Source organism: Girardinichthys multiradiatus, chromosome 4, assembly GCF_021462225.1.
Source record: "Girardinichthys multiradiatus isolate DD_20200921_A chromosome 4, DD_fGirMul_XY1, whole genome shotgun sequence".
Taxonomy (NCBI): Eukaryota; Metazoa; Chordata; class Actinopteri; order Cyprinodontiformes; family Goodeidae; genus Girardinichthys; species Girardinichthys multiradiatus.
In genome coordinates, this window is record NC_061797.1 from 27672451 (window position 1) to 27744539 (window position 72089).

A 72089-nucleotide genomic window follows, 5' to 3' on the forward strand; every position below is an offset into this window, starting at 1 on the left:
GTCCTTCAATGGCCTCCACAGCAACTAGATCTCAATCTAATGAGAGATACATTACCCATACGTTTTACCCATAGATTAAATGTGCAGCCGACAAATCCACATGATAGCAGCTGTTTATTTCTGTCATGTCAAAATGGATCAAATTCTCTGAGGAATGTTTCTGACACCTGAATCCATGTAACAATGAATCAAGGCAGTTCTGAAGGCAAAATAGGGTCCAACTTGGTACTAGCAAGGTGTACCTAATAACGTAGCCAATAAGTGAGCATATTTGTTATACAGGTCCTTCTCAAAATATTAGCATATTGTGATAAAGTTCATTATTTTCCATAATGTCATGATGAAAATTTAACATTCATATATTTTAGATTCATTGCACACTAACTGAAATATTTCAGGTCTTTTATTGTCTTAATACGGATGATTGTGGCATACAGCTCATGAAAACCCAAAATTCCTATCTCACAAAATTAGCATATTTCATCCGACCAATAAAAGAAAATTGTTTTTAATACAAAAAACGTCAACCTTCAAATAATCAGGTACAGTTATGCACTCAATACTTGGTCGGGAATCCTTTGGCAGAAATGACTGCTTCAATGCTGCGTGGCATGGAGGCAATCAACCTGTGGCACTGCTGAGGTCTTATGGAGGCCCAGGATGCTTCGATAGCGGCCTTTAGCTCATCCAGAGTGTTGGGTCTTGAGTCTCTCAACGTTCTCTTCACAATATCCCACAGATTCTCTATGGGGTTCAGGTCAGGAGAGTTGGCAGGCCAATTGAGCACAGTGATACCATGGTCAGTAAACCATTTACCAGTGGTTTTGGCACTGTGAGCAGGTGCCAGGTCGTGCTGAAAAATGAAATCTTCATCTCCATAGAGCTTTTCAGCAGATGGAAGCATGAAGTGCTCCAAAATCTCCTGATAGCTAGCTGCATTGACCCTGCCCTTGATAAAACACAGTGGACCAACACCAGCAGCTGACACGGCACCCCAGACCATCACTGACTGTGGGTACTTGACACTGGACTTCTGGCATTTTGGCATTTCCTTCTCCCCAGTCTTCCTCCAGACTCTGCCACCTTGATTTCCGAATGACATGCAGAATTTGCTTTCATCCGAAAAAAGTACTTTGGACCACTGAGCAACAGTCCAGTGCTGCTTCTCTGTAGCCCAGGTCAGGCGCTTCTGCTGCTGTTTCTGGTTCAAAAGTGGCTTGACCTGGGGAATGCAGCACCTGTAGCCCATTTCCTGCACACGCCTGTGCACGGTGGCTCTGGATGTTTCTACTCCAGACTCAGTCCACTGCTTCTGCAGGTCCCCCAAGGTCTGGAATCGGCCCTTCTCCACAATCTTCCTCAGGGTCCGGTCACCTCTTCTCGTTGTGCAGCGTTTTCTGCCACACTTTTTCCTTCCCACAGACTTCCCACTGAGGTGCCTTGATACAGCACTCTGGGAACAGCCTATTCGTTCAGAAATGTCTTTCTGTGTCTTACCCTCTTGCTTGAGGGTGTCAATAGTGGCCTTCTGGACAGCAGTCAGGTCGGCAGTCTTACCCATGATTGGGGTTTTGAGTGATGAACCAGGCTGGGAGTTTTAAAGGCCTCAGGAATCTTTTGCAGGTATTTAGAGTTAACTCGTTGATTCAGATGATTAGGTTCATAGCTCGTTTAGAGACCCTTTTAATGATATGCTAATTTTGTGAGATAGGAATTTTGGGTTTTCATGAGCTGTATGCCAAAATCATCCGTATTAAGACAATAAAAGACCTGAAATATTTCAGTTAGTGTGCCATGAATCTAAAATATATGAATGTTAAATTTTCATCATGACATTATGAAAAATAATGAACTTTATCACAATATGCTAATATTTTGAAAAGGACCTGTAGAATAAATACAGTGCCTTGCGAAAGTATTCGGCCCCCTTGAACTTTTCAACCTCTTGCCACATTTCAGGCTTCAAACATAAAGATATAAAATTCTAATTTTTTGTGAAGAATCAACAACAAGTGGGACACAATCGTGAAGTGGAATGAAATTTATTGGATATGTCAAACTTGTTTAACAAATAAAAAACTGAAAAGTGGGGCGTGCAATATTATTCGGCCCCCTTGCGTTAATACTTTGTAGCGCCACCCTTTGCTGCAATTACAGCTGCAAGTCGCTTGGGGTATGTCTCTATCAGTTTTGCACATCGAGAGACTGAAATTCTTGCCCATTCTTCCTTGCAAAGCAGCTGGAGCTCAGTGAGGTTGGATGGAGAGCGTTCGTGAACAGCAGTCTTCAGCTCTTTCCACAGATTCTCGATTGGATTCAGGTCTGGACTTTGACTTGGCCATTCCAACACCTGGATATGTTTATTTGTGAACCATTTCATTGTAGATTTGGTTTTATGTTTTGGATCATTGTCTTGTTGGAAGATTAATCTCCGTCCCAGTCTCGGGTCTCTTGCAGACTCCAACAGGTTTTCTTCCAGAATGGTCCTGTATTTGGCCACATCCATCTTCCCATCAATTTTGACTATCTTCCCTGTCCCTACTGACGAAAAGCAGGCCCAAACCATGATGCTGCCACCACCATGTTTGACAGTGGGGATGGAGTGTTCAGGGTGATGAGCTGTGTTGCAAAACATATCGTTTTGCATTGTGGCCAAACAGTTCCATTTTGGTTTCATCTGACCAGAGCACCTTCTTCCACATGTTTGGTGTGTCTCCCAGGTGGCTTGTGGCAAACTTTAAACAAGACTTTTTATGGATATCTTTGAGAAATGGCTTTCTTCTTGCCACTCTTCCATAAAGGATAGATTTGTGCAGTGTACGACTGATTGTTGTCCTATGGACACCTCATCTGTAGATCTCTGCAGTTCATCTAGAGTGATCATGGGCCTCTTGGCTGCATCTCTGATCAGTCTTCTCCTTGTTCGAGATGAAAGTTTAGAGGGACGGCCGGGTCTTGGTAGATTTGCAGTGGTCTGATAGTCCTTCCATTTCAATATGATTGCTTACACAGTGGTCCTTGAGATGTTTAAAGCTTGGGAAATCTTTTTGTATCCAAATCCGGCTTTAAACTTCTCCACAACAGTATCTCGGACCTGCCTGGTGTGTTCCTTGGTCTTCATGATGCTCTCTGCGCTTTGAACAGAACCCTGAGACTTTCACAGAGCAGGTGCATTTATACGGAGACTTGATTACACACAGGTGGATTCTATTTATCATCATCAGTCATTTGGGACAACATTGGATCATTCAGACATCCTCACTAAACTTCTGGAGTGAGTTTGCTGCACTGAAAGTAAAGGGGCCGAATAAAATTGCACGCCCCACTTTTCAGTTTTTTATTTGATAAAAAAGTTTGACACATCCAATAAATTTAATTCCACTTCACGATTGTGTCCCACTTGTTGTTGATTCTTCACAAAAAATTAGAATTTTATATCTTTATGTTTGAAACCTGAAATGTGGCAAAAGGTTGAAAAGTTCAAGGGTGCCGAATACTTTCGCAAGGCACTGTAGCATTAGTTACTGGCAGGCACTGTCCACAATAGCAATGCCCAACTAAAATGAGGTATTGTGGCTTTTTAAATTTCTTTTGAATGATGACTTACCACAGTTCTGTGTCAGAACTCATTGGTTCAAGTGAGTTGATGAAAAATTTGTAGTTATGTGTTCTGCCAGGTTTCACTAAATTCAATTGAACTTGTGCTTTATGTCTTTACTTGAACGTTAAACCTCTTCTTCTTCCTCTCTTCCTTTACTGGCTACTCTCATTGACAATATTTTTAGCCTCCTACCTGTTTGATGTTTGTTTCAGGACAATGTATGTTCATTTAAATCTAAGAAATAAATATGCAACAAAATTGAATTAGCAAAAAAAAAAAAGGCCAAATAAAATGAGCATCAAACTTGATCTTTACCCAATTTGTCCCACACATACTGTAGGTTTAATCAGAAGCACAGCAAGTGCGCCAGTCAGTAAAATGGAACTGACTGCTTAAATGTCAGTTTTCATATCAAGGGCTTAATGTTATAACAGAGTTGAGAAAGAGTAATAAAGGCAAAAAGGTTCTGATGCACAAACTTCCATGTATGTATGAACTGGGTTGAGTTTCAGTTGTAGAGAGACCTGAGATGTCAGTGGCAGATTGTGAGAGGTGATATTATCGACTGAAACTTTAGAGGCGATGTCTTCCAGCTTCCACACATGCAGTGTTGGTCCTGTGCCCTTTCGATTGCTTTTGAAGGAGACCAGCTGAGTGGCTGAGTGCAGGAGTTATAGATTTTTTCTTTCAATGTTGAACCTCAACAATAAAATACAAGAAAAAAAATACAGATGCTGTGATTTTATCATTTAAAGTGCAAAGCAGCTGAAAAGTAAATCTAGATATCTAAAAGTTGTTGTAAAATAAGTGCAGATTAGCACATGGATCTGTGGTCTTGCAAATCTTCAGTAATCTAAGTATATTCATAAAACCAAAGCTTTTTGAGACACATGGGGAACATTTAATTTCTATAATGTGTGTTATTTATTAAACTGGGACTTTTCTTTCAGCTCGAAATCCTTTTAAATCATAGATATCTTTACTAATTAATGTTGTTAACTGTTAGAGAAGCTTGTGAGCTTTACACAAAATCTATTTAAAGTCCTTTAAGATCTTAGTATTTGTATTTATGGTTAATCAATTGTCTACACATGATGGGAAATTCAATCATTTGTTAAGATGTTTTGGTACCACCTTTCATTATTGATTCTTAACAAATGTAAAAGCCTGATATATAAAAGCATATGATACTCTGAAGAACAAAGGGATTTATCTAAAGGAGGCCATCTGATTGCATCATCACTGACTTTGGTATAATAACCCATCCTGAGCAAGCATGTGGTGACAGTGGGAAGGAAAACCTACATTTAACAGGAATAAATCTCCAACAGAACCTGGCTGAATTAACATATCCAAAGTTGTTAAAAATGACATTAGTTATGTAACAGATTTACATACTGTAAATGTGTTTACTGGACAAGTGTGCTGCCACTTTTGGATGTATTTAAACAAGTTTTAACAATCTTTGAATTTTCATACCTAAAAATTTACATTTTGTCTACAGACCCTTTCACACAGTTCAGACAAGAGACAATAAGAGACAACTAGATAAATAAGATTCAATTCAATTCAATTCAAAAATACTTTATTAATCCCAAAGGAAAATTAAATGTTGTTGTAGCTCATTATGAAGGTTTCCTCAAAGAGCCGTTGTAGATGCTGATGGCTGTGGGCAGGAAGGATCTCCTGTAGCGCTCCGTCTTACAGCAGATCTGAAGAAGCTTCTGATTGAAGACACTCTGTTGTTGTAGGACAGTCTCATGAAGAGGATGCTCAGGGTTCTCCATAATGTTCTTCATTTTATGAAGAATCCGTCTTTCCACAATGATCTCCAGAGGTTCCAGAGGAGTCCCCAGAACAGAGCCAGCCTTTTTTATCAGCTTGTTGAGCTTTTTTAAGTCCCTGGTTCTGATGCTGCTTCCCCAGCAGATGATGGTAGAAGAGATCACACTTTCCACAACAGACCTATAGAAGATATGCAGCATCTTGCTGCAAACACCAAAGGACCTAAGCTTCCTCAAGAAGTACAGTCTGCTCTGTCCCTTCTTGTAGATGGCTTCACAGTTGCATCTCCACTCTAGTCTGTTGTCCAGGTGAACACCGAGGTATTTATACTCCCCCACCACCTCCACTTCTTCTCCCATGATAGAAATCGTTTTTGACTTATTCCTGTTTCTCTTAAAATCTACAATCATCTCCTTTGTTTTAGTCACGTTCAAAATGAGATGATTGTTTCCACACCATGCCACAAATATGCATAAAGATATGCATAGTCTGTGTACAGTCTTGTAAAAAGTGCTAATTAAATAAATATAAACTCTTTTAAATAGCCCTTTGTGTTACACTACTGTATGCAACGTGCTTCAATTCAAAGTTCAACTGGTTTGACTAATACAGGTCCTTCTCAAAATATTAACATATTGTGATAAAGTTCATTATTTTCCATAATGTCATGATGAAAATTTAACATTCATATATTTTAGATTCATTGCACACTAACTGAAATATTTCAGGTCTTTTATTGTCTTAATACGGATGATTTTGGCATACAGCTCATGAAAACCCAAAATTCCTATCTCACAAAATTAGCATATCATTAAAAGGGTCTCTAAACGAGCTATGAACCTAATCATCTGAATCAACGAGTTAACTCTAAACACCTGCAAAAGATTCCTGAGGCCTTTAAAACTCCCAGCCTGGTTCATCACTCAAAACCCCAATCATGGGTAAGACTGCCGACCTGACTGCTGTCCAGAAGGCCACTATTGACACCCTCAAGCAAGAGGGTAAGACACAGAAAGACATTTCTGAACGAATAGGCTGTTCCCAGAGTGCTGTATCAAGGCACCTCAGTGGGAAGTCTGTGGGAAGGAAAAAGTGTGGCAGAAAACGCTGCACAATGAGAAGAGGTGATCGGACCCTGAGGAAGATTGTGGAGAAGGGCCGATTCCAGACCTTGGGGGACCTGCGGAAGCAGTGAACTGAGTCTGGAGTAGAAACATCCAGAGCCACCGTGCACAGGCGTGTGCAGGAAATGGGCTACAGGTGCCGCATTCCCCAGGTCAAGCCACTTTTGAACCAGAAACAGCGGCAGAAGCGCCTGACCTGGGCTACAGAGAAGCAGCACTGGACTGTTGCTCAATGGTCCAAAGTACTTTTTTCGGATGAAAGCAAATTCTGCATGTCATTCAGAAATCAAGGTGCCAGAGTCTGGAGGAAGACTGGGGAGAAGGAAATGCCAAAATGCCAGAAGTCCAGTGTCAAGTACCCACAGTCAGTGATTTTCTGGGGTGCCGTGTCAGCTCCTGGTGTTGGTCCACTGTGTTTTATCAAGGACAGGGTCAATGCAGCTAGCTATCAGGAGATTTTGGAGCACTTTATGCTTCCATCTGCTGAAAAGCCTTATGGAGATGAAGATTTCATTTTTCAGCACGACCTGGCACCTGCTCACAGTGCTAAAACCACTGGTAAATGGTTTACTGACCATGGTATCACTGTGCTCAATTGGCCTGCCAACTCTCCTGACCTGAACCCCATAGAGAATCTGTGGGATATTGTGAAGAGAACGTTGAGAGACTCAAGACCCAACACTCTGGATGAGCTAAAGGCCGCTATCGAAGCATCCTGGGCCTCCATAAGACCTCAGCAGTGCCACAGGCTGATTGCCTCCATGCCACGCCGCATTGAAGCAGTCATTTCTGCAAAAGGATTCCCAACCAAGTATTGAGTGCATAATTGTACATTATTATTTGAAGGTTGACGTTTTTTGTATTAAAAACACTTTTCTTTATTGGTTGGATGAAATATGCTAATTTTGTGAGATAGGAATTTTGGGTTTTCATGAGCTGTATGCCAAAATCATCCGTATTAAGACAATAAAAAACCTGAAATATTTCAGTTAGTGTGCAATGAATCTAAAATATATGAATGTTAAATTTTCATCATGACATTATGGAAAATAATGAACTTTATCACAATATGCTAATATTTTGAGAAGGACCTGTACAGGCATGATAAATGCAGAAAAAATCTTTGCTGGTTTCGAGATTGTGCATTGCTTTAATTAGTCCATTATGCAAGCCTAAATCACTTAGAAATTTAGCTGGAAACTAAATATAAGTTAAAGATAATAAATTATTTTCAAACTGCCACTTGTTTATGTCATGTCCTGACAGTTAGTGGAGTTTTGTGTTAGTGTTTTGTTTACTTTTCAAGCCAGGTGTTTTGCGTTCATTTCGATTAATTTTGTTTAGTTTTGTTCCTTTCTGGGTTCTGGTGTTTCTTGTGTTCAGTTTTGTTTTCCTATAGATCTGTTTTCCCCTGGGTTTTGGTATTTAGTTTAGTTTCTTTATTTTTCTGTTTAGTTTCTCATGTTCCTGCTCATTAGTTTCATTAGATACCTTCCCCTTAGTCTCCCTGCAGCCTGTTTCCACACCTGTGCCATGTTTCACCTGATTACCTGTCTCCCTGCTCATTGGTTCATACTCCACTTCCCTCAGTACTTAAGCTTTCTGGTTTTCATTGTTCCCGACTGGTTCATCCTTAATTCTTCTGCCAGCTACCCTGTTTGTAACCTGTTCTTGTTTCCTGGCTCCACGTTTGACTTCCATGTTCTGGCATTGTAAGTTCACTACTTATTACAATTAAACAAATAACTTTTCTTCTCACCATGTGACTCCCGAGCGTAAGTCTGCTCTTTGGTCCAACCAAACCAAGACCGATTATGACAACTTAAGTATCAAGCCTCATTTGCCCGTGTCAAAATGAGGTGAAATCCTTCCATGTATCCATGCAGAAATTAATTAAACCCTCACAATCAAATCAATGAAATATAACTCAGTAAATATTCACATTCTGAAGCTGTGAAGTCCGGGAGGTCCATTCAGAGTCATGCTATTCTCTTTTCTTTTGCAGATTTGTATCACTATGATTGAGACTAAAACAATTACATATGATGAAATGAGAGATTAATCTTTAGGGTATCAAATGAACAATGATCATACTACATGGATAAGATGTCATGAAAAAGAGATTGAAGAATGATTTCTTTGAAAATCCTGTTAACCATATATTGATGATTGTGGATAGAATTTTTACATTTATGACTGATGAATAGAAATGCAATAAGGTTTGATTTTTATAATAATAAATGCTACTGGATTTTGTTAATTAACTATATGTGTAAGAAAAGTACTGATAATCACTTGTGATGTATGAACATGAAAAGATGAAGTTGAGTTAATGGTTTTAAACTGTAAGTGGAGAAAATTCTGTAACTAAAAGTTTGAGCATCAACAATATAAGAATTAAATACACTATTTAAGAGGAAGTGTAATGTTGAGTGAGACGGGAACAGAGCAGATGTTGAGGAATTGGGGATGTGAGAGCTGTAGTTTACAGTACAAGATGAGTGATGACGGATTCCACGGTGCAGGTCAGAGAAGAGGTCAGCAGACAGCTCAGGATTGAGGTGATGATTGCATGTCTGATGTGAAGCACATGACTCGGGGATTTCCAAAGAAAAGGTCACCTTATGTAACGGGTAAATAATGGAACAGCCATGGCAACAACCACTAGCCAAATAAGCATAAAGAGTTTGCCGGAAATAGTGGAACAGAGGAACTAGTTGGTTGTTTCTTTGCAGAAGACCAGCAAGCAAGATCGGACAGAGAAAGACAATACAAATGAATCAGAGGACCGGAGACACAGCCCTGCTGATAATCTGCATTGAAAAGAGAATCAACCCGTGTGCCCTGAAAGGACTGTGGCTCCAATTTGAGTATCTGATTCCAGCTGTTGCATTTTACCCAACAGAGAGAACTTGGTCAGCGAACAAATGACTGCTCCGAGTTTCAGGCTTCCGGAAGACCTGAACCAATCTCTTTTACGCCTTAAGGGTTTTCTTCAACTCTTCAGCCTCTGGAAGTTCCTGACGTGTGGCATCAGTTTTTCTGACTATACTTGACCTAAGACAAACCATCGAAACTTGGAGCATCAGTGCCTGTCTGCTTAGAGGAAGAAAACTGAAGATTTTGGTTGCCTTCCGCTCAAGAGATCTACTCGTTGCCTCCGAAAGAATTAATCTCCATCGTGTGAATGAATGAGTCTCTGTCTTCAAAGCTTCCTCTTCAAACTCATCAGTTTAGCATCAGGCCAATAGTGTATGGGTCCATGTTTGAGGAACAATGCTGAGATCTATTCATTGATTCTCCAAATGGTGGATTGCATGGTGAGAGTACATCCGGAGTGAACTACATAAACGTTTTCATATCTGTTGCATTCATCAATATTTATTCATTTGCTGCTTTGACAGATAATTGTCAGTTGTTTTATGTACAGACTGGCTTTGTGAGTATGAGTGTGTAATGCCACCTTTATAATCTGTTCCAAAGATTGCATGATTTAACTACACATCTTTGTTTCTGTTGTTTGCTTTGAGGGGTTTGCCAGAAAGCAAGCAAACTGATTCTGAGTAAATAGTATAATCTAATGCAAAACTGTCAGCACTGCCCATCAGCTGAACAGAGAAATTATCTGTGAAGTAAAGGGTCTTTATCGAATGTCTATGTGCTGTTCAAACAGCTTCGTCAAGTCAAGGCTCATGCAGTGAAATCGTCTTTAGGGATATGTGCAATCAATAACTTTCCCTAAAAAGATTCTGCCAGATAATATTTGTTTCACTTCAATAATTACAACGCTTTTGATTTTGAAAAAAACAAATCCTGCTAGTGCCAAGAAACTTTTTATATAATTTAAGTTAACCAGGTATTTATTATTCACATTTTGACAGGCGGGTTTTGTAAGGTCAAGGAAATCACAATGACAAAACAGCAGCTATTGGGAAGAAGCCTGACCCTCAGACTTAAAGAGCACCAGCTCACACATTTAGCAACCTGCTGTGAATACTAACACTTTACTCTGGGTGCTTCTTTCTACCTAAGGATATTTTGAATTTAGGTGGATGATCTTTTGTCTGATAATATGATGAAAGGCTCTGTATTTCATGCTAGTTTGAATCAAACCTACACATTTTGATCAGGAAAAATCATTTTACTTCCCCTTTTGATGGATTTATATGCCTTGTACAGTGCATTCATACCCCTTAACCTCTTTGACACTTACACACAATACAGCAAAAAGTTCAGAGTACTTTATTGGGATTTTATGTGATATACTAACACAATGTAGTGCATCATTGTGAAGGTAATTAAATAATTATACATGGTGTCAGAAAAATATAGAAATATGAATCTGAAAAGTTTGACATGTATATGCATTCACACCCTGTGAGTTCATACTTTGTAGAACTACCTTTGGTGGAATTTCAGCAGCAGGTGTCATTGTTTTCCAAAGAGTTTTGACCCACATACAGAGAACACTCCGGAAAAAGTAGAAAAAGTGAAAATAATATTTATTTTGTCATAAAATATTCTGGAACGGAAACGGACGAAAACACCAACTGTAAGGGAAGAGGGAACAGTATTGATGAAACAGGGAACAACGTAACTGCACGAATTATGAGAATTGCAGATAGATAAGTGAACGGCTTACTGAATGGTCACGTCGCCAGGGGTAGAGGGATTTGGGATCCAAGCTGTCGTGGTTGAGTTTGTTCAGTTGGTTTCTTAGTTGCTTCTTAGATGAGCTTAGAGATGAGAGAGTTAATTCCTTTGTGCTGATACTTGCGTTAGAGGGTGGACAGGGTACGCCTAGTTCTTGATCCTGGAGACGAAGGAAGCAGGGAAACTGCCAGCTTGAAACGATGATCCAAACAGAGACTATACTTGGAAAGGAAGTACTCAGAACGTAATTCATTCAGAAGCTCTTAGTTGCAAAGTCAGTAATCCAGTGACATAGATCCAAAGTTCAGTTTGTTAGTTTGCAAAGGGACATAAACAAAGTTACTACAAAGACGAAAGACAAAACATAGACATAGCATTGGCTGAGATTGTTACCATGGAAGGCAAACACTCTGGCGTGGAAGTGCTGGCAGCCTCCTGCTTAAGTACTCCTCAAAGCAATCAGCAGAATAAGTTGCACCTGTCACCCAGCACACCTGAGAACTCCAGCAACGTCTGAAAACACTGAACACATGTTGCAAACACAAAATACACAAAGACACAACCCAGATCCCGACAGCAGGTCTCTACCAGCTTTGTAGATCTAGTGACTGAACTGTTTTCGCAATTTATATTTGCAAACAAACTCAAGCTCAGTCAGATTTAGCATCTATGAATATTGATTTTCAAATCAATTAGATTTACTGTGTATCTAGACTTTGAATGGGCCACTTTTTGATCCAAACCCTTTTATTGTAGATCTGGCTGATCGAACAGTTAGCAACACAATGCCACAGGTTCTTTTCTGCATAATTGTGGCTTTTGCTATGTGATTAAACAGCATTTTTTTTTGTTAAAATACAGAGCATCACACTGACATGTCTTGAAATGTAGTTTGAAGGGCAGGTTGAAAGGCAAGTTGTTGACTTCAAAACAGGTTGAAAAATTGTGGAGGGGTTTGCAGGCCTACCCTTAGGCAATACATAAGTACATGACAACCGTTATTTTCGCATTGATCCCATTCGTCAGGCTCAACTGCAAGACAATGTAGTATATCAGTGTAATTTTTTATAGGATAAAACAGAGATGTAATGAAATCAGACTGACTGGATGTGTGATAAAAGTTTCCTGGAGCTTCTCTTTATTTTCTTTACCTTGCACATTTCAAAACTTGCATCTATGCGTTTATCATCTAATTCTCATGTCGCTCAACTTTGTGGCCTCACTAGTGTGTCAGCTATAATTAATGTTTGCTATGAAGTCTTTTTATATGCAGGTATAAAACAGAAAGTAGTATATTAAATACTGAGAGATGGAAAAAACTAAATGTAAACATGGAAGAAAATCCAATTTAGATGCAATTATTGCCCACAGCATGTCACTAAACCCATAATGTATGAAAGGGAGAGCTGTGATGGGGGTGTTGGTTTTTCTTTATGAATGAATGTCTGTTTATCTCTGTGATTATATAAAAGACTGAATCTCATGAAAGCATGGGCACAAGAACAATGTGTAAAATCATAGTGCAGGTTCTTATCGCTCCTCTTTTAAATAGTGAAATAATGCATAGGATTAGGTGGGTATTATGCTTTTTGAGTGCTCTTCTGAGCCACTTAACTAAACATGGAGGACATGAAAAACAGGAATGGTAGAAAGATGTCCTTTGGTTTTAACACTGCTGGAGAGCCCAGAAATTGTAGAAAGGGTAGCACCATAAAACTTGCAAATGCTTAGGACCAAAGTGAGGAAAGAAATACAAGACTGAATTCCTGTTCTCTTAGTAATAGAAATTGCCCTTTGTATCATCTAGAATTCAGACAAAGCAAGCACATAAACATAAAATAATGAAAGCAAAGGATCGTAGTAATATCACAGCTTGAGAAGCATGAAGAAAAGGGAAGAAAACATCATCTTGTAGTCTTGTTTCTTTGTTTTGAAGTGTGCCAGACAGTCTTGCCAGAGCATTGTGTTCAAAGACATTTTGATTTGTATCTGGTTGGAAAATCGATCCCTGAACTTTCACCTAGTATATTTGCTCTTTGGTACAAACAGAGCTCCACCTACGCCTTGCTCCATATCAGATTGCTTGACATTTTGGCAGTGTTTGACTGATGCTTTATTGCTGCCACAGATTCTGTCTGGAGGGAAGGCATCAAGATTATGCCAAGATTATGCCAATCTGCCATCTTCAACCAGGACACTAAGATGTGTAATATATTTAGACTCGGAAAATACTCGAAGGATATGAAATAGTTTGGGTTGAGGTATGGAAAAACAACATTATGAACTATAACATTTATTTCTGTTGTATTTATAAACTGAATAACATGTGAGCCATAGATCAGCTTTAAATGTTCTCATTATGTACAAGTCTGACCTGATGTAATGTTAACTAAGCTTTGTGGCCAATGATCCATTGTCTACTGTTCAGTCCTCTAACTTCAAAGTAAAAAATGTGAAAAATATATATTTTTAAAAACACACGTAACATCAAAGCTGAAAGTTTACACCAATTTATATGCACCGCTGCCATTTCCTGCAATCTCATTTGGTATTAATGACTGCAATATGCATGCATCTTTCAATCACCATCCAGGTGTTCATATTAATTATAAAAAACACCATTCATGCAGACATCTTTCTGTTTTTTCATGAAAACTATTTTTACATTGATTTATGCACATTGGGAGTTTGTATGAAAATGAATTGATTGAGCTTCCTTAAAAAATAAAGTAAAACTTTATTGGTCAAATATTTTAACAAAAATTGTTTTCTAAAACAAAGGTAGATGTTCTGTTAAAGAAGCATAAAGAAAGTTAAGTTAATGGTCAACTGAGGATAAACAGCTAATGCTTAAAACTCCCCCTCACCTAACGCCATTCAGCAGATTTGTCTATGCACACTCTAATCAAAAATAATTCATGACCGACATTTCATTTGCCAGTCAGAAATTGCTTGTATAAAGTACAAGATTCTTGTGTAACCAATCTTGTTAAGTATCTACGTTAAATAAATGCTCTCTCACAGGGCAAATATGGATAAAAACATTTGGGAACATCAACTTTTACAGCTTAAAGTGAAAAGTCTAATTGTACCTGTCCCTTTAATTACATATACTAGCATACATAGCCACTTCATTAACTCCAGTGCTACACGGTGGCATTTGGTTTAAAAACGTTGGGAACAATGTCACACACCTTAAAGCAGACATAAAACTCAGTCAAAGCCTTAACACCACACATCAGTGGGGTTGAGTTTCAGTGTAATCATCCGGGTATACACGGAAATACAGACAGCTGGTTGCTCCTGTGCTAAGGGGCCAGACCAGTCTTCCAGCCTCCCAGCTGCAGAATTATTAGGGTTAACATATTTTCATTTCTTGTGTACTTGACTATTTTTAAGTGACAATTTTTTTAGGTTGAGAATGTGGGCAGGGATGGAGAAACTAGGATGTCATGATTTGATGAGTTAAAGACATAAATACATTACTCCTTATTTCTAAAACATGAAACTTTACCTGCTGTTCTCTCAACAGTGCTGTTTATCATTTTCCTGGTTGGTCGGTTGTAGTTCACGGCAACTGTGAGGTAAGGATTTTCCTCCTGTGCTACAGGAAATCCAGCAGAAATTGATGATTATCTTTAATATATTTAAAGAAAAGAGAGAAAGAAACCATGTAAATTTCTGGACATAATAAAGATAACAGCAACAGCAACTACTCCGGCTTCCTCTCACAGTCCAAAGACATGCCTGCTAGGTTAATTGGTCTCTCTAAATTGCCCTCAGGTGTATGAATGAGTGTGTGCATGGTTGTTTGTGTGTTGCCCTGTGATGGACTGGCGACCTGTCCAGGGTGTACCCCGCCCATAGCCTGCTGGACATAGGCCACAGCTTCCCTGCGACCCACTATGGAAGAAGCGGTATAGAAGATGACTGACTGTTAATAAAACTATGTGCCTTTTATGCTATTTTCTGGTATCCAAACATTATTTTGGAGAACTACAATCTAGATTGACTTTTTTAAGCTCTGACTGCCATGTTTTTGTTTTGTTTATACTGTATTTAGTGTGCTTTATGGATGAAGTTAAGATCTTGACTAATCAACCTGCTGGTAAGAAAGTCCCCTAATTTTCTGACCTTCCTGTATGTATTTTCTTTGGCTTTTATTTAACCAGGAAAAAGCTCCTTGTATATTTGTAATCTTTTTTTCATGAAAACACTATCAACAATAAAAATAATATATTCAAGTTACAACAATTAGTTGCAACATTTACAGTCAGATGTTTCATCCTCCAAGGAACTGTGGAGCTCTTTAAAAATGATCAAAGAGACAATGCCTCTAATTTTCTGCTGTTTTTCCAAACAGTTCCAGGCATTAGGCGCAATCGACTCTTTCCTTATTGCAATGACAATGTTTTTTTGTGTCAGTATCAAACCATATTCATTTTAAATGTTTAGCATCTGGTGTGTTTCATTGTTTTGATGCTTGGTAAAATCTTATTTTGATTTAGTCATCAACTTGACCTCATCCTCCTCAAGTCTTTCACCTTCCTGACTCTGCACAGTCTATTACAGCCTACACAGTGGGTAGGCTTGTATGAAAAAAAAAACACAACAGTTCATTGGGTTATACTCAAATGTATGGAGTTGCAGCAGGTACCACACTGCATAGTAAGACGAATGCATGGCCAAAGCCCAGTCTTCTTTAGAATTAAACCTGTGCTGAATATAAAATGGGGAAAGTTAGAAATTGGTAAAGCAATTAGAAAATAATAAAGGGGAACTGTCCGAGAGCTTTTTGATTTCCTCTTGTTATTTGATGTCAAAATAAAATAAATAAAAGGTATTTTAATCAATTTTCTTTAAATTTCATGCCACTTAACTTTTCATATATTAAAGCTTTAAATCTCAAGCTCAAGCAAAAATCAACTTGCACATCCCCTTATTATACTTGCAAAGTCAGTTTGAGATTTAAATATGTTTAAATGTGAGTCAAAAATAGGTAGTCTTGGCATTATAGAGGTTTCGTATGCCTCCATTAGATAGTAAACAGTGGAGATTTGCTTAATAATAAAATGCCACAGAAGGTCATGTCCCCCTGTGAGACAATGTGTGAGAACAAGTTGCTAGGTGCAGGTTATTTTGTCAAACTAAGCATGAAGCTGAAGTTTCAAAGATGATGCTTGTGTGCATTGTTTAATGAAAATGTTTTATTAAATTTGCTCAACAGATACCTACAATCAAAGATGGGAGCAAATAAAGGAAATTAGAAATTATTGTCTGCTTTTTATAGAAACATTTGTGGACATCTTTAGCTTGTGTGCATGTGAGATTGACTCTCCTTGTTGTGAGTCTCTCTGTCAGGCTAAATGAGCTGTCTTATCATTAGGGTTAGGAGATAAACTCTCATTGAGTGGCAGACTTACAGGGGTTGGACAATGAAACTGAAACACCTGTCATTTTAGTGTGGGAGGTTTCATGGCTAAATTGGACCAGCCTGGTAGCCAGTCTTCATTGATTGCACCAGTAAGAGCAGAGTGTGAAGGTTCAATTAGCAGGGTAAGAGCACAGTTTTGCTCAAAATATTGAAATGCACACAACATTAAGGTTGACATACCAGAGTTCAAAAGAGGACAAATTGTTGGTGCACGTCTTGCTGGCGCATTTGTGACCAAGACAGCAAGTCTTTGTGATGTATCAAGAGCCACGGTATCCAGGGTAATGTCAGCATACCACCAAGAAGGACGAACCACATCCAACAGGATTATCTGTGGACGCAAGAGGAAGCTGTCTGAAAGGGATGTTGGGGTGCTAACCCGGATTGTATCCAAAAATCATAAAACCACGGCTGCCCAAATCACGGCAGAATTAAATGTGCACCTCAACTCTCCTGTTTCCACCAGAACTGTCCGTCAGGAGCTCCACAGGGTCAATATACACGGCCAGGCTGCTATAGCCAAATCTTTGGTCACTCATGCCAATGCCAAACGTCGGTTTCAATGATACAAGGAGCGCAAATCTTGGGCTGTGGACAATGTGAAACATGTATTGTTCTCTGATGAGTCCACCTTTACTGTTTTCCCCACATCCGGGAGAGTTACGGTGTGGAGAAGCCCCAAAGAAGCGTCCCACCCAGACTGTTGCATGCCCAGAGTGAAGCATGGGGGTGGATCAGTGATGGTTTGGGCTGCCATATCATGGCATTCCCTTGGCCCAATACTTGTGCTAGATGGGCGCGTCACTGCCAAGGACTACCGAACCATTCTTGAGGACCATGTGCATCCAATGGTTCAAACATTGTATCCTGAAGGCAGTGCTGTGTATCAGGATGACAATGCACCAATACACACAGCAAGACTGGTGAAAGATTGGTTTGACGAACATGAAAGTGAAGTTGAACATCTCCCATGGCCTGCACAGTCACCAGATCTAAATATTATTGAGCCACTTTGGGGTGTTTTGGAGGAGCGAGTCAGGAAACGTTTTCCTCCACCAGTATCACGTAGTGACAAGGGCACTATGCTGCAAGAAGAATGGCTTAAAATCCCTCTGACCACTGTGCAGGACTTGTATATGTCATTCCCAAGACGAATTGACGCTGTATTGGCCACAAAAGGAGGCCCTACACCACACTAATGTTGGACCACTTGTTGCTGAATATTGGACTACTTGCACAGACACCAGGCCTCCTGATGCTTGCGGCCATTTTGTATCCCGGACAGTGCGCGCCTCCATATCCCGTCGAGCATCACGACTGTTATGACGGGGCGTCTCAAGTCTGACGTCACAAGACGCTATATAGGAAGGCGGGCATTTTAAAACTTGCTTTCCAGCTGGCAATCTTGACGGGGTCGCCACGCAACTGGAGCGTCCTTGGAAGTAACAGAGATCCCACGTGGACTTCAGTTATTTCTCTCTCTCGTTGGCCAACGAACAATTCATAACTGAGGTTTTTGGACTAAGAAGGCCAGGAATTTCACTTTGCCGATCGAAGACGTGAGTTAACACGTAACTAAAACACGGAGTTCGAGGAAACGAACCGCCATCGTGTTTCATCCCTAGTCGACTGCTGATGGTCAGATCCTATTTTTCCTTTTCGTCAAAAAGACCAAAGGACAGGACTGACCGCTCTCTTGGTGTAACTGCGGACGCGCAACAACACTCAGCCCCCCTTTTTTTCCTCCCACTCGCTGCCCCGAAGGAAGCTTCCACAAGTAAAACCCATCTTTTATTTAATCTTTTATTTCTTTATTAGAAGGCCTGGGCAGGGTCAGAGGTTGTAGAAGCAACCAGAATGGCTGGTTAGGATCTCATGTGTTCTGAATAATATGTGCATGTAACCTTGCTTATTGAAACTTTGATGTGTTATTTTGATATCGGGATCCGCCGTGATCCTAGAGCTGCTTGTGTTTACTATCTGAGAGTCAACGCGGGTGCGTTGTAAGACTGGACTGTTAAACGACCTCATGGTAAAATTCTCCATTTCCCCTTTGTCTTCAATCTCACTGTGCTAGCTTGCCGCCAAAAGTTAGAATCCTTTGTGCTCAGGAGTTGGGGGAAGTTTTATGATCAGAAGATCATAAAGGACAGTCGGAGCTGCGCTCCAACCCCCCACCACTCGCCACCACACCACTCTTCATATTCTCATTTCCTTCGTCTGTTGTGCCATAAACTGCTGGTTGATTCAATACATACCCACTACCGTTTGTTGAATTTTGCTTATTTAGATGTGTTACCCCTGTGTTTGTAGAATTTTGCATGTTGAGTAAGTGAAAATTAATAAATATTCACATAGATAAAGAGAGAGCGTTTTGTGTTCATTGTGTGCGAAAGTGATTCGTCAGTCAAAATAAGGTTAACGTTCTACACGTTTTGGCAGAAACGGTCGATTAAACAGTGACATCTCCGGCAATAGTTATTAATTATTACGGAGTATTTAACGGTTGTAATTGTCAAAGACGTTGAGCCACAATTACAACACCAGAAATATCTCTGGTCTCGATTCATAAATGAGGATTTTGGTTAGGAAGTTGATTTTGTCAGGTTATGATTTGTAATTATAATTATTGATCAAGATTAATCAATCAATAATCATAAACCCAACATATGGCGTCCCTGGGTGGGCCTTAAAAAGACAGACCTCAAATCACTATTGCACAGAATGAACAGTTGTGATCTCCGTTAACTAGACGTTTATTGTGAGACTTGAGTTTCACACAGAACGTTTGTGAATTAGGGGATATTTTGACTAGGTTGTGCTCAGTTCTACTACAAAGGATAATATTATCTTTCAGAGGTGTTTGTTGTGGATGCAAGGTGAAAGTTGGTTTAACTTGTGGAGAAGTTAAAGTTAATTTCTAGTCGCCAGCCTGCCGCTGCAGCTGTAGAAAACCAGCGCTGATAAGCAGCAGACCTGCCCCAGTGTCCGCTGGGCGTAATTACAGTTGTGACCAACATTCTCCCAGTCAGTTAGAGAACAACACCTACATCTGGTGGTCATTTAATAGATTACAGATTGCAGCTGGATTTCCCAAACCGCAGACCTGCACTCAGTACCATCTGGTGGTCACTAGTGTGAATTGCATTTCCTACTTTGATTTTTTTTTTTAATCACTCAATTCATTAACACAGGCAGATAATTCCATCACCTATGATCAAAATGGCATAAATTAAAGTTGAAAGTTGAAGTTACAGATCATTCATTACCACTTTTGGATAAAATTTAAGCATTTTTGCTGGGTTTTATTGTGTGAAGCATGTTTTGATCTGACTCATAAAACTAACTTGGTTGTCTAACAGGAAGGTAGGTGATTCATATTAGAGAACACTAACACTTATTTGAAGCTAAGAACAGCATTGAATGTTTAGTTTCGTTTTCCCACTTTTTTAAAATTTTATTTTGAACTTGGTTTTTGGGTTATTTCAAAATTCTTTCCCTTCTTCCCCTTTTTGTGTGTTTGCTTGATTAACCCCATTAAAGCATAGACTTGGGTAAGCCACAGTTTGAACGGTCAAACCTGTGTGCCCATTTTAAGCAAACCAATACACCTGGAAGATACAGGTATGAATCAGACAGCGAGCTGAATAGCTTAGCCTGTTGTGTGCAGCTAATTAATTTTAGCAATCCTTAATCACTGAACAGCTTAGCCTGTTGTGTGCAGCTAATTAAGTTTAGCAATCCTTAATCACTAAACAGCTTAGCCTGTTGTGTGCGGCTAATTAATTTTAGCAATCCTTTAACAGCTGAATAGCTTAGCCTGTTGAATTGCTGCTAATTTCTTTTAGTGGTGGTTCATAAATAAACAGTTTGTGTGTTTGCATTGTGCATTTTGGGCCAAAGATGGAGGGAACATCCCAGACTGCAGCTGGAGATGTGTGTATGGTGGAGGACCCCATAGGAATGCAGGCACAAGAGGTGATTGGGTCATTGATTCTGTTGTCCTCCGAGGAGCGTAAAGGCCTCAATGAGTATGGCATTGAGCAATGTGAAGCCAGGATTCAGACGTTGCTCCAAGTCATTAAAAACCCACCGAAGGACAGACGGGTCTCAGATGTGTTAGGACAGCTCACTCTGTTGTATCAGCGAAGGTTAATGTTGGAAGTTGACCAGCGCGTTAAACTGCAGTTTGAGCTGAATGATACTTTGCAGACAGTGGATGTCCTTAGAGGTGAAATAACAGAAGTTAGAAATAGATTGGAAGCAATAGAGGGTAGCCATGCCACCCCTCCCCCCCTGGAAGAATGGGGGGACGAACCGAAACCCACCTCACAGGTTGAAACCTTTGGAGGTGAGCCACACCTGCGAAACCCTGAGAGAACCTGCAGGTCAGATCTGGAGGATGTAGAAGCTGCTCTGCAGAGATTACCTTTCCAGGCTCATAGGGTTCCCCATACATCCACCGAGGCAAGAACAGGTGTAAGTAGTCAGAATAGGTTCAGTGGTGCGGTGCCCCACCCCACTGCAATCAGCAGCCATGAACGGTACCTAGCTGAGGACCCAGCAGGTGTAAATAGTTCACCGTTCAGATGCGAGCAGCCATCAAATGTGACTCGCAGTACGGTCCTCTACGATCCCTCACCTCCGCCAAGGCGACAGGAGTGCCGCCCCTGGGATTCAGGTGGTTCCTACCGCCCTCAACCGCTGCCCAGGACCCGAGTCCGGGAAGCACAGGGCCCACAGTTATACCGGGAGCAGCCTCCACTGCCTCCTCCGAGGATGAGGCGTGATGCACCGATACCCCCTGAGTGCAGCCGGAGTGAACTCTCCGATGATGACTCAGATGGGCCGGGACCAATCCCTGAGAGTGGATTGCGCACCCGCCAGCTTGAGTCCCTGGCCAAAGACATAGAGCGTTTCGACCCTAATAAGGCAGAATCAAACATTGATGATTACCTTAGGGAAGTGGAACGCTGTCTTCTAGATTTGTACTGCCCATCAGCACGGGAGAAACTGAAGCGTCCAGGAGTGTCCATGTTTTCATGGAGAGCCTGACACCCGCAGTCCGAGACCATTATTCAACCCTTTGCGAAGCTTTAAGGGAAGAATATTCTGTGTACACAGACCGGGCCTCCGCCACACTTGGTGCTTTCACGATCCAGCAAAAGAAAAGCGAAGCACCCAGGGAGTATTACCGGTGCTTGAGAGCCGTTTACTTCCAAGGACGCAATGCGCCAGGCATTGAGGAGGAACATGCTTTTAAATCCCTGTTCCTCCACAACCTTCATGAAAGTGTGCGATACGATGTTACTATGTATTGCAGAACCAAGGCCATGAGCATGCAAGATATCCGCAAATATGCTCAAATGGCATGGGAAACACGTGCTCGCCCGACCAAGGGATCAGAGAGCGAGGCTAGGGTTTTACAGATCCAGACTGACAGAACCAGCCTCGCGTTAGAAGGTCAGGAAATACCTCCAGCAGTAACCCACACCAAGAACCGGTTCAGGGAACAACGTAGGTTTAGTCTGCAGGACCGGGGGGGTGGCAATGAACGGCACCCAAAGCCTGGTAAATCTGATAACCCTAGGTCCAACAGGCGCCCTGACTACCAAGCGAGTCCGAAAGGTAAGACTGATGGAAAGGGGTGGGACCAACATGCAGAGGGAATTATGGGGAGAGAGATGAAGGAGGCCTTACACAAGATGGTAACAGAAACGGTGCGTGAGGCCACCGCACCACCACCACCTTCAAAACGCGAAACCAACCACCTAGATAAACCAGATCCGAAACCCCCGTCAGCGTGACTAGGCGTAGATTCCGCCTCCACGGCAACCAGAGTCTATCTGGTCGGGTGGGTAGACAAACCTGAGAAACCTCAAGTACTCCTTGAGACCTCGTCAGGAAAAACACCCCGGACTCCCTTCCTAAAATTCTTAGGTGAACTAACCCACAACACACATGCCGGTCGCCTATACTGTCCGACAATTATAGGGGGGTGCGTTAAGGCGAACGCACTCCTGGACACCGGATCAGAAATTAGCCTGATGTGCTCAACCCTGTTTGAGGAGGTGAGTAGAGCTATGCTCGCTCTTGGTAAACCATTTCAAATTGAGGGTTGCGATGTAAGCATAACCAGCTACACCCAAGACCGCTCATACATAACCAGTCGGGTGTGGTTGGATGTTTCATTCCAAGACATGACTTTGGTCCACCCCATTTACATTTGCACACTGGACACAGAGCTTCTACTTGTCGGCCAGGACCTGCTGGGCAGGTTAGCCCCGCTCATTGACTGCCACCAGGGCCAACTCTGGGCCCAGGTGGAGACGCCAAAACCCCTGGGCACGAGCAGTAAATCGCCCTTTTCCACCAACCAAGTTTCCAGTGTGGAGGGTCCCAAAGAACCTCTAGCGAAGCTTATGCCTTCGACAGAACCAGTCTCGGGCACCTGTGGGGCACAAGTGCATCCATCCACCCAGGGAACTGCCCTTTGCGGTCATGACTCATTTCTCTGCTCTCTGGAAAGCGAAGGGGTGCAACCCTACAACCCCAAAATAGTGGAAGGTGTGCACCTGGAGGACACCTTCACAACGGAAGTGATCTTAGCACTTTGGCCGGAGAAGTCCGCAATCAGCAGGGAGTTATATGACCGTCTGTCCCAAGAAAACCCACATCTAATTGAGGCACGACGTAGCCACAGTCTGCTCTCAGCAGGCTGAAGGCAACCAGAGTCTGCATCCTCAAGGTCCAGCTGGGCGTGAGACAGCTCGCCCATACCTTCAGTATTGCTCAACACCTGCACCCACCGGTTTTCATCGGGGCAGATCTACTGGTTCGGCTGGGTGCCCAGTTAGACACCTTTAACCAGGTTGTTTGGGCCCGAGCCAACGCTCCCTCAAGTCCCTTCCTGGGAATCCCTGAGGTCATGCTGTCGGGACAAACTACCCCTCAGGCCTGCCAGGCCATCAGTGAGACCGAGTCACTAATACCGCAGTGAACAGCAGGGGTACCGATGCGACTGACGGTCAAAACCGGACAGAAGCTTCAGAACACCCGCGTTTTCTTCCAACCTCTTCCCTACTTCCGGGACTTGAACCTGGTGGTCTGTGGCACGTCCATGCTTGAGTTGAATAACCGTTCGACTTATCTTTTGGTGGAGAATCCAACCCAAGTGCCGATCCAGGTAGCCGCAAGGAAACCCCTGGGCATGCTCATAGACAGTTCTCATCATGACTTCGAGCTAACCATCCCCGTGATTGGAGACATGCCCTTATTTGTGTCCGATAGACAGGACCCTCCAGACGTTGTGTCCACGTTCCCGTCGAGCATGATCACAATTGAGAGACATGAGGTTTTAACAACCAAATCCACCTGTGGTGCTACCCTGGGGCCTGAAGGCAACCTGGTAGTGTACGCACTGGCGACACACCCAGAGCAACCAGCTCAAGAACAGCCTGGGACCCAGGACTCCTCTAGCGAGCCCTACCCCGGTTTTGAGACCGAGGTCAGCGAGCAGCTGGAGAAAGCCAATGCGCTAAGCACAGAAGAGGAAAGAACAGCTCTTAAGAAGTTGTTTTATGAATATCAGTCAGTCCTCTCGAAGGACTCCCATGACTGCGGGGTCACCGACCTCCACATGGTTCGTATTCCAACGAACCCAAACGCACCCCCCATGTTCGTGCGTCAATATAAGATACCTCTGGCCGTTTACGAGTCGATTCAAGAGATCCTCGACAAGCTGTTGGAGAAACAGATAATACGTGAATGCAACTCCACGTACAACTCCCCAATCTGGCCAGTGTTGAAACCGACCGGGAAATGGCGTCTGACAATTGACTACCGTTCACTGAACAAGCAGGTACCCCTCTCACGCTGGCCCATGATTCATCTGGACCAGGAGCTGGCTAAGGTGAGAGACGCTCGCTTCTTCTCCACAGTGGACGTGGCGAATGGCTTTTGGACAATGAAGGTAGACCCGGCCTACCAGTACAAATTGGCGTTTTCCTTCGGGAACCACCAGTATGCCTGGAACAGGTGCCCCTTTGGGTACTCGAACTCTCCGGCTGAATTTAACATCTTCCTTCACAAAGCCATGTCCGATGCCGCAACCCGGGGAAACCTCATTTACGTCGATGACATCCTTATGAGGAGCAGGACGTTTGAGGGACACCTAGCCAAACTCCGGCACGTCCTGGACCAGCTTGGCGCAGCAGGGGCTAAGCTAGCACTCGCCAAAGGCCAATGGTGCCGGACAAAGGTAGAATACGTCGGTTTAACCGTGGGCCCAAACGGCATTGAGCCCCAAGCCAGCAGGATCCGAGCCATCCAAGACAAAGGCTCCAACGAACGTGTCTGAACTTCGGAGTTTCTTAGGGGTCTGTAACTACTCCCGCCAGTTTATTGAGGACTATGCGGAGATGGCCAGATCCCTCACAGAACTCCTGCGCAAAGACACGACTTTTACATGGGGGGAACCCCAAGAGCATGCCTTCCAACTCCTGAAACAGAAACTTGGTTCTGCTCTTTGCCTGGCCTACCCAGATAAGGACAAGGAGTTCTACCTGGAAGCGGGTTTCTCCTCCAAGTGTCTACGTGCTGCTTTGAAGCAGAAACATGACCAGGACATGTGAGTTGTCGCATACGCAAGCCGACCTTTGAGTGACATAGAGGTTAAGTTCTCCGACTGTGAGAGAGCTCTGCTTTCTACAGTTTGGGCAGTTGAACATTTCCGCAGTTACATTGGGGGGCAGAAAGTCATTATTGAGACGAGCCACCAACCGGTCATTTTCTTGAACAGCGAACATTTGAGAGAAGGAAGAGTGTCCAACAGCCGCATTGCAACATGGATGATGGCACTCCAAGGTTATGACGTTGAGGTCAAGTACGGTCAGAATAATAAAATGGTGTTGGGACAAGGGTTAGCAGAATGTCAGCACTGTGAATGCGACACCGTAGCGACCACCATTGACAAACCGGCCACCTCCCAGTCTTCCTCGAGTCACCGCTATTTCGATGAAAACGTGTGCGAAGGGCTTCCAAGAGCCTACATTGATGGGTGCGCCTTTCTTAATGAAGGTCGACTACAGGCCGGTGTGGGCATCATCTGGGTTGGACACCACGTCACCGAACCAAACCACTACCAACTGGGGCCGAAAACAAGTCAATATGCAGAGATTGCAGCAGTACTCATCACCCTCCAGCAGGCTACAGCCCTGGACATTAAACAAATCTGCTCCGACTCCAATTATGCCCGGCACAGTTTCGTCTCCCATCTCCCGGTGTGGAAAGAGAATGGAATGAAGAATGCCAGGAATAAAGAGGTAAAACACTCCGAACTCTTCCTGGCATGTGACCATCTCACCAAAGAGCAGGGAATGGTAGTGTATTGGAAAAAGGTGAAAGGTCACTCCCGGACGTTGGGCCCAGACAAGGACGGAAATGATGAAGCAGACCGTCTAGCCCGATTGGGAGCTGAAAGTGGAACCACATGGAGTTTCCAAAAAGAACAGCTTCCTACCTCTCATACCCACGTCATCTGTGCCATTACTCGGCGACAGACAAAGGAGAGGCGTGAAAATCCCCAAAGCTCCGGGGAGACTCTCCACCTTGGACGAAAACCCAGTGACACAGACTTGGCAACCATGCAGGACCAAGACCCAAACCTCCACACCATTACAGAGCTAGTGGCCAGCGGTCGGTCAACGGAAACGTCGCCATTGGCGACGGGCGAGACCAAAGAACTGAGAACCCTCCAACGTAACCTGCCCCACCTGAAGCTGGAGGAAGGTTTGTTAGTCTACACCCACAACGGGTGCGGGACGCCCCGATGGGTGGTACCAACTGACCACAGGGGGATCATGTTAGCCTACGCTCATGACTCTCCTGTAGGGGGTCATAGGGGTCTTAAAGCCACACTCCACACCCTACAACAGGTGGCATACTGGCCTTCGATGGCTCACAACACCCAAATCTACATCCAAGGATGTTTGACTTGCTGCCAGTTCCAACCGTCACAAGCACTCGGTCGGGCCCCACTTCAGCGAAGGGGGGTCACATTCCCGTGGTCCCACCTGAAAATCGACTGGGTTGGACCAGTCCCCAAATCGGCCAGAAGTAACAAATACCTCCTAACAGTGACGTGCAGTTTCACCAAGTGGGTTGAATGCTTACCTGCACCAAACGACACAGCTGTAACCACAGCTGTTCTTCTACTGAACCATGTTTTCAGCCGGTGGGGCCTTCCCCTGTCCATTAACTCAGACAGAGGGACGCATTTCACCTCAAGCGTCATGACAGCGCTGTTTGACATTCTGGGGGTGGAAGTAAAATTTCACATTCCCTACCACCCTCAATCGTCGGGTCAGGAGGAGCGGATGAACCGTACCATAGTGGCCATGCTAAAGAAGTATGTTAGCGGCAATGGAAAGGACTGGGACATCAAACTCCCTTTAGTCCTGATGGTCATCCGGTCCACCCCCCAACGCTTTACAGGAGTGACACCCTTTGAGATGATGACTGGAAGGCAAATGACTCTCCCACTCCATCTATTGTACCATCCAGAAGATGTGAGTGTGACAACTGCCTACACAGCACACCAATATGTCGCAGACTTGAAGGAGCACCTCAGATCCACATTCGCTTGGGCGCAAACAAACCTGGAAGCCAGCGTAGAGGGCGCAAAAGCATATTATGACCGGAAAGCAGCCCACCGTGAATACGAAGTGGGTGAAAAAGACTTCTATTTCAGATTTGCCCTACCAACCGGACGCTCCAGAAAATTTCTCCCAAAATGGGCTGGCCCCTTTGAAATTGTGGGTAAACTCTCACCAGTGGCCTACAGAATAAGAATCTCAAAATCCAAACAGGCCCCGATGTACAAATGGGTTCATGCGAACCAGATCAAACCCTACCACAGACTCTCCTCCACAGAAACAGGGCTCCCTTCCGGAACTGAGGGAGGAGAGGGGAGCGCATAGTGTCAGTCAGATAGGTGCATGTAAATAAACTCCACACTAACATGCCCTAACCACTAACAACTCCATCCATAAATGTTTCCCTTCTATAATCAGGATTTCTCTGTTGCAGGATGGAGGTCATCTGGATGATTGGCATTCTTATTGGCTCCACACTTGCTCTACCAACCGGCGTAATACAGATAGGACCACCAACCGGCACAGTCCTGCAAGACACCCCTGGGCTCCTTATTACGCACTGTAGACTCCACACGCAGAGGGTTTTCGTGCGCCTAGACCCGTGGGAGGTGTACTGTAAACATATCCGTCTTCCGCCACTGATGACTGAAGGAAGACCTCAGGGGACTCAAACCCCCGACACCATAGACCATGCCAAACAGACTACAATCTATATCCTCAAACAACTGCAAAAATTCATGGTCACCGAAGAGGACCTCAGCGGCAGTAAACACCCAAAGAGATTCCAAGGTGGATTGATAGCCTCAGCTGCGGTGCTGGGATCTCTGTTTTCCATTGGCCTTTCAGCAGCAAATTCCGTTAGCCTGAAAACTATTCAGAGACACGTGCAAGAATTGGATGACGAAATGCCAGAAATCCAGCAAAGACGACTCCTCCAACAGAGACTATTAGACATACAAACCAAGACCCTCCAGGGCACCGTGGTTACTGTAAACTTACACTCCACTCTTATTAACAATACCCTGCATGCACTGCAAACCCTCACAGAAGTGGTCAGGAATGATTTGATGTACACACAGGTTGTAAGAGATTTGATGCAGGACCTGATTAGGGAAGTTGGTTCATCGGTAGACAGCCTAACCGAAGGACGGATACCTACTTACCTAGTCCCGCTGGATTTGGTAGAGAAAATCCTAAAGTCCACCACAACAGACACCTTGCAACCTCCACAAACACACCTAGCTTATAGCTTAGGCAGTGCAATCCCAATTTTTGTCAATCCGGATAACCTAGAGATAGGATTTATGCTCAATCTTCCTATCATCGAAAGAGCAAACGTATACAGGCTTAAAACAGTGTTAAATGTCGGGGTTTGGAAGGAAAACACACACGTACAACTGAAAACCCCATCACTCTTGGCTTACCACGAGGCCGACCCAAAGCTTTATTTGATTCCCAACTTAGACTTGTGCACCAAAACCAAGGACCTCCATTGGGTGTGCCCGAGTAACCCATTTATTAGAGATGTCACCGATTACATGTGTGGTTTAAGGGAGGGAGCTCCCGAACAAAATTGTCAGGCAAAGATAACTCTGAAGGATGTAGGGTTAGAAACCAAGGTCGAACCTGCGGGTAACCGATGGCTTGTAAGCACACCAGTAACAGAAGCCTTGCTATCCTACGATCAGCATGACACCGTTACCAGAATAAAATTACCCAACCAAACCATGTTCGTCTCCGTACCCCAAGGTGCACTCCTACATCTCGGTTACATAATCCTTCATCACCTTAATCTCGATCGATACGATACAGAAATTTAAATTATGGATGCTTTCAAGGGATATAATTTCAGCATTGACGTTAGTATTGAAAAACAACTGATAGTGGAAGGTACCAAACAGATTAAGTTCAGCCTCACCCCTGCGGAACTAAGCGTCACACCTTTCCCTCGGTTCCCCCGGCAAACAGAATGGACAGAAACCCAAACTATGACCGTCATGGTGGTTCTCCTTGTGATCGGATGGGTCGTGACGGCAGGAATGGCACACACCGCATACAGACAGGTTAAGCATTTACAGGTCAGGATTGATTCCCTCACATTCATTCCCCCACGGTTCATAGCACCGCCTTTGCCAATGACACAGCCAGGGTCCAGTGCCTAATAGAAGTTGGACTAATAAGCTATGAACCATGATTTTGTTTTTTTATTACGATATCTTTTATTGTTTCATTTTGTCTCAGGATTACCAAAACTGATGACCAAGGAATGTAATGATGACATGAATGTATTGTCCTGTATTTTCTCATTGAACAACGTAGAAAGGTATGAGTTTAGTCAGAGTTTAGTCCTGCCCAGGCTGACCCCTACTCTGCCCAGGCACAGGTTTTGAGGAACACAGAGACACTTGGTTTTGTTATGCTTCGCCATGGATCACTGATTGTTCAGCAAAGGACAGAATGGTCCCAGTAGCTTCAAAGACTGCGATTCATCTCACCCTTTGAACCTAGGGGGGAATGTTGGACCACTTGTTGCTGAATATTGGACTATTTGCACAGACACCAGGCCTCCTGATGCTTGCGGCCATTTTGTATCCCGGACAGTGCGCGCCTCCATATCCCGTCGAGCATCACGACTGTTATGACGGGGCGTCTCAAGTCTGACGTCACAAGACGCTATATAGGAAGGCAGGCATTTTAAAACTTGCTTTCCAGCTGGCAATCTTGATGGGGTCGCCACGCAACTGGAGCGTCCTTGGAAGTAACAGAGATCCCATGTGGACTTCAGTTATTTCTCTCTCTTGTTGGCCAACGAACAATTCATAACTGAGGTTTTTGGACTAAGAAGGCCAGGAATTTCACTTTGCCGATCGAAGACGTGAGTTAACAGGTAACTAAAACACGGAGTTCGAGGAAACGATCCTCCATCGTGTTTCATCCCTAGTTGACTGCTGATGGTCAGATCCTATTTTTCCTTTTCGTCAAAAAGACCAAAGGACAGGACTGACCGCTCTCTTGGTGTAACTGCGGACGCGCAACAACACTCAGCCCCCCCTTTTTTCCTCCCACTCGCTGCCCCGAAGGAAGCTTCAACAAGTAAAACCCATCTTTTATTTAATCTTTTATTTCTTTATTAGAAGGCCTGGGCAGGGTCAGAGGTTGTAGAAGCAATCAGAATGGCTTGTTAGGATCTCATGTGTTCTGAATAATATATGCATGTAACCTTGCTTATTGAAACTTTGATGTGTTATTTTGATATCGGGATCCGCCGCGGTCCTAGAGCTGCTTGTGTTTACTATCTGAGAGTCAACGCGGGTGCGTTGTAAGACTGGACTGTTAAACGACCTCATGGTAAAATTCTCCATTTCCCCTTTGTCTTCAATCTCACTGTGCTAGCTTGCCGCCAAAAGTTAGAATCCTTTGTGCTCAGGAGTTGGGGGAAGTTTTATGATCAGAAGATCATAAAGGACAGTCGGAGCTGCGCTCCAACCCCCCACCACTCGCCACCACACCACTCTTCATATTCTCATTTCCTTCGTCTGTTGTGCCATAAACTGCTGGTTGATGCAATACATACCCACTAACGTTTGTTGAATTTTGCTTATTTAGATGTGTTACCCCAGTGTTTGTAGAATTTTGCATGTTGAGTAGGTGAAAATTAATAAATATTCACATAGATAAAGAGAGAGCGTTTTGTGTTCATTGCGTGCGAAAGTGAGTCGTCAGTCAAAATAAGGTTAACGTTCCACACGTTTTGGCAGAAACGGTCGATTAAACAGTGACATCTCCGGCAATAGTTATTAATTATTACGGAGTATTTAACGGTTGTAATTGTCAAAGACATTGAGCCACAATTACAACACCAGAAACATCTCTGGTCTCGATTCATAAATGAGGATTTTGGTTAGGAAGTTGATTTTGTCAGGTTATGATTTGTAATTATAATTATTGATCAAGATTAATCAATCAATAATCATAAACCCAACACTAATAAATTATTGTGGTCTAAAACCAGGTGTTGCAGTTTCATTTTCCAACCCCTGTAGTTATTCCTTCAGGAAAAAACTGTGGTATTCAGTATCCTAGGTTTAAAATGTGGATCATTTTGTATATTCTTTAGTAATCATGCTGACAAGATCTTGTCAGATTACTTTAACCAGTAAATATGTGGAAAGTCGATGCAAAAAGAGCAGATCAAACAAATGCAATTTGTACTCCCAAAGATCATGTTTATGTATTGAGCTGTTTATGAGAAGGTTTATTTTTAAGTTCAGAGGCATGTAAAAGTTGAAGCACTGATAACAATCATCTAATCTGTTAGGCATTAATCCAATATTTGTTCAAATGTTTTTTTTATTACAAAGAAAAATAATTAAGAGACCAAGATGCATTTGCTGCCAGTGGTATAATAAGAAGGGGTACATAATTTGAATTGTGGGTTGTGAACCTGTAGCACAGTAATGGATTAAAACTGCTCCACATGCAAATGTTTTGCTAGAGGCAGCATCTAAGCTTTCATATACCCACTTACCAAAAAAGCCATTTATCACTTGTCCTTCCACCTGAAATCATGGTTACACTTTTCTCATTTCTTCACTCTTGAACAGTAAGAATTCACAGATTTTATAAAACCTTACCAGATACGAAAAACACACTAAAAGTTAGAGACAAGACTAAAATTGTATATAAGGAACAATTATTTTCTATTGGCAGATGAGCTCTGTTCCCCATCTTGTTTCTTTTCTGCTACAAAAATAAATTAAAAAGGTGACTGTGTGATAAATCCAAAGCTGCTGTCACACTTTTTAGCATCTTGCCATGCATGCTGCCTTTTTTAAAAACACCTGTTGCAAATGTCTAAACATGAGGAAATTAAGAACATTTTGTGGAACATCAAGTCCTATGATGTCTTTGATGTATGTGTGGCATTTGATGCACTGCTGTTGTGAAAAGTTTTAGTAAATTGGAATTCAATGAAAGGATTTCCCAGTGTCCTGCTGAATTATGACTAGGTACATTACTTTTGCATGATGTCACTGTTATGATTTGGGGTTGTTTGGTTTCTGGTTTTTTCTTATTTGTTTCTCACAGTTTTTGAATCATGCTTCTGTTTATTATTTTCCTGGTCATGCTTTAATTTTTATCTTCTTGATCATGTTTTGTCAAGTTTGGTTTTTGGATCTGGTTATGCTTTGGTTTCATGTCTTTCTAGTTTCTGTTAGTTTGTACTCATGAGTCTGTTTTGCTCAGTCACGTTTGTTCTATCCTGTCAATTAATTTTATTCGGTTCCCCTGCACCTAGTTAATCTGTCTTCTTGTTTCACCTGGACAAAACTCCATATATACACACCTGTCCTGTTTATTCCTCGCGGAAACATTTTTCAAATCATGCTCATGTCTTGTTTTCAAATCATGCTCATGTCTGGTTTTTTGGATCATGCCATGTCTGTCTTGCCTGCTCGTTTATAGTTTTGTGCCTCATCTGGAGTGAGTTTTTGTTAATTAAATAATATTTTTTCACTTACCGTCATGCTGCCTGCTAGTCTGCATTCTGGGTTTCTACGCTGCACAAGTCCTAACAGTCACTGCGTCTAGTGTTTTTATAGTGATGGATCAAATGACCAAAGATATTTCAGAGTTCCACAGGTGTCCCCAAGTGGTCAAAAAATTATTAAATTAATTAATTACAGCAAGACAACCGTGATGGCTTAAATTTTACTTTCAGTTTCAACCTTTGCACATCTTAAAGTAAATAACACATTTGCATAGCATGGTATGAGACTGGATGAAATTATTGTCAGTGCTGCAAAATTTTAGTCATAGTTGCAAGGCTGATACTCAATAGAGTGACAGGGGTATACGCTTTACATAATCAAGGATGGTGTTTATACTATTTTCAATGTGGTCTCCTAGGTGGCATTCACACAAGCTCAGAAAAAGATAAAAACAACCAAACAAAAACTTTTTGAACAGATTTAAAAAAAATAAAAAATAGATCAGCTTCATTTACAAAAGCAATACAGGGAGAATATAGAGTGTGATCATACTTAAAGCAAAACGGATCAATGCCAACATCATATACCTTACTTCTCTTTTCAAAACTAGTCAGGACTTGCATGGACCCAACACATTTCTGCATATTCTCTTTTCCTTTATCACTTCCTCCTTTATGATAAATCATGGGTTCTGGGTTAGTGGAAAAGACAGTAAATGGAGTGGATTAAAGAATGCTATCAAGTCAGTGACACATGGGATGCTGGAACACTGGCCAAAACATTTGTCTCTTTCTGCCAGCATGCACATACCAATGCTTCTATTTGACAGAAGTGACGCTGCCAACATCTAAAGTCATTGTTGCCAAGGTAATGATTCATGGATGAACTCATTGTCACAGTATCAGCTTAATGTTACTGCAAAAACACAAAAATAAAAATAAAGAGGAAAGAAGGTTGGTTTTCAGGGTGTTTAATGTGAGTTTTGACAAACAATACAAGGCCCACAAACACCTATTAGACTTTCTTTTTGCCTTGGCTTTGCTTATTCACTATATGATGTAGTTTATGTAATTTTTTGGTGTGTAATTTGATTCTTTTTTCACTGTGTAGCTTCATTAAAACTGCCCCTAAAGGTACTGCTGTAAAATGTTTCTAATATTTGTGCATTTTTCAAAAAACTGATTTAACCTACAGCAGAGAAAAGTAAAGTCAGGTGGATCAATCATCTTTTTTTAGGGAAACAAGTCTGTGATAAACTTGATGGATTAATTATAATAACACCTTGTAACATTGCATTAATGATAATGAGATCAAAAGGCTTAGAGCTTTGATGTCTATTATCATTTTAATCCCGATTCCATTATTTATGTCATTTTTTAAATTATCAACGGTTATCTCAAACTTTAGTCAGCATGTCACCCTAAGTCTGCCTCTGATTGCCTGATCTATTCTTTTGAACCATCCTCTCTGGGAACTTTGAGTATTCAGAGAGATTCAGTAACACAAAACCTCAGAACCAATCAGCAAACCTTTCCTAGGTGATTCACATTTCAATATAAATGTTTGAACAAGGTATAGGTGTGCAAAATTTCCTCTTCTTTCCTATCTTTTTAATATACTGTAAAAAATAACTAGGTTTAATGTCTAAGTTGTCTGATTATTTCTTAAATCCCTTTAGAACAAAGAATTAAACACAAGGGGTTCAGTTCTCAGTATTAACAGGCTTGAAAGTAGGTTTATGTGTGTAACAAACAGTACAGACCAAAAGTTTGGACACACCTTCTCATTCAAAGAGTTGTCTTTATTGTCATGACTATGAATATTGTAGCTTCACACTGAAGGCATCAATTAACACATGTGGAATTATATACTGAACAAAAAAGTGTGAAACAACTGAAAATATGTCTTATATTCTAGGTTCTTCAAAGTAGCCACCTTTTGCTTTGATTACTGTTACGCACACTCTTGGCATTCTGTTGATGAGCTTCAAGAGGTAGTCACCTGAAATGGTTTTCCAACAGTCTTGAAGGAGTTCCCAGAGATGCTTAGCACTTGTTGGCCCTTTTGCCTTCACTCTGCGGTCCAGCTCACCCCAAACCATCTCGATTGGGTTCAGGTCCGGTGACTGTGGAGGCCAGGTCGTCTGGCGCAGCACCCCATCACTCTCCTTCTTGGTCAAATAGCCCTTACACAGCCTGGAGGTGTGTTTGGGGTCATTGTTCTGTTGAAAAATAAATGATGGTCCAACTAAAAGCAAACCGGATGGAATAGTATGCCGCTGCAAGATGCTGTGGTAGCCATGCTGGTTCAGTATGCCTTCAATTTTGAATAAATCCCCAACAGTGTCACCAGCAAAGCACCATCACACCATTACACCTCCTCCTCCATGCTTCACGGTGGGAACCAGGCATGTAGAGTCCATCCGTTCACCTCTTCTGCGCCGCACAAAGACACGGTGGTTGAAACCAAAGATCTCAAACTTGGACTCATCAGACCAAAGCACAGATTTCCACTGGTCTAATGTCCAATCCTTGTGTTCTTTAGCCCAAACAAGTCTCTTCTGCTTGTTGCCTGTCCTCAGCAGTGGTTTCCTAGCAGCTATTTTACCATGAAGGCCTGATTCACACAGTCTCCTCTCTGTGTGGCATTAACCTGTTCTCTAATCTGAGCTGCTGTTAACCTGCGATTTCTGAGGCTGGTGACTCAGATAAACTTATCGTCTGCAGCAAAGGTGACTCTTGGTCTTCCTTTCCTGGGGCAGTTTTCCTCAGTTGGGCCAGTTTCTTTGTATCACTTGATGGTTTTTGCGACTGCACTTGGGGACACTTTCAAAGTCTTCCCAGTTGTTCGGACTGACTGACCTTCATTTCTTAAAGTAATGATGGCCACTCGTTTTTCTTTACTTAGCTTCTTTTTTCTTGCCATAATACAAATTCTAACAGTCTATTCAGTAGGACTATCAGCTGTGTACTGTATCCACCTCTTGCACAACACAACTGATGGTCCCAACCCCATTTATAAGGCTTGAAATCCCACTTATTAATCCTGACAGGGCACACCTGTGAAGTGAAAACCATTTCAGGTGACTACCTCTTGAAGCTCATCAACAGAATGCCAAGAGTGTGCGGAGCAGTAATCATAGCAAAAGGTGGCTACTTTGAAGAACCTAGAATATAAGACATATTTTCAGTTGTTTCACACTTTTTTGTTCAGTATATAATTCCACATGTGTTAATTCATAGTTTTGATGCCTTCAGTATGAAGCTACAATATTCATAGTCATGACAATAAAGACAACTCTTTGAATGAGAAGGTGTGTCCAAACTTTTGGTCTGTACTGTATATGTTTAATCCTCTGCACACCACTTTATAAAACTGTATATTTACAGGAATTTCTAAATACAGGTCACAGATAGTCTAGCAGCTGTTATGATTATGAATATTCATATATTATTTAATATTTAGTTTTAATAGTTTCATATTTTATTTAATAATATTTCGGTCTGTTAAGGGTTGTCCTGTGAATATCAGCCCTGTAAGGCGGTGGTATTAGGACAAAATTGAAAGGGGTGAGCCAAGCTCTGGCATTATTGAACAGCAAAACTCTGCCCACACATGGAATGAATTCACACAATTTCTTAAAATACAAGAATTTATTAACAAAAAATAAGTCAACTCAAAGTCAAACATATTTCAATCAACAAACTCTTTACTATACTAAAACAACCCAACTAAACTACCAAGTAGAATGAAAGAATAAGGAAGACCAATGGGCTATGTACAATATAAACAAGTGAATCAAAGATGATTGAAAACCATGACCGAAAGAGTGATACAAAATTACCATGCAATGTTATTTATGTTTGAGAACCAAGGATTATCTTGAAGAATCTGGAATTGAAGGGAAGTTAGTCTTGGAACTAACTTAGGCAATAATCGGTATAGCTTTAGACAACCATTCACAATGCAAGATCAGATAAAACATTATTTTAATAAAATAATATTTTAAAGAATGATTTGCTGAATAAAACCAACCTTCTGGATGACCAATTATCAACGGTGTTTAATTAGCTGCCTTTATTCATTAAAATAATATTTAAAGAAATATTATTAAGGAAATCGTATAATATTTAAGGCAATATTATTTTGAATAAGAGCCAAATATTTCTGGATAAATGGTTCTTAATGGTGTTTTCTTAGTTATCAAGTTTGGTAAAATAATATTATTTCCTAGATTGAAAACTAACAACCTTTTTGGGTAAATGATCTTTAGCTAACTCATAGTAGGCAAGTACATGTTCTTAGCTGTTAGCGGTTGGGGCTAACAAAAGAAACTTGTAGCTTATCATTAGAATCAAACACATACCTTTAAAATACCACTAATAAAAGGGTTGAAATGCATAAGCTTGGACGACTCGTCATGGCCGATCTTCTATGTTTAAAAATCACCCTTTAAATAAAGTTCGTCTTAACTTTAAAAACACAGAACACATCAACTAGGCACATGTGCTGAACAGCTAATCTGCTAGCACTAAGATAGCTGTGTTTTCAACACAAACAAAACCAAATGTCATAAAACGAACATTGTTTAGATTATTTCATTCTAAACTAAACTCTCCGCCCAAACACTACCTCTTGGTTACACCGTGGTAACTGCTGTAGCCACGGTGATGCGGTCCCATTGTCCTTCCTTCAGACTGGGAAAACCACTCCACTTGGCATGTTAGAGACAGGGTCTCTGCTGGGAACTCTCTGGAACACAGTTTGTTTCTGTAGACCTCGGAAAAAAAGTCAAGCCACGCTTGCACCTTAATTATCCCAGTTCATGAATGAATACTGGATACACAAACAGCAGTTCATTCCTGCTTAACTTAGTGCATATGATCGCGTGATCGTATTACACTCTTGGATCCAGTTTGAAGAGTTATGTCTGTTTGCCATCAAAGAGACATTAGCGCGCTGTGTCCGTCCATCCAGTTCTGCTGGGGACCTGCGTGGAAGAGGTCTGTTTGTTGCAAAGCAGGGTTTTTATTCAAACAGTGATGTCACGGGAAGTCCGCTGTTACTCCTGTTCCTGGCTGTGCTGGAAGTAGGTTAATGCGATTTATTTAAGTTCCAGAAAAGTTCTTACTGGCCTTTAATGTTGTAACCCATGGCTGGGGTCCCAACACAGCGTTATATATATTTTTTCTAGCAACCTCTGCTATTTAAATTATGATTTATTTCTGCTTACATTGTAAAAGATCTATATGAATATGTGAAAGTTGTAAAAAGCATTGATAAATATGTTTTGGTATGGTATAAAATTATCTCAGTTTCTGCAGTCCTCTTTATACAGTATATTCTTCATTCTTGGAATTTTTTTGCACAAATATATGGGCAATTATAACAAAATAAAACAGGTAGAATTTACTTCACTTATTAAAGTTATTTCTATATGTTGCAAAACTGAATATATTTTTACTCTATTATTTTATCATTGTCTGCTTGGTTTGTTTTTAATATATCTAATATATCTCAGTGTGTTCTCTTTGCTGGCCACTTTGTTGCTGAATACTGTGAATTTCCCCTCTGAGGGACAAATAAAAGACTATTCTGACTGTGACTCTTGAAAAAACTAATAAATATAGGACAGTCTGTTCTCAACAGACACAAAAATCTCATACCCGTGCCTTTGTGCAACTAGAGGGATTGGTTGTGTTGACGCTTTAAATAAAATAAACTAAGCTAATTTATCAAACAAGGGAACAACCATGCCATATTGTCCAGCTGCTCATAGTCTGTGTGTGTGTGTGTGTGTGTGTGTGTTTTGTCAGCCTTTCTTTTAATCTTGTTTGAGTGGTAGCTGTGTTTTGTAATATGTAGATAAAGGAAATCCATCTTGTGACACTTTATTTTTCAGTTTCTCTGTGAATATGGTCCAGGCACCAATAGAAAATACACCTAATCTGGGGATAAAATCCTAGAAAATCCAAATGCATTTAACTCTACCCACTTAAAGATAAACAGCAGTTATTCCAGAACAGGAGGCGATGTAGACTGAGAGGGAGGGAGGGAGGACAGAGGGGTGTGCTTATAATGTCACTGATGAGTGTTAGTGGCCTTCTGTTAAAGACAGCTGCTGACAGCGCATCATGACATTTTTTAACATATTGAAGATCTGTATTTTACTTGTGCTGAAATTTGTTGGAGTCTTTAATTTCATCTTTATGCTTTGGTTATAGCAATTCAGTAAAGAAATTGTGCACAGTACATCTAGGCTTTTGGTCCTGAGTAAAAGTTGCACATTTGAAACAAAATGGGGCCTTTATCATTATAAGTTGGCAGTAGCTGGTAAAGTCTTTTGTTACAGGTTCCTGGAACAACTTATGGCTATACTCAAACAATAAATAACATTGTTCCATCTGAGCCCATGGCTGAACCCTGAAGACATCTTTTATCGCTGTCTGCTGCTTGCCATTCGTTTGGAAGATGAATGTGTTTATTCTGTGGGCTTTAAAATGTGTTCTTTACTTCAGTAAGATTGCATCAGTGGCACATAAAATCTAATTTGACTTTGGTTTTGTAAATGAAGATGAATTTGTCAAGTACCTCTTCCTTTTAAACTTGGTATCAGTTTTGAAGATGGAGAATAAAACCTGATTGTATCTCCTGCTTCTGTTTGGTCTTTAAAACACAATTCATGATTAATTCCACTCAAACAAACAAAAAAACACAAATCTGTTGTCTGAGTGGAATAATCAAGTAGCTACCCTCACACAAAATGCAATAAACAATCATTCCAGCAGAGACTGTTGAACCTATTTAGGGTAACTTATATAGGATGACAAACTGTAAGTAATCTTTATCAATAAATTTTAGACTCATGTAAAACCCCACTGACAAATTTATTAAACAGAGACTTGTATTTGTAACGTAAATATGTGTGCATGTAACTTTTCAATCAATAGCTTTTAAATCAAGCTAAAAACATTCCACTTATTGATGATTTTTAGCAATTTTCTAGTAAGTCACGTTTAAAAATGAGAATTCAATGTGTTGAATTCAACGTGTGGTTGGGAACACAGCCACCATTGAAGATCTGTGCAGCAAGGTGATAACTCAGCTGTGTACATAATGTAATCATATGTGGCAATGAGGAATTTAATTTGTTGAGGTATAAACTAATAAGTGAATTATGTACCATATGGCTCTTATAATGCATGATACACAGACAAACTTAAATCAATCCTATTTTTGTGGTGTGGTATAAACAAAAGAGGTAGGTTGCTAAGGGCAGGGTTTGACTTGGCATAAACACAAACTTAGCTATGTCAGTGTTGTAGATTTTCAGTTTTTGTGAAGCTCCTCTGTTTTTTTTAAAGAGTTTAATTATTGGTTTACTTATTAACCTTTCTTCTGTTGTATATTTAGTTCTTCACTCTACCACACTGTTGCCACCTTCTAACACATCACTCAAGTCCATCCCCTTATTGCTTCCAGTATATAAAGCATGTTTCTCAGTTCTCATTGCCCTGCACCACAATTGTTGCCAGGCTGCTTTTCTTCCTGTTACATGAAAGGTTATTATTATTATTTGTTAGTTTGAAGCTAAGCCCCTTGAATACCCTGAACAGTATACGTAGCTCTTTTCTGATTAAAACAACATACTTCATGACCTGGCTCATTCTTTTTACACTATTTAATTGAATCCAGAGAAAGCACATGGAAGCAAAAAAGTTAGAAATCTTGGAAAGGTTGCTTTAATTTTTTGTCTCCAGGGTGTTATTTCTTACATTTCTACACAATGTCTTGAAACAAATTGTAAACAGAAAACGATTACATTTCATAAGGATACTGGTGATTTGGGTGGTATTTTATTTTATTATTATTTTTTTTTACTGTGTCCTGTCTGGCAGAGTATCGCTCAGAATTGTTGTCTGAGTGCCAAGAAATTGCCCAACAGATTTACTTTCACAAGCAGAGCATCACAGCTAATGCTTTAAAGCTCTGCTTGATATTTATAGAAGAAACTTTATTATAAACTTCTTTGGGAATATTTCAATTGTTACGGACACGGAGACTGAAATGAAAAGAAAAAAAGAAGCTCAAAAAAAAGAGAGATGGGGAAAAAGGGGAGAAAAGGAGGAAAGAGTGGAGGAGAGAAAGAAGGATAAAGAGAATACAAGATTACACCCTGCTTGCTTATACACCTGCAGCTGTTTTTTTTTTTTTTTTTTTTTAACAAAATAGTACACGGTAATTCTGAATGTAAAATGTACTTAATGAGAGGTGCAGCCCACAATAGAACATCTGTGTATCTGTCAACACCTGAAGCTTAACACCTGTGAGTATGGGTATGGACGCGCTTTTGTATACAAGGTTTCTCCACAAAAATATGCAATAGCGAGTGTGAGGATCCACAGGCCTGCCCCATGGTCCCTGGACGGAGATCTGAGTCACAGACATCTAAAGGCCCCCCAAAGCACAGGAACCCCAGGAGAACCACCGCCGGGACTACCGCAACCCCCCCAGAGAAGAGCAGCGGAGAGTCCCAGGGGAACCACCCAGCAGCGACAGTGCAGAAGCCCCAGGGAGCCGCAGCGACGAGTCCACAGGCCCCGCCGGCAGCCGTCCACGCCCGAGCAGATCCAGCCATGGACCCAGAGGCCCAAGACCTCGGGACACACCACCCCCCAAGCAGAGGCCCGACAGAGCCCAGGGGGCCAGGCCCCGGGAAGCAGCCACCGGGAGTGAGCCAGCCCACACCAAAGCACCCAGCCGCGGACACCGAGAACCACAAGTACACCAGCGGGCAGAGACTCCAACCACCGGCAGGCGGTGTGGTGGGGAGGAAGCTGATCCAGGAGAGGGAGCAGTTCAAGACCCAACCTGTCGCAAAAAAAAAACACCCACCCTCATGCATACACATAAAATCACTCACACCCAACATAAGGATAAAGGGTGGTATTTCTTTAAATGTCACTGTGAAGTCAACATTTTTATTTTTCCAGTGCACTGCTTTCTACACAGTCAATCATTAATATACAATGGAGAATTCAGCTAATATCAATGGAGGATCAAATTTATGTGTTCTCAGAGTATGACTTTTTTTTCTATTATTTCTGTATCTGGAGTTGCGTTAATTTTTTTTTTCCATGTACCAACTTTTTTATTTTTTCACATGCATGGTTGACTTCTAAGATGGCTTGCTTTTGGTAGGAACCAATACTAACTGTCTCTCAATAGAAATGCCAATTGCATTGCTGTGCATGAGTAATGGTTTCACCATGTTCCTTAAGGCTGTGATTCAGAAGGAAACAGAAAAACCTTGCATACTGCATCCAAGAGAGTAATTCTGCAAACATGAATGCCTGGTGATGACTGTCTGATTGCCTAAAACTGTTTAGCTGTTGTATTGGTGTTAACTGCGGGCATTTAAAGGTGCTGGTGAATGCTGCATTTTCCGAAGAAGGGAAAGCAGCAGGCGAAGGAGAAAATTATTGGTATAATTGTAACAGTCTGGCATTTCAGGCACAGTTTTTACTCAGTGGACTCATTGATATTCACTGCAGGCCATTCGGCATCAAAGTTTTGACGCACACATGACTGACGTCACACAATAAAAATTTCTCTGCACATCCATCAGGAACGAGCTGATAAAAGACACGGTTATATCGGCAGACAGGGCTTAAAGGACACTTTAATTTAAGTGGAGTAATACTGCCAGGATTTTTGTGAGCTGAGCTGTGTAGGGGTTATCTAGCAGGGTAAAAGACAAGCATGTTTGGTTCATATTCTCCATCATTTCCTGTTTAGGTGATACTTCGCTTGCTGTTGTCAGAGTAGTGCTGAAAACAATTTTTATTTTCTCTGCTCCTGCTAACCTCCTGGCTGAAATCTGATGTACTGACAAAGGGGGCCAGCTGGATGATGTCTAATGTGAGAAATAAGAGGAAATATGGAAGGTTACTAGTAAATAGTAAATTTTTTGTTATAGTTAGGCACATTTAGGTTAATGACAGCTCCCATCAGTGATGACTGAGGATATTCTGACTAGATTTGTGAGACCAGTAAGATTTTACTTTAATTTTTACATTTCATCTAAAGATGATTGCTGTGATACCACAGAAAGTTCACAATTTAGCCTGGAGGAGAGTGAATAAAGTATTCACCCACATTTAATATAAAAGAAAGCACACATCACCCCTCTGTTTGTTGAGCTCCACTGTTGACCCTTAGCTGACTGCCTCAAATTCAAGTCACTGAAATTAGCCTACAAAGTGCCTCACTGAATGACTCCCATGTACTTGAATGCTTTCGCAAAGGCTCATATCCTGAGACAGTCATTTTAGTCCTCAATGGATTGTCGGCTAGTAGCGCCTACACCACGCTCAAGACAATCTAGACTTGTTTCATATGTTGTTCCACAATAGTGGAATGACCTATTGAGAGCTACCAGAACAGGAGCTATCTTCAAGAAACTCTTAAAGACCCCACTCTTCAGAGAGCATCTCCTACTCTAGCACCTACCCTGTACTTACCTACCTCTCTACTGTCTCTTTTTGCGCTTCCCTCTATGCCTGCACCTTATTTTTATACTGTCTTCCCTGCCATCTCTGACAGAACCAGACAAATGATTTGTCTTCTAAATAGTTTATCTTTGGCTGTGATATTAACTACATTGTCAAATCCTTCTTTGTAAGTCACTTTTAAAAAAAGTGTCTGCCAAATGCATAGACATAAAAATAACACACATTTTAAGGTCTAATAAAATTTTCAAGAAGCACCATGATTAAAAATAAAGTTTACATATACAGGGGTTGGACAATGAAACTGAAACACCTGTCATTTTAGTGTGGGAGGTTTCATGGCTAAATTGGACCAGCCTGGTAGCCAGTCTTCATTGATTGCACATTGCACCAGTAAGAGCAGAGTGTGAAGGTTCAATTAGCAGGGTAAGAGCACAGTTTTGCTCAAAATATCGAAATGCACACAATATTATGTGTGACATAGCAGAGTTCAAAAGAGGACAAATTGTTGGTGCACGTCTTGCTGGCGCATCTGTGACCAAGACAGCAAGTCTTTGTGATGTATCAAGAGCCACGGTATCCAGGGTAATGTCAGAATACCACCAAGAAGGACGAACCACATCCAACAGGATTAACTGTGGACGCAAGAGGAAGCTGTCTGAAAGGAATGTTTGGGTGCTAACCTGGATTGTATACAAAAAACATAAAACCACGGCTGCCCAAATTACGGCAGAATTAAACGTGCACCTCAACTCTCCTGTTTCCACCAGAACTGTCCGTTGGGAGCTCCACAGGGTCCATATACATGGCCGGGCTGCTATAGCCAAACCTTTGGTCACTCATGCCAATGCCAAACGTCGGTTTCAATGGTGCAAGGAGCACAAATCTTGGGCTGTGGACAATATGAAACATGTATTGTTCTCTGATGAGACCACCTTTACTGTTTTCCCCACATCCGGGAGAGTTACGGTGTGGAGAAGCCCCAAAGAAGCGTACCACCCAGACTGTTGCATGCCCAGAGTGAAGGATGGGGGTGGATCAGTGATGGTTTGGGCTGCCATATCATGGCATTCCCTTGGCCCAATACTTGTGCTAGATGGGCGTGTCAAGGACTACCGAACCATTCTTGAGGACCATGTGCATCCAATGGTTCAAACATTGTATCCTGAAGGCGGTGCCGTGTATCAGGATGATAATGCACCAATACACACAGCAAGACTGGTGAAAGATTGGTTTGATGAACATGAAAGTGAAGTTGAACATCTCCCATGGCCTGCACAGTCACCAGATCTAAATATGATTGAGCCACTTTGGGGTGTTTTGGAGGAGCGAGTCAGGAAACGTTTTCCTCCACCAGTATCACGTAGTGACCTGGCCACTATCCTGCAAGAAGAATGGCTTAAAATCCCTCTGACCACTGTGCAGGACTTGTATATGTCATTCCCAAGACGAATTGACGCTGTATTGGCTGCAAAAGGAGGCCCTACACCATACTATTGTGGTCTAAAACCAGGTGTTTCAGTTTCATTGTCCAACCCCTGTGTGTGTATATATATATATATCATCTGTCACTGTCAGTGAAACAAGATGCTGTCTGAGGGGCACCAACAGTAATTTGTGTCCATTTGACTGTTATTGCTTTCATAATAAAATATGTTATCTTCATCAGGAGAGCTATATAAATAAACATTGTTGTTTGAAGCAATTGAAAATCCCTAAGATATATCATCTACTATATTGCTTTGAGTTTTAGACACTGTTAAAAAACATATATCATTAAATTTAACTGGTGAGATCAATAGAAAGTGTCAGAACTGAAAACACCAAGGGGTCATTTACATCTTATTAATAAAACAGGATTTAGCCCTTCCCTTTGTCAATGCCTGACAAGACTTTTCTAAAGAGGCTTCTAAGATCAACCTTAGTGACTAAGTACATGAATTCAGTATTGATTCCCTAAAAGTAGAACTTTTATAAAGTGTTGTTTAAAAAGACACAACATTTATAAATTTGAGCCTGTCAGGTTGAGTTTTGTCTCCACCAGCAGAATCTTGTTATCTTTTCGACATACTGTCGGCATCCAAGTTTTTACGCAATCACCCATCAAACCCTCCCTGCTGCATTATCTCTCCTAAACATCATGCATCATCCCTCGCTGGTAGAATTAGATAGCATTACTGCCCACACAATCCCTCTCACACACAAGCACACATGCACAGATCAAATCGATGGCTACCTTCCTCCACATCAGGAAGTGCTGCGCAGTAGGTGGCCAGAGGAGGAGGCCGCCCACTTACAGGATATTCAGTTGCAAGCATGTATGAATTCATCGTCTCTCTTCATCTCACTGATGTTCGCTTGGGATCAACTGCATTTATATGTGCACCTTTGGGCAAGCGGAGATTTTGTGTTTGCACCCACTCATGCACCCCCAACATAGAAACAAAAACACTAACACACACTCTCTCTGACATACAAATACATCTCAGGATAAGTGCTGCATTGCATTTAAGATGTGCTTGGTTTTATGAATGAACTGTGATATGAAAAGTGTTCAGAATGTACTTCTTTCCTTAAAAAGATTCCCTGGCTTGAAATACATAAACCACTTTAACATTTTAAAAGGTTCTGTTCTAGCATTAGGATGAACAACACAGGGCATAATTAAATATGTTATAATCTATCCTCAGGTCCCATCTTCTAATTTAAAAATCATGATCATATGAAAATTTTTTTATTGTGACTTTCCATTATATGCTGCCAGGTTTAGTTTCTGCAGATGCAGTTTTCCATCCCTGTCCATAAGATTTTTAAGAAAAACAGAAACTTCACATTTTATTTATTTATTACATTGCTGTTTATAGACATCTGCAGAATGAGCAATAACCCGTTAACTAGAAGAAAAAAATTTCACTGAACACGTTTTCACTGTCAAACTGTCTTTTGGGTTTACAAGTTAAAAATTAATTAAATGTGAAAATGAGTAGGAAGAAAGAAAAAAGGTGATAAAACACAATATGTATTCAATTATTAAATTTACAATGAGCAGGTTTCGTATAACAGCTAAAAGTGATTTGTCTTATAAAACTTTGCACTCCCACTCTTCTACATTCTGAGTGTAAAAACTGTGGTTTTGGCAACCTTCATTTAAAGGCCTGTACGAAATGAGCAAAGCCTCTTTAACATATCATTTCACTGTGCATCAGGGAATGTGGAAATGTGACCTTTCAAATCGTTGTCATGAAGGACACATGAACTTTTGGGGTCTTTGTGGACATGTTCATCTGAATACGCAACAGAAATTCAGTTGCTGATAGTGGGGAGAGATCCAGGTTTGAGTACTTATGAAAGTTTTCACGTATTTGTTTTAGTGTTAACCAAACTTGCTATTTTTATTTTTAGTGCCTTTGTGTAAAACAAATCCGGTTCTTTAAAAATTTTCATTCAACTAAGATGTTTCTGATGTGAAAAGGAGACTACCATCTCTAAAAAGATAATAAAACTACGTAAAAGAAGAATAAAGTTCAAAAATAATCTGTTTCAATTTACATTTTTCAAATGGGAAATCAAAAACTATATATACCCTTCTTAGTGACCTATGGAAACATTTCTATAGGCTTACAGCAATCAAACCCTTATCATTACTGACCAGCGTTTTGCATGTTTCCACTGTTATTGACAATACAGCTTTGGTGAGCAGTTCCAAATGTTTGAGGTTGGAAGACCTCCTTGCCATAATCCTAATCTTTAGCTCCAGTCACAGATTCTCTATCAGATTCAGGTAAGGGCTCTGGCTGGGTCAGTCCAAAATGTTAATTTTACTTCCAGTACAATGACACATGTTGGTAAAATTAAAAGATTACTTTAAACCTTCAATATTCCTGTTAGGGCTTGCGAAATAGGACCCCAGAATGCAGACGAGCAGGCAGCGTGATGGTAAGTGAAAAAGGATTTAATCCTTTGAAAAACACAAAAACTCAGTCACAGGTGGAGGAAGAAGCAGGCATGGACAGGCAAGGAAAAAACAAGACATGAGCATGATCCAGAAAACTAGACATGAGCATGATTTGAAAAACAAGACTTGAGCATGATTATAAAAACAAGACTTGAGCATGATTATAAAAACAAGACTTGAGCATGATTAGAAAATGTTTCCACGAGGAATAAACAGGTCAAGTATGTATATATGGAGTGTGAAACAGGTGGAGCAAGGAGACAGATTAACTTGGAGCTGGTGAACCGAATAAAGATAATTGACAGACAGAACAAAACATGGCTGGAGCAAAAACTGTTATGATTCTGGCCCGTCTGCCTGCTCTGTCTTCATGTAATTGGCTAATCTGCTTCCCCTGTCTGCTGCTGCGCTGGAGCGCAATCACAGTCATGGCATGCACCTGTTTTTCTGCAGTTATATTCAGCCCTCAGACAGGCAGACAGTGCCAGATTTTTGAAAACCTACCAGTTAGTAGATGTCCAGCATTCCTTCCTGCCTGACCACGTTTTTTTGACCACTTTTTGCATCTTGGATTTCCCTGTCTTGGCTGACCCTCATTGGATGTCTCTCGCCTCTGGATCACGATCTTGTTTCTGCCTCTCGACCAAAGCCTCCTGCCTCGCCCCTGGATTTGTCTGCCTGAGCCTGCCTCCTGGGTTTCACCCAGTTACTGCCCCCCCCGACCACCAAGTCTTGGATCTTCCCCCCTTGTCGGCAATCCGACTTCTGGCTGCGGCGTGTTCTGCACCGATCCTCCCGGTCTGGAGACTGCCAGGACCGCACCCCGCAAAGGAGCCTATTCTGATTCCTCCACCCTACACGGACTCTTTTAAGGTGGGTGGCTTCTTTGGACTCATATATATTTACCCAAGCTTTTTCAAGCCACTAACCTGCCTCTCCGTTCCCAGTGATGCCGGGTTCCAGGCTGGTGGAGTACTGAGTATCTGTGCGCTGCTCCTGAATAAATCTTAACTTTTTATTGTGTTTCTGGCTGAAATTCTGGGTCCTCCGTCCTGAACTTTACAAAAACAGAGAATCTTGAAAACAAACTAAAGCATGACCAGGAAAATAATAAACAGAAGCATGATTCAAAAACTGTGAGAACATATAAGAAAAAACCAGAAGCCAAACAACCCATAATCATAACAATTCCAAGGATACAAATAACGGGACTGGTGCAAAGAGGATTGGGTGGCGGACGAAGGTGGAGACCTCAGCAGCCCGATCCCCGGATGCTTAGGCTGGCTCTAGGGATGTGGAATGTCACCTCGCTGGGGGGGAAGGAGCCTGAGCTTGTGCGGGAGGTCGAGAGATATTGACTAGAAATAGTCAGGCTCGCCTCCACGCACAGCGTGGGCTCTGGAACCCATCTCCTTGAGAGGGGTTGGACTCTCTTCTACTCTGGAGTGGCCCACGGGGAGAGGCGGCGGGCTGGTGTGGGTTTGCTTGTTGCCCCCCAGCTCAGCCGTCTCGTGTTGGGATTTACCCCAGTGGATGAGAGGGTCGTATCCCTGCGCCTTCGGGTTGGGGAGAGGTCTCTGACTATCATTTCAGCCTACAGGCCGAGTGGTAGTGCGGAGTACCCGGCCTTCTTGGCGTCCCTGTCGGGGGTGCTGGATAGTGCCCCTCCCGGGGACTCCATTATTCTGCTGGGGGAGTTCAACGCCCACGTGGGGAACGACAGTGACACCTGGAGAGGCGTGATCGGGAGGAATGGCCTCCCCAATCTGAATCCGAGTGGTGTTTTGTTATTGGACTTCTGTGCTAGCCACGGATTGTCCATAACGAACACCATGTTCAAACATAAGGGTGTCCATCAGTGCACTTGGCACCAGGACACCCTAGGCAGGAGGTCGATGATCGACTTTGTTGTCGTATCATCAGACCTTCGGCCGCATGTTTTGGACACTCGGGTGAAGAGAGGGGCTGAGCTGTCCACTGATCACCACCTGGTGGTGAGTTGGATCCGCTGGAGGAGGAGAAAGCCGGACAGACTTGGCAGGCCCAAGCGCATAGTGAGGGTCTGCTGGGAACGCCTGGTGGAGCCCTCAGCCAGGGATGTATTCAACTCCCACCTCTGGGAGAGCTACGACCAGATCCCGGGGGATGTTGGAGACATAGAGTCCGAGTGGACCATGTTCTCTGCATCTATTGTCGATGCTACTGCCCGTAGCTGCGGCCGTAAGGTCTGCGGTGCCTGTCGCGGCGGCAATCCCAGAACCCGGTGGTCCCTGTACGAGCGGAGCAGGAGTTTGGTCCGCATTGCCGGCACTAAGTTGGACCTGTTCCCGGTGCATGTTGGACTCCGGCAGGGCTGCCCTTTGTCACCGGTCCTGTTCATAACTTTTATGGACAGGATTTCTAGATGCAGATAAGGGCCGGAGGGGGTCTGTTTTGGCAACCAGTGGATTTTGTCTCTTCTTTTTGCGGAAGACGTGGTCCTGCTGGCCCCCTCTAGCCAAGACCTACAGCATGCGCTGTGGCGGTTCGCAGCCGAGTGTGAAACGGGTGGGATGAGGATCAGCTCCTCCAAGTCCGAGGCCATGGTACTCAACCGGAAAAGGGTGGCTTGTCCTCTTCAGGTTGGAGGGGAGTTCCTGCCTCAAGTGGAGGAGTTTAAGTATCTCGAGGTCTTGTTCACGAGTGAGGGAAGAATGGAGCGGGAGATCGACAGACGGATCGGTGCGGCTGCCACAGTAATGGGGGCGCTGTGCCGGTCCGTTGTGGTGAAGAGAGAGCCGAGCCGAAAAGCAAAGCTGTCAATTTACCGGTCGGTCTACGTTCCTACCCTCACCTATGGCCATGAACTTTGGGTCATGACCGAAAGAACGAGATCCCGGATACAAGCGGCTGAAATGAGCTTCCTCCGTAGGGTGGCCGGGCACTCCCTTAGAGATACAGGTGAGGAGGTCGGCCATCCGGGAGGGGCTCGGAGTAGAGCCGCTGCTCCTCTACATCGAGAGGAGCCAGTTGAGGTGGCTTGGGCATCTATACCGGATGCCTCCTGGACGCCTTCCTCGGGAGGCGTTCCAGGCACGTCCCACCGGGAGGAGGCCCAGGGGACGGCCCAGGACACGCTGGAGGGACTATGTCTCTCGGCTGGCCTGGGAACGCCTTGGGCTCCCCCTGGAAGAACTGGAAGAGGTGTCTGGAGAGAGGGACGTCTGGGCGTCTCTGCTGAGTCTGCTGCCCCCGCGACCCGGTCCCGGATAAGCGGAAGACAACGAGTACAAGTACGAGTACAAATATCTTTGCACTTAACTGTATATAAAGGCACAATCTACAAATTAAGGCTTATTATTGCATTTCTTAAAAGACTGAAATTTACAGCACTTCTACCAAGAAATGTTGGAGTATAATTGGAATCCTGTTTGACTAATTCGTTTGACTTTATATAACATATAATGAATGCCTGTGATTAAAAATTATTGAGAATATTAAGATGAGTCAGCCCTCTCCTTTAGGGCTTGTGTCTGACATTAACACCAATGGAAATATGGGTTTAATAGCTCTACCAACAGCACATCTCAATATTCTGTATAGCTTTAAACAGAGGCACTTTTCATTTTTCCGTTAGACTTTAGGAAAATATTTTGCAATTTGTATATGTTTTCTATATTACAGGCTCTTCATAGGTATGCACAGAATGAGCAATCACTCCTGTTACATAGGAGGAAGAATTCAGCATAAAATTTACCTGAACAAATTTTCTCTGTCAAACTGTCATTTCTGTTGACGTGTAAAAACATGAATTAAATGTCAAAGTGAGTAGGAAGAAAGAAATCAGTTTATAAAGGTACAGCATGAGAGACATTAAGGACATCCTTCAATCAAATGAGGTGTGAAAATTTTGACAGGTGGGCGGGACTTCCGGTGGCTGGGACATCCTAGGGCGGGACTTCCGGTGGCTGGGCCTTCCTGTGACGTAACCGGATATCATCATTAATCGGATGTTGTCATTAGCCGGATATCATCATTAATCGGATGTTGTCATTAACCGGAAGTTGTCATTACAAGGAAGCGAATCTTTCTAATTGTATGTTTTTAGATGTTTTTTACATCTAAAAACAAAACATGTAGTTTCTCCACTTTTAAAGGTCACTCAATTTAATGCAGGCACATCACACGAAATTCTGATAAGAAGAGAGAACCTGACAGATTGTAAATTCATTTTGTTTTAACACAGGGGGTTATTTAGATGCTATTTAGAAAAGAAGGATGAATTGGCTTCTGTTGTAGAGATCATCTAAAACAGAGAAACCAATGAACTGAAAAAAATTGTTATGAGTGCTCAGCATCCTGTTTCCAAATTAGAAATGGATTCTACAGCTAAAAGACTTTGTTTGGAATCATGAGAGACTCCATTTGGTAAAATGGATGATCATTTTACTTACTTTAAGCTTTTCTTTTTTTCATCTTAGAGCAATAGTTATTGATGATTTAGAGAAAACAGTTTTCTCCTCATTCCACGTGGGAGCCAGAGGTTGTAACCAGTATGTCTATGTAAAACGTAACAAGAAACTGAAAAAATAAAAAATAAAGGTTATAAAATCCTCAGACATGTCACTGTTTATTGAATTAAAGCAGACAACTTGTGTATTGTCTCAGACAGTCTTCACACCAACTGTAGTCAAAAGTAATCAAGAGGAAAATAGCACTTTCCTGGCTATAAGTCTGGAGCATTGTCTGACAATACACATCCACTGTTTAATGAATAGATGGGCAGACCTCTAAACATCCACAGGTGTGCATTGTCTCAGACAGTCTTCACACCAACTGTAGTCAAAAGTAATTAAGAGGAAAATAGCACTTTCCTGGATATAAGTCTGGAGCATTGTCTGACAATACACATCCACTGTTTAATGAATTAACGCGTCTGCGCTGTTGCCGAGGTGTCTCGGGGGGTATGGCCAAGGGGCGTAACTAAACGCGCTAATAGGATTTTGTCATTAGGGGGCGAATCTAGAATCAACAAATAAAAAAAAACAGAGGGGCGTTCTTCATTGTTTGTTTTAAATACTAGCGGAAAACGCAACAATTTACCTGCAGCATTCGCTGGAAAAGAACGCTTGTTGAACAATGGTTAGAGTTAAGAGAGTTTTTCATCAAACCGGGGAGAAAAGCAAGATGTGCCAAGATGATGAACAACCATCTACATCATCTATTTCCTCATCTGAGATACCTATCGGAAATCCTATCGTAACATACTCTGCAGATGATGATTCAACTTCACCAACAACAATGGATGAAAAACAGGCCTCAGGTCAGCTAAGACATACATCTCTTCTGTGTGAAACCCCAGTAACCGTCTACAGGCATACGCGCCGTGAAATGGATGCCCCGAAGAAATCAACATATTACCTATGCAAGGTACAAAGGCCTCCGTTCGACACTCTGCAGGAAGAGTGGTCTTTGGAACCATATGGACTGAGCGGTAGCGGGGGGTATATTTTCATGTACGAAATAGGAGAGCTCTGCCTGTATCAATTGGATCAAGACGAGGTATTTAATGGATCATTGGCTCTGTGTACTCTCACCCACAACGACTGGGCTGTGTTACGGCTGGCAATCCCACACCTTAACGATAACCCTGAATCAGTCTCAGTGTACGAAAGGGAGGATGAAGATGAAAGCTCTCCTCGACCAGCAAAAAGGATGAGAATGTGTCCTTCCGATGTTGAAATAGCTGCGAGAGAACCTCTCTTTAGTGCAGTGTGGGGGTCAAAAACCACAGCAAATGGCCGCTGGTCTTTTCAGGCAAGCAAACGCAAGAATAACCCGACGACCCCCTCAGATCTGTTTGTGTTGGAGGCATTCAATCAGAACTGCGGTGTATTCAAGACTGTGCTGGCTCTACCGTATGATGCTTGGGTTGAGAAGATGAATGAAATTGGACAGCGTCTTTCCAACCTTTTCGAAAACTCACGCTGCTGGATTGATGTTATGTCAGTGAAAAGAATCCTGACGTTCCCTGCAGCTCTTTGAGTCTTTAAGTGGATCCACACTTGTCTCCTTAAAGAACTCATCCCTGAATTTAACACAACCTTGATAAAGAATGTCCACATCATTTTTACAATAACGAAGAGCTTCCTTCTCAAAGTCAAAGACCCCTTTGCTCGCTTCTCTGTACCAGCTGCTAAACACCTGTTGTTCTTGAAGGCTCATGCGTTCTGCAGCGTAGGAGGATGGAGGAGGAAAAGACCCCACATACTGGAGATGTTGCTCAGACGAGAATAGGTGGGGGAAAAAACCTTTGGTCTTATCACTAAAACCTAATGCTTTCGGCATCGCACTAAGCTTCATACACATGAAGGACAGGCTATCAATGTATTTTAACCTGTAATCAGGGTCGGTTAAACAGAGAATTTTACTTCCCTGCATGATGAGATGAGGTTTAATGCCTAACTGCAGCATAGCTGTGAGAATCAGGTAGCTATCATACCCACGTGCGTTATGAGCTATTAAGGTAAAGCCTCTGTACATCGGTCTCCTGAAATGGAGAAGTAATTTTTGGGTGCAATTCAATCCATAAGCATGCCATTCCTCACCTTTCAGCGTTTTAACACAGACCAGATAGGGGATGTGCACACCGTTCTCATCAATGAAGCACTGATTACAAGCTTGGGCGGTTTGAATGTAACACAGATGACCATCGCACGTCACATCTAAATCAGGAGGTATATTCTCACCACAAATACAGCATTTTACATTACACACATGTGGTTTATCCTGCTTGCTGATTGGAATAACGTATATCCTTTTGCACACCTTGCACAGTTTTACCAACTCACAGTCACTCATGGGCCTGTCAGCACTAGGTCTTTTGCGAGGTTCCCTGTGTCTACTGAAACAAGAAGAGTTACGACAGATTCTGTGACAACCTGCACAGGCGACAGGTTCGTTAATTTCACGCATACACTGGTATGAGTGACACACCGGACAATAGCCTTCACAATGGTGTGTGTCTGGCTTTTCATAGCTCCCGTAACAATATGCACAGATGTATCTCAATCCTATAAAACCCTTGAGATTTTTTATCCCATAATAGTGACCTTGAAATAACAGCAGAAAGAGAGGGTTTGATCGATCAGGGAAACTGGTCTCAAATTTACACAGAGCTGCAGAGTCTGTAACGGTTCTGTGAAACACTACAATATTTCTCTTTAGAATGTTTTCAAATTTACCAATGTCGCTGAAAGTTACTGCTGTCTGATCATCTAAACCAGCCCTGTGTTACCACTCCCTCCCCAGCTCTAAAGCCTGATTATCAGTAAGGTTAGAGTCAGAGACGTGTGCAAGACTTATGGCAAAGCATAACTGATTACCGGTATTATCTACAATATACAGGTGATGCTTTTTCTTATTAATCAGTTCACAGTCTAACGTTCCTTTAACCTTACGTTTTGACCCTCCTGCAGGGTCATTAACTACCTGTAGAACAAATTCCAGGTTATTATCTGCAGGCATTTCAGCGTTGGACTGTACTAACTCATCCAGAAAATCCTCAAAAGCAGGCAGAATCATATTCCCATCATCGTTAATGGTAAACGTGACGTTACGGTTCAGATTTTCCCCGACTAATTCTAGCTGCACAACATCGTTACGTCTGGCTAAAGATCTTGCAGTATCAGCTAATTCAGTGAGAATATGCATGATGTTTATATAGATTGTAGCAAGATCAGGAACATGACCAGGGCAGGGAGGCGGGATGGTAAAAGGTCTCCTTATTTCAATGTTATTAAAACGTTCACGTTCAACAGTCACAGGAGGATCTCCCTCAATCTGATCAGGGTTGACTGCAACCTCTGGATTGAAATTGCCGCCATGCTGCCCAGTATGATCAGCGGCGTGTGACGTTGAAGGAATTTGTAAGTCAGCTGATTCATTTTGCTGAATGCTGGATGGAGACGGTGTTCTATTTAAATCTTCAACAGCCTGTTCTAATGAGCTTAAAAAGTCACCGTACAGATTTTGATTTATTACATTTTCACTGTTAGCAGGAGATGCATTTAACCCGATGTTATCTGCTACATCAGCATTAACAGGAATTTCATTAAGATGAGCAACAACATTCCTTATCTCATTCAGCGCATGTGTGATCTGGCTTTCCATATTAACATGAGTATCAGAAGAAGAAGACCCAGGGATCAGTTTAAATTACCTTGATATCAGCGCAATGTTTCACTAACAATGTCTGACATGCTGCCAGAAGCGTTAAACATGATGCTTTATTACAACGGTCACGTAAGGATAGGGGAACTCTCTGTCTGCGCTGTTGCTGTCCAGGTCTCGATGAAATCTGCTCCACCATCAACGTTGCCTCTGGAAAGATAAAGAAAAAAATAAATTAATGAAATATGCAAATTAATTCAGTAGGTAAATGAGTATAAGAAGAATTAAACTTACCATTCAATAAACCTTTAACAAGCCTTGCCCTGGTATAAAGAGCACAGAGTCGCCGTCTTTTCCTCAATTCAAGATATTCTGTGAAACAAAATAAAGTTACCTTACAATGCAGGTCTTTTGAAAAAAAAAATCTTGTTTCTGTGAAGATTTGAATATAACTATAACTTACTCCGTACACGGGGTATTTGAACGGTTCCGGGCGGTTCCAACTCTTCCTGCACTGAACTGCTACAGTTCTGCTGAATGTTATCCAGGCTTGGGTTCTGGAATTTTTCCGGCGCACGGTCAGGTGACTGTGGTACATGAATGGCTTCGCCCTCTATTTCATGTTTAGCTGGGATCGGATTGTCTTTTTGAAAGACAAGTTTCCGTCTCAACTTTGATTTTTTTCGGAGGCAGACGGTTACAAACGCTGACCTCTCCAACGTTCAGGAATACGTCTCTTGTTAAATCTGTAAGTAGAATTTATCTCATTTATTTTTTTAAATCACAAAATAGCATTCACCAGTTGACTAAACTAGATGTTGTTGTTGCAGTTAATAATTACCATAGTCAGACTGTGTAAAAACGATACCATCCAGCTCATCACTCGTGGGTTCTAAAGAATATAAGTTAAACATTATTATTATCCAACGAGCATTCACAAGCACTTAAAGAATTCTTAAAGATGAATACTTACTACTGAAGATTGCGTTGTATCTTTCGATAGAAGCAGAATGTTTACCTTCTTCGTTTCCTGAAATATTTTCCGACATTTTTTTTCAGCTTCTCCTTACAAGTGTTCTAGAAATATTTCAGTGTAACTGGTTAAAAATAAACTTTTAGCTACCAGATTTGAAGCCGATCTCCCAGTAAAGATTGCGCTGTATCTCTCGATAGAATCAGGGATGACTGACTACACCACCTTCAGCGCGCTTAATTACGCCCCTTGGCCATACCCCCCGAGACACCTCAGCAACAGCGCAGACGTGTTAATTCATTAAACAGTGGATGTGTATTGTCAGACAATGCTCCAGACTTATATCCAGGAAAGTGCTATTTTCCTCTTAATTACTTTTGACTACAGTTGGTGTGAAGACTGTCTGAGACAATGCACACCTGTGGATGTTTAGAGGTCTGCCCATCTATTCATTAAACAGTGGATGTGTATTGTCAGACAATGCTCCAGACTTATAGCCAGGAAAGTGCTATTTTCCTCTTGATTACTTTTGACTACAGTTGGTGTGAAGACTGTCTGAGACAATACACAAGTTGTCTGCTTTAATTCAATAAACAGTGACATGTCTGAGGATTTTATAACCTTTGTTTTTAATTTTTTCAGTTTCTTGTTACGTTTTACATAGACATACTGGTTACAACCTCTGGCTCCCACGTGGAATGAGGAGAAAACTGTTTTCTCTAAATCATCAATAACTATTGCTCTAAGATGAAAAAAAGAAAAGCTTAAAGTAAGTAAAATGATCATCCATTTTACCAAATGGAGTCTCTCATGATTCCAAACAAAGTCTTTTAGCTGTAGAATCCATTTCTAATTTGGAAACAGGATGCTGAGCACTCATAACAATTTTTTTCAGTTCATTGGTTTCTCTGTTTTAGATGATCTCTACAACAGAAGCCAATTCATCCTTCTTTTCTAAATAGCATCTAAATAACCCCCTGTGTTAAAACAAAATGAATTTACAATCTGTCAGGTTCTCTCTTCTTATCAGAATTTCGTGTGATGTGCCTGCATTAAATTGAGTGACCTTTAAAAGTGGAGAAACTACATGTTTTGTTTTTAGATGTAAAAAACATCTAAAAACATACAATTAGAAAGATTCGCTTCCTTGTAATGACAACTTCCGGTTAATGACAACATCCGATTAATGATGATATCCGGCTAATGACAACATCCGATTAATGATGATATCCGGCTAATGACAACATCCGATTAATGATGATATCCGGTTACGTCACAGGAAGGCCCAGCCACCGGAAGTCCCGCCCTAGGATGTCCCAGCCACCGGAAGTCCCGCCCACCTGTCAAAATGTTCACACCTCGTTTGATTGAAGGATGTCCTTAATGTCTCTAGCATGTATGGTTGCAGCAGAAAAGCAATGGAAAGAAAACAGCCTCATTCAGGAGTTTGCACAAAAGTTTCATAAAAGCTAAATTAAAACGTGAAATTATTGTTCCTAAGTTTGTTCCTGTTATCTCAACAGAACAACTTCGGTGTTATTACGCTAAAGTTGCTTTGGTTAAAGCTGTGGGCAGTGTCGATCCACCTCATCAGCTGTGACTTGTTTAGAAACTATCCCGATGGACTCAGGATCAGCTGAGCAGGCAGACTGATACAGTTGGCCTCTGCTAATATTGAACAGCTAAAACATGCTGTCTGTCTTGCTTGCTTGCTGTGGTCTTCTACCACTGAGGATTTATTCACTTTTCTTCAAACTCAAGGTGATTTGACTTGTTTACTACGGGTAAGGCAACTATAACTGATAACTTTAGAGAACTTCAAAACATCTGAACTATTCCTTTAGATACAAACCTTTTCATCAAAAAACAAGACACCTTTTCTCTAATGTCATGAATACATCCCATTTCTTATCACTAATTTCCACAAGTACTACTTTAATATGAAAAAAATACTGTTATGTATCATCAGTTTAGACTTAGGTCCCCAAGGATGCTGGATGGAACTGATGGTGTTTGATCACAGAAATTGAAGCATGATTGGTTGTGAGACTTCACGCCATCAAACTGCAATTTCTGCGGGAGATCAATGAGACCTGGTTGCTGTTTGTAAATACAGTTAGAAACAACAGTTTCTATTGGCTTTAGTTTGTATTTGTAACAGTAAGACAAACACCCAAAAATTGACTCAGTATTTATGACATTTATTGTCCTGTGCTGAAATCCTGCCCTAGGTGGTTAAATAAATGTACTGGAACACATTTCTGTATGTTTCCCTTTTTTTACTCAAGATTAAAAAAAAATCTTAGATATATCTTGGTTTTGGCCCAAATATGACAACAGCCCAGATCAGCTAGTTGTGTGTCTCCTTGCTGGTTAACGTCAGCCTCAAGTTCTGAAAGATCTATGTCTGAATCTCCCCCAATAAATCTTGTAATAATTCTGCCTCTGTCAGAAAGCTGTTTACTAGAAAAATTAAACAAAAACCCGTGACTTGCACTGCAGTAATTAGTAATAAATAAAAAAATGAATTAGTGGCTCTCATGAGGATATGGAGGCCAAGTGAATATACAGCAACAGTTGTCTCTAAAGCATGTTACTGTCAGCATTGGTTTCAAACGTTTTATGTTGACATTTTTGATTTGGAAAAGTGTTTCTTCTGTTTGAATTTGTTATTTTGTTATTCTGTTATTTTCTTGTATTGTTTGTTTTATTTGATACCAGAATTGGCATTTAACTTATTATTTTTGCCTGACTGATTAAAATAATTTTTATAAATATATTTATTGTACATAGTCTGTACATTTGTCCATTTTTAAATAACCCCACGCAGTTGTGCATTTATTAAATCTGAGTTAAATTTATTTTAATAACTGTACAGTATTATTTTCCTAATTTTAGTTTTTTATATTTTTGCCCTTGTATGGATCTGCATGCTTCCATTTGCCTTTCACTTTGCTGCCGATATTCCTGAATTGTCCCACTAAAGGACAATAAAGGATATTTCAGTTCTATTCTACATAAAATCAAATGTTATGATCAGTTACTCAGTACTTGAGTGGCCTATTTACCAAATATTTTTTACTCTTCATTAAATAATTTTTTGCATGGCTACTTATTACTTTTACTTGAGTAAAAATATGTTGGAAAAAGTGTTTCTCTTACTTGAGTACAATTTTTGGCTACTCTACCCACCAGTAAAAATGTTTTATTCTCAAGATAGTGAGAAAGGCAACCATATAGCTGGTTATCAACAGTTTAAAATCTGTTACGTTGTGGGGCATGGGAAATTTGCAAATTTCTGCAGGCATTAATACTGAATTACACTTGGAGGATCTGCTACGACATTTGCTGAATGTCTTTCACAGGACCATGTTGTTTATTCCGATCAAAAACAAACAACAGATTGGACCATTTAAAGCATAACTGACAATGTTAAAAAATAATTGCTGTCAACCGTCAACTGCAAATGCAGTTGCACAAAACAAACAAATTAGAACACAAACTACTGAGTAGATCAAAGGTAATTTCCAGCAAAAATCCCAAGCTTTTAACTTTCAAAGTAAAAACTTGTCTTTTGTGTTTCCAGATACAACTGTGTTAAATGTCGACATTTTGAAACATCCATTGTCAGATTTCATTAGCAAGAACGTTAAGGAAAATAAATATACACATAATATACTGTCTTTGAATTATTTTCAATAACTCATGGAGCAGAACGATTTCCAGGTAATTTAATAAGCTTGATGTTTTATATTTTGTGTCTCAATGTTATTTGGAATGAAAATTACACATTGAAACAATTTTTCTTTCTGACTAATCTGTGTAAATTTTCACTTTTGCTTGAGTTACCTAAAGAAATGCTAATTGCCATAAAACAAAGCCTGTGTGAATGTTGCCTCCAATCTCCTGACAGTCTTACCAAGATATTTGCTGCCTGAATAAATGATAAAATACATTTTTAAGCATTTGTGAAAAAATACAGCCTTTTTACCCAGGAATTCCCACCAATTCGCCGTGCCTTTTAATAAAGAGTCCTACCAGTATCATTAGTAAATGATTCTTGTCAAGCCATTTCCTGGTATTTTGGTACGGGGCTGTTGCAGAAATATCTTAGTGCTTGCTTAGCAGAGGACAGATGCACTACAAACAAACTTCCATAACCAGTCTATGACAAAATTTGCAAAGCTTACGATATCAATTCTCAAAAAAATTTTGGTTTAAGGTTTCATATGTAAGAGATTCTGTTTCAAATCTTGAAATATCAGTGATTTAGACTTTTGTATTTCTTTTTCTGTCAAAAAACAAACAGTAATGGAGCCTTACTCAATGTAAGTTAATTAAAAACATTGAAGTTGTCCAGTCTTTATAGAATTTACAATAACTGCTAAAAAAATGCTATTCCCACATTCTTACCTGGATTTGTTTTCAAGAAAGTTTTTAAATGGGTGGCTATATGGGGCCTACCTAATAATTCAGCGTGACCGTCCAAAATTAGATCACTAACTGAATCTGTGTGTGTCCTTTATTAAATTCATATTGTGAAATATGCATATAAGGCTGTCTGGTTCAAGGACAGTAATTTATAGGCGTGGCAACCCCCAATTTTAAGATTTGGACATTTTACTATCATCTGATCTAATAATTAATTATATGCAAATTATATTTTTTTATTAGCACTGAAAACAATGTATGGTTCTGAATAAATCCGTGCAAGTGGAATTTTCCAGGCTGAACTGCTGCAGATGAAGCATTTTGCAGGTTGAAATTGTAATGGGTTGTTATCTCTGATTGCAGCAGGTGTGCAGCTGATTTTTGCACTACCACTGAAAGAAAGCCTGCAGGTGTTTCTCTAATGTAACCGTATCTTTCCTCCCAGTTTGTTTTCTTTTTCTCGCATGTCAATCGTGTTTTTCGTATGTAACCTATGATTTCCTTGCACTTAAATAAGAAACAATGTACCCAACATTTAACCTCTCCACTTCTGACCACTCCAACCTGTCAGATGCAGACAGTCTGAGACTGCAGGAGCTAACCCACCGATCTGTCAAAGTAAGCATCATCATTGCTCTGGGAGTGATGATCACTTTGGGAAATATTGCAGTTCTCATGGTCATCACTTCCTCCGTGGATGGCTGGTCAAGAAACTCCCGGTACTTCCTCTTGTCTCTCACGGCAGCAGACTCTGCGTTCGGGTTGCTGGTCATGCCCTTAAACCTCTGGGTGAGTCTGTTGAAGGATTATAGCGAGGGCCCAGATGCTTTCTGTCATGTGGTTGCTTTTTGCAACGCCACCGTCTACTCCACCTGCATGTACACGCTGGCCACCATCAGCCTTGAGAGGTACATCGCGGTGTTTTACCCGCTGCAGTACTCCAGTCTTATGACCAGGAAAAGGACTTTGCTCATGATCTGCTTCGCATGGTGCTTTCCTCCCTTCTTGCTCTCGCCGATCACATTCCCAGATGGCATCATCGAGGTTCACTTTTCCACGGCGTCGCTGGTCTGCAACCCGTCCTACTCAACAAACGTTGCCTACACCTTAAGCTTGACCTGCCTAATATTTTTCCCCTGCTCCATTGTAATGACTTATGCAAACTTGAGGGTGTGGTGCGCGGCCAAGAGACAGAGGCTGAAACTGCGCAAATATGGCTGTGCGCTGCGCAGCAGACACAATGTTGCCGCAAGAGTGCTTGTACCTGTGATGACAGCCTACTACACATGTTGGACACCCTGCATGGCAGTAATGATCTACAATGGTAAGCAAAGCAAAGCGGTCAAACAGCATTTAATGTGGAAATATCAACAAACGACTTATTTTGACCTGTTGGTCAAATAGTGGCCTCTGATTGGGACTTCTCTCATCAATCAAAATATATTGAAATTGTTCATTTTCACTATATGTTCGCCTCTATATATTAATGGAGGTCTCTAAATCACAAACAAGATTAGAGAAGTTGTCACAATAAATTAAAACATAATTGAAAAGTTAATTTATTTCAGTATTTGAATATATAGTAAATTTGAATATTACATATAATGCAAATAAAATAGATATTTAATACAGAAATTTTGTCGTGTAGCTAAAAATATGTCTGTTCATATGCACTCAGTAATTTGGTCAGGGCTCCTTTTGTATAAATTACAGCATCAGTGCAGTGTAGCATGAAGGTTCTCAGCCTGTAACTCTGCTGAGGTGTTAAATGGTATATGGACCAAGTTTATATAGCGCCTTTTCAGTCATACCGACCACTCAAAGTGCTTTACACTACAGCTATATTCACCCAGTCGCACACACCTGCCTAAAGCACACACGTTCATACACCAATGCAAACACCGGTAGGCAACTTGTAGCTGAGTGCCTTTGCCCATGAAGCACATCGACGTGTAAAGTTGTAATCAAACGGACAACTTTCAGATTGCAAGACAACTACTGTTCCCACAGGTGCCACAAGAAAGCTTAGGTTGCTTTAATAGTGGGTATGTTTGTAGTTGGCTCTGGTGTTAAAAATCATCTTCACAAATGCACACTATCTACTGGTAATTTTTTTCAGGCAAGTTTGCTGGCCAGTAAAGCACAGTGATATCATGGTCATTAAGCCAGGCAATGGTACTTGTAGCAGAGTTGACAGATTTTGTCAAGTCCTGCTGGAAAATGAAATCAGCATTTCCATTAAGCTTGTCAGAAGAGAGAAGCATTAATGACCAAAATCTTCTGGTGACTGTGGATTTGATAAAATGCAGTGGACCAAGATGGACCTCAAGCAGCTTGGATTCTGTGTGCCTCTTTGCTCCTTAGACTCTGGAACCTTGGGCCATGTCTGTTACTTGTGCACCTTTTTCTACTACACTTACAGGTCCTTCTCAAAAAATTAGCATATTGTGATAAAGTTCATTATTTTCCATAATGTCATGATGAAAATTTAACATTCATATATTTTAGATTCATTGCACACTAACTGAAATATTTCAGGTCTTTTATTGTCTTAATACGGATGATTTTGGCATACAGCTCATGAAAACCCAAAATTCCTATCTCACAAAATTAGCATATCATTAAAAGGGTCTCTAAACGAGCTATGAACCTAATCATCTGAATCAACGAGTTAACTCTAAACACCTGCAAAAGATTCCTGAGGCCTTTAAAACTCCCAGCCTGGTTCATCACTCAAAACCCCAATCATGGGTAAGACTGCTGACCTGACTGCTGTCCAGAAGGCCACTATTGACACCCTCAAGCAAGAGGGTAAGACACAGAAAGAAATTTCTGAACGAATAGGCTGTTCCCAGAGTGCTGTATCAAGGCACCTCAGTGGGAAGTCTGTGGGAAGGAAAAAGTGTGGCAGAAAACGCTGCACAACGAGAAGAGGTGACCGGACCCTGAGGAAGATTGTGGAGAAGGGCCGATTCCAGACCTTGGGGGACCTGCGGAAGCAGTGGACTGAGTCTGGAGTAGAAACATCCAGAGCCACCGTGCACAGGCGTGTGCAGGAAATGGGCTACAGGTACCGCATTCCCCAGACCTGGACTACAGAGAAGCAGCACTGGACTGTTGCTCAGTGGTCCAAAGTACTTTTTTCGGTTGAAAGCAAATTCTGCATGTCATTCGGAAATCAAGGTGCCAGAGTCTGGAGGAAGACTGGGGAGAAGGAAATGCCAAAATGCCAGAAGTCCAGTGTCAAGTACCCACAGTCAGTGATGGTCTGGGGTGCCGTGTCAGCTGCTGGTGTTGGTCCACTGTGTTTTATCAAGGGCAGGGTCAATGCAGCTAGCTATCAGGAGATTTTGGAGCACTTTATGCTTCCATCTGCTGAAAAGCTTTATGGAGATGAAGATTTCGTTTTTCAGCACGACCTGGCACCTGCTCACAGTGCCAAAACCACTGGTAAATGGTTTACTGACCATGGTATCACTGTGCTCAATTGGCCTGCCAACTCTCCTGACCTGAACCCCATAGAGAATCTGTAGGATATTGTGAAGAGAACGTTGAGAGACTCAAGACCCAACACTCTGGATGAGCTAAAGGCCGCTATCGAAGCATCCTGGGCCTCCATAAGACCTCAGCAGTGCCACAGGCTGATTGCCTCCATGCCACGCCGCATTGAAGCAGTCATTTCTGCCAAAGGATTCCCGACCAAGTATTGAGTGCATAACTGTACATGATTATTTGAAGGTTGACGTTGTTTGTATTAAAAACACTTTTCTTTTATTGGTCGGATGAAATATGCTAATTTTGTGAGATAGGAATTTTGGGTTTTCATGAGCTGTATGCCAAAATCATCCGTATTAAGACAATAAAAGACCTGAAATATTTCAGTTAGTGTGCAATGAATCTAAAATATATGAATGTTAAATTTTCATCATGACATTATGGAAAATAATGAACTTTATCACAATATGCTAATTTTTTGAGAAGGACCTGTATACCTTCCAACTTTCCATGATTGTAGCTAACTCTTCTTATGGAGGGGTTAGTCAATGACTGTCTGTCGGACCACTGTCAAGTCAGTGGTCTTCTCTGTTTTTGCTGGTCAAACAATACCATAACATTTCTATTAAAAATCCCGTTTTTATTGGTAATATACTCATTTTCAGAGAAACTAAAGTAAGTTTTTATTAGCTGTAAGTCATAGTTGGCAAAATCTACAGAAACAACTCAAACATGTTGGAAATAAATCTACATACATGAGTTTAATGTTTTGAATTAAATTAGTGGAATAACGTTTTGATGATATTCTAATATAGTGAGTTGCACCTGTATGTCATTTATTACTCCTGCATCAGTAAGTAAAGTTGTTATTGCTGTATGTCACAGTGATGACTTAAGACATTCGTAGCACTTAGAATCCAATATTCTAATATTATCTAGGCTTCATGTATTGACTGATGCAAAAAACTGCTTTTGTAACAGCTATTTGCATAACCAGATTCAGATGTTTATCTTGGAACTAAATAAGCACCATATTGACAAATATGTCTATATATCTCACTGTATATTATATCAACTTCATATGTGAAAAGATTTTAGGCTTTGTTGTTTCAAAGTAAGCAAGACATCTGTCTTTCAAAATGAAACATCTTATTGTCATTTCCCCCATCAAATCTGCCACTTTGAGCCAAGATTGTGGGAGGAATAGCTGTCAGAGTTATTCATGTAACCATGGGCATGGATGTACTTTTTAAGGCCGGTATGACTCAGACTTTTTGACTTTTTCTAATTTGTCCTGATCATGTGCTGTCTTGAAGTAATCAGAGAGAAAGTGGAGTTGTGGCTGAATATTTATAGAAATGAAGACCATTTTTTCTCTCTTTTTCAAATGGGGCTCTAATCCATCAGATACTGATGAAAATCCCTGCAAAGTGAAGCTGAGAGTCTTAATTTAAACTGCAAGTGTGCACTTGCCTAAATGTTCACAGTAAAGCACTTTACTTGCTTTCACTAAGTCTCAGCTTCTTGATCATGAGCTAAATTACTGTAAAGCTCTAAATGTTTAATAGCCAATGTGATTATCAGAAACAGGCGAGGCATTTTATGTGTTTAGAATATAGATAGTATAAATCTTAAATATGAATAAACAACAATCTGGGAAGGAACTCTTTAGTTTTCTCAAGTGTACAGGTCCTTCTCAAAATATTAGCATATTGTGATAAAGTTCATTATTTTCCATAATGTAATGATGAAAATTTAACATTCATATATTTTAGATTCATTGCACACTAACTGAAATATTTCAGGTCTTTTATTGTCTTAATATGGTTGATTGTGGCATACAGCTCATGAAAACCCAAAATTCCTATCTCACAAAATTAGCATATTTCATCCGACCAATAAAAGAAGTGTTTTTAATACAAAAAACGTCAACCTTCAAATAATCATGTACAGTTATGCACTCAATACTTGGTCGGGAATCCTTTTGCAGAAATGACTGCTTCAATGCGGCGTGGCATGGAGGCAATCAGCCTGTGGCACTGCTGAGGTCTTATGGAGGCCCAGGATGCTTCGATAGCGGCCTTTAGCTCATCCAGAGTGTTGGGTCTTGAGTCTCTCAACGTTCTCTTCACAATATCCCACAGATTCTCTATGGGGTTCAGGTCAGGAGAGTTGGCAGGCCAATTGAGCACAGTGATACCATGGTCAGTAAACCATTTACCAGTGGTTTTGGCACTGTGAGCAGGTGCCAGGTCCTGCTGAAAAATGAAATCTTCATCTCCATAAAGCTTTTCAGCAGATGGAAGCATGAAGTGCTCCAAAATCTCCTGATAGCTAGCTGCATTGACCCTGCCCTTGATAAAACACAGTGGACCAACACCAGCAGCTGACATGGCACCCCAGACCATCACTGACTGTGGGTACTTGACACTAGACCTCTGGCATTTTGGCATTTCCTTCTCCCCAGTCTTCCTCCAGATTCTGGCACCTTGATTTCCGAATGACATGCAGAATTTGTTTTCATCCGAAAAAAGTACTTTGGACCACTGAGCAACAGTCCAGTGCTGCTTCTCTGTAGCCCAGCTCTGGGGAATGCGGCACCTGTAGCCCATTTCCTGCACACGCCTGTGCACGGTGGCTCTGGATGTTTCTACTCCAGACTCAGTCCACTGCTTCCGCAGGTCCCCCAAGGTCTGGAATCGGCCCTTCTCCACAATCTTCCTCAGGGTCCGGTCACCTCGTCTCGTTGTGCAGCGTTTTCTGCCACACTTTTTCCTTCCCACAGACTTCCCACTGAGGTGCCTTGATACAGCACTCTGGGAACAGCCTATTCGTTCAGAAATGTCTTTCTGTGTCTTACCCTCTTGCTTGAGGGTGTCAATAGTGGCCTTCTGGACAGCAGTCAGGTCGGCAGTCTTACCCATGATTGGGGTTTTGAGTGATGAACCAGGCTGGGAGTTTTAAAGGCCTCAGGAATCTTTTGCAAGTGTTTAGAGTTAACTCGTTGATTCAGATGATTAGGTTCATAGCTCGTTTAGAGACCCTTTTAATAATATGCTAATTTTGTGAGATAGGAATTTTGGGTTTTCATGAGCTGTATGCCAAAATCATCCGTATTAAGACAATAAAAGACCTGAAATATTTCAGTTAGTGTGCAATGAATCTAAAATATATGAATGTTAAATTTTCATCATTACATTATGGAAAATAATTAACTTTATCACAATATGCTAATATTTTGAGAAGGACCTGTATGTCTGAAAATTTGAATGCATCTTTAAGTACATATTGTTTTTTAAGTACATCTTGTTTTAAATATTATTGAACCTAGTGTATGTCCGGGTTATTTGAAGGTTGACACGTTTTCCACCAAAAACCTAATTTAGTTGTGACAAAATGTTCTGGAGTAAGGTTTTTGGTTTGTTTGTTTGAATGAAAAAAGGGTGCTTTTTTTAAAAGTTACATTTCTATTATCAACCTTGTTTTATTGTTGTTTCTTGTTACCTGGACAGTTTAGACATAATGTCAAGGCTATCAGACTGAATAGGTGGTAAAAAACCTTGGCCGAGAAATTGAAAAATGTCTCCCATCAATGATGCTGGTTTGAATTCTTCCAAATGAAAGTCTTGCCGCCAACCACAGAGAAGGCCAGATAAATAAATTAGAACATAAAACTGTATTTGGCATGATGAGAAGGGAAGACTGTTACAACAACCTGCTTTTTAAAATGTCAATGTCCCATGTAAAAAATGTAGATGCCATTGTATACAGCTCTGAAATTGTATTTGTGAACTTAAAATAATTCCCAAAGAAATAATGGATAATCAAGCATTTTGTTTGCAATGCGTCCGAGGCACACTGTTTACAATATTGCCAGTGCCAGATGGGATTGATTACAAAAAATGTCCAAAGAAAAACTCTGAACCTGCAGAAAACAAATAATATGCATTTCCCTCTAGATTGCTTTAAGAATCCAAGAAAGCTTGACTCCTGGGTTGCAAAACGAATGTTTTAACTCCTTGAAAACGTAAATCAAACTGTACAATGATTAAGTATAGTTTTGTGCATTACTGCACATGTGTGGTTCTAGCATGAATGGTGCCCTAGATTGTACCCTTTTGTAATTGGTGAAGAATGCCTTTGTCTACACTTGGCCTGTCTTTATATTGAGTTTTTCATGCTTAAGCTATAGGTTGCCCCATTGCCAAAAATGTATATAACCTGCTCTTTTGTTGTTATTAATTAACAGTGTTCAAATAATCTGTTCCATTTTGATTAATTCAATACAGGTTTAACTATTTCAGATTTTCTTTTAAATATAGATGATCAAATGCAGTCCAGTTGGCAAAAAAACATTGAAAAACATTTTTACTTTAGAGCTGAACCAGAAGATTCAAACCAGATTCCCCCTTGAGTGTCAGTCGGCCAAAATGAACAGCCATATTTTCTTGCAGTGCGTACACCCTGTAGAGATGGCGCCCTGGACAGAGAGGCATAGTTCCCATTTTCAAAAACCGTCATTGACTTCATATGATCAAAAGTATGCGCCCTTGGTAATGGTTTCATTCGTAAACTGTGGACTCGTGTTATTTCTGTCATCAGACTGATTACTTTTGTTCAACATTTTCTGGCCCACAGCAGTCTCTGGGAGCAGCGTACCAGAGTGGGTCGAGTTTGTTGTGGTGTGGCTTCCAACCTCCAACGGTTTCCTCAATTGCATCTTCTACTTCTGGATAAACAAAAACTTTCGCAGGAAGTTCCACCTTATTCTGCAGAGGCTGGCTCTGGCCCTCTGTCCTGAACTGGCAAACACCTTTGGGTGGAGCACCACTTCATCAGCACAGTTCGTCTCAGGAATTTTAGACAATAACAACTCGGTCCATGAGCGTTCCTCCAGTGTGTCCTCTACCTGCACCTTGCTGAGCATGGCTTAGGACCTCTAAACCCAGAGAAAGTGCAAAGGACATGGTCAGTGACCTGCATACTTTTAAAATCATTGCCCAGTTATTGGTGTTTTAACAAACTAAAGCAGACTAGAATTGGTAAATGTGGTTGCAGGGCAAGTGGTTTGAAATTCTGAAAGATTCTGATGGTGAGATTTCTTGGTAAAAAATAATGTACAGTCAGCATCACTATGAATTATATTGTTTTTTTTAAATATTATTTCCAACTGAAAACAGTGTTCAGCTGATAGGAGCACAAGCTCTGTTTATAACTGATTTGGATTGGGTTATTTTACTCAAAGATGCACCATTTCCAGGATTTAATTTTTCAATCCAAGATGGCCTCTTAAACCACCTTTTTAGTTCTTTTAAAGCTAGCCATCAGCTTTGTCTCTGCAACAGATATGCCTGTTATTATTGTGTATACAACTTTTTAAATGCGTCAACCTGTAACTTATCTCAACACATTTCAAGTCATTTGAGATTTGTCATTTAGCTCTTCAGAAGAAAGTGATATTTAGGCTCCTTCTCATGTGAGATTTTTGTGAACGCTGCAAGCTGATTTCAAACACTTTGAACCTTCATTTTAAACTATTTGCCATATACCAGCTAAGAGAAGTTAACCTTTAAGTCACAGCATTTCAATGCATGCAAGGAGAAAGTAATTAAGTACCTGGACCGCAGAAAGGTCGCCACATTCGTGCTGGAAAGAGACATGTGTTTGAAGGATCTTGGGCTCAGATTCTATAAATAATCACCTAGATGGAGGAATTACACCTTAGTGTGTTTGTATTCAATGTGGCAATAAACATTTTTGTCTTTGGATACAGTTTTGTCACGGTGAATGTTTATTTTTGAGTTGAAGAAACATTTTATACAGTTAATTTTAAATTGCTGCTAGGTATAACCATCAGTGACAATCAGGAAAAAAATTATGAAACAAATGACTGGTTTATTGACTTTTGTATGTTTCTAGGTTTGTTTGTACACTTGTAATATAAAGACAAAGACTGATTTAAGGATGATTTGGGAAATAAAGTAAAATGCCTTTGAATTATTTGCGTGGCTTGACCAGTGTGGTTTTATTTAATGAGCATTTTGCATTCTCTATAAACAACCCTGGTAGATTTTGCCAGTGACTTGCAGAAAAATGTTAGGAAAGGTTGCTTGTATTTAGGTTGTTTAGCAACCTCAGCATTTTATGTATGCATTATTTTATTAAAGGTACAGACAAGATGAGATTAGATAAGTTTAATTAACTTCAGTGTCATTTTGCTTTTAAAGTAACCTGGTTTATGGTAAGAATAATTGATTTTATTTAGTTTATTGTTGCAATGCAGCAAAATCGAATGGAAACATTTTGTGTGCATATTGCATTGTACAGTTCAGATTTTAAAAGGATCAATGTTGTTTTATGTAACACGGAATATGTTTTAGGACTAACTTTGGACCAGGGGTGCCCCAATATAGTCCTCAAGAGCTATGTGGTGATTATGAATATAAATATATTATTTAATATTAATATTTTAATATTTTATCAAATAATATTTCGGTCTGTTAAGGATTGTCCTGTGAATATCAGCCCTGTAAGGTGGTGGTATCAGGACAAAATCGAAAGGGGTGAGCCAAGCTCTGGCATTATTGAACAGCAAAACTCTGCCCACACATGGAATGAATTCACACAATTTCTTAAAATACAATAATTTATTAACAAAAATAAATCAACTCAAAGTCAAACATTTAAATCAACGAACTCTTTACTATGCTAAAACAATCCAACTAAACTACCAAGCAGAATTAAAGAATAGGGAAGACTAATGGGCTGTGTACAATATAAACAAGTTGATTAAAGATGGTTGAAAACCATGACCAAAAGAGTGATGCAACATTACCATGCAATGTTTATGTTTGAGAACCAACAATTACAGGTCCTTCTCAAAATATTAGCATATTGTGATAAAGTTAATTATTTTCCATAATGTCATGATGAAAATTTAACATTCATATATTTTAGATTCATTGCACACTAACTGAAATATTTCAGGTCTTTTATTGTCTTAATACGGATGATTTTGGCATACAGCTCATGAAAACCCAAAATTCCTATCTCACAAAATAAGCATATTTCATCTGACCAATAAAAGAAAAGTGTTTTTAATACAAAAAACGTCAACCTTCAAGTAATCATGTACAGTTATGCACTCAATACTTGGTCGGGAATCCTTTGGCAGAAATGACTGCTTCAATGCGGCGTGGCATGGAGGCAATCAGCCTGTGGCACTGCTGAGGTCTTATGGAGGCCCAGGATGCTTCGATAGCAGCCTTTAGCTCATCCAGAGTGTTGGGTCTTGAGTCTCTCAACGTTCTCTTCACAATATCCCACAGATTCTCTATGGGGTTCAGGTCAGGAGAGTTGGCAGGCCAATTGAGCACAGTGATACCATGGTCAGTAAACCATTTACCAGTGGTTTTGGCACTGTGAGCAGGTGCCAGGTCGTGCTGAACAATGAAATCTTCATCTCCATAAAGCTTTTCAGCAGATGGAAGCATGAAGTGCTCCAAAATCTCCTGATAGCTAGCTGCATTGACCCTGCCCTTGATAAAACACAGTGGACCAACACCAGCAGCTGACACGGCAACCCAGACCATCACTGACTGTGGGTACTTGACACTGGACTTCTGACATTTTGGCATTTCCTTCTCCTCAGTCTTCCTCCAGACTCTGGCACCTTGATTTCCGAATGACATGCAGAATTTGCTTTCATCCGAAAAAAGTACTTTGGACCACTGAGCAACAGTCCAGTGCTGCTTCTCTGTAGCCCAGGTCAGGTGATCTGCCGCTGTTTCTGGTTCAAAAGTGGCTTGACCTGGGGAATGCGGCACCTG

General features: G+C 41.2%; 1 protein-coding gene and 2 long non-coding RNA genes across 4 annotated transcripts; 2 read left to right on the forward strand and 1 right to left on the reverse strand.

Moving 5' to 3' along the window:
• Positions 1-10995: 10995 nt before the first annotated feature.
• LOC124866682 lies at positions 10996-11601 on the reverse strand. 2 transcript variants are annotated; one of them, XR_007037882.1, is made up of 3 exons: positions 11557-11601; positions 11153-11323; positions 10996-11060 (listed from the first exon to the last, which is right to left on the reverse strand). It is a non-coding gene; the product is annotated as an uncharacterized LOC124866682 (long non-coding RNA). The 2 variants fall into 2 exon arrangements; XR_007037881.1 differs by lacking the exon at positions 11557-11601 and having other exon boundaries at positions 11153-11538.
• A 1649-nt stretch (positions 11602-13250) lies between these two features.
• LOC124866559 lies at positions 13251-48040 on the forward strand. Its single transcript, XR_007037856.1, has 4 exons — positions 13251-13424; positions 14696-14747; positions 15227-15271; positions 47860-48040. It is a non-coding gene; the product is annotated as an uncharacterized LOC124866559 (long non-coding RNA).
• Positions 48041-61101: 13061 nt separating this feature from the next.
• zgc:162592 (uncharacterized protein LOC561993 homolog) lies at positions 61102-70257 on the forward strand. The gene is made up of 2 exons (XM_047363603.1): positions 61102-62089; positions 68899-70257. The coding sequence occupies exons 1-2, from the start codon at positions 61288-61290 to the stop codon at positions 69192-69194; spliced, it is 1098 nt and encodes a 365-aa protein (XP_047219559.1). The 5' UTR covers positions 61102-61287; the 3' UTR covers positions 69195-70257.
• Positions 70258-72089: the final 1832 nt, after the last annotated feature.

Excerpts from the sequence above, each read along its gene's own strand:
- zgc:162592 (XM_047363603.1), top strand. The coding sequence starts at position 61,288 with ATGTACCCAACATTTAACCTCTCCACTTCTGACCACTCCAACCTGTCA. Across the intron at positions 62,090-68,898 it reads GGCAGTAATGATCTACAATG|CAGTCTCTGGGAGCAGCGTA; the intron begins GTAAGCAAAGCA and ends TCTGGCCCACAG.